Source organism: Equus quagga, chromosome 11 (assembly GCF_021613505.1).
Source record: "Equus quagga isolate Etosha38 chromosome 11, UCLA_HA_Equagga_1.0, whole genome shotgun sequence".
NCBI classification, from domain to species: Eukaryota; Metazoa; Chordata; class Mammalia; order Perissodactyla; family Equidae; genus Equus; species Equus quagga.
The window spans coordinates 26672744-26744832 of record NC_060277.1 but is presented as its reverse complement, the minus strand read 5'-3'; the positions used below and the strand labels follow the sequence as shown (position 1 = coordinate 26744832).

At 42.6% G+C, this 72089-nt stretch overlaps 1 protein-coding gene, 1 long non-coding RNA gene and 1 other non-coding gene across 4 annotated transcripts; all 3 read right to left on the bottom strand.

Annotated features, from left to right (window-relative positions):
• Positions 1-12991: 12991 nt before the first annotated feature.
• LOC124246725 (translation initiation factor IF-2) lies at positions 12992-21658 on the bottom strand. Its single transcript, XM_046675192.1, has 5 exons — positions 21464-21658; positions 20340-20464; positions 17958-18502; positions 17399-17575; positions 12992-14665 (listed from the first exon to the last, which is right to left on the bottom strand). The coding sequence occupies exons 1-5, from the start codon at positions 21656-21658 to the stop codon at positions 14625-14627; spliced, it is 1083 nt and encodes a 360-aa protein (XP_046531148.1). The 3' UTR covers positions 12992-14624.
• Positions 21659-22539: 881 nt separating this feature from the next.
• Positions 22540-29232, bottom strand: LOC124246525 (uncharacterized). Of its 2 annotated transcripts, none has more exons than XR_006890523.1 (3): positions 28531-29232; positions 27490-27595; positions 22540-23303 (listed from the first exon to the last, which is right to left on the bottom strand). It is a non-coding gene; the product is annotated as an uncharacterized LOC124246525 (long non-coding RNA). The 2 variants fall into 2 exon arrangements; XR_006890524.1 differs by lacking the exon at positions 22540-23303 and adding an exon at positions 25688-25739.
• Positions 29233-61246: 32014 nt separating this feature from the next.
• On the bottom strand, positions 61247-61452 carry LOC124248012 (small nucleolar RNA U89). Its single transcript, XR_006890898.1, has one exon. It is a non-coding gene; the product is annotated as a small nucleolar RNA U89 (small nucleolar RNA).
• Between the last annotated feature and the right edge of the window lie 10637 nt (positions 61453-72089).

Genomic DNA, 72089 nt, shown 5'->3' with positions numbered 1-72089 from the left:
GTACCACTGTAAACCATGGTTTTGCGTCTATCATACTGGGGAGAAATCTGCCAGGAGTTCCATTAGGTAGTTTGTCACATTCCCAGTCTAATTCTGGGCAGGAACCAGCCACAGGCTACACTAAGTCGTAGTGGCTCAATGCAGGCTACTAAGGCTTACTGGGAGCCTGTCCCCAAACGTGGCCTCCATTCAGGACCACTGGAGACATCCTACAGATCAAGAGAGGGACCAGGTATGATATTGTGAGACGATAAACTTGATGTCTTAGAGGGTCCCCTGCCTTTTATCTTTAAGTTTGATCTTTGGGATGAGCCAAATGCACATTCTCTGTAATAGGCAGGACCCTAAAAACAGATGGGTTTAACTGAAGGGGACCGAATGAAGGAATTACTTGCAAAAAAGATGGCTGCGTTATGGAAACTAACAAGGGAAGGTGAAGCACACAGTTCAGCAACAATGAGAAGCCCTGACATCCCTCAGACAACTGGTGTTACTGGACCCTGGAGAGAACTGTGCAGTGGAAAAGGGGGCTCTCCCATAGGAACCGTGCACATGGAGCAAGGCAGCCACTGCCAGATTGAAGCCCATTTGCTGAGGAGATAAATACCTTAACTCTCTCCTCCTACCCTCCAACCTCCTGCAGTGCCTGCAATGAACTGGCCCTACCAGTAGCCAGAGGTCAAGGGCAAGGGGGATGCAGTCCATAGAGGGCAGCATGGCAGGACACAGAGCAGGGCAGAGAATGAATCTTGGGGCCAGACATAAAATTAACCATCACATCTTCCCCTCAGACAAAACAGAAAGATAAGGTTATCCTATATGCTAATAGCAGGGTTTGATGGCCAGCAAGTACAAGTGGCAGAGAATATAGGTGAAGATCAGATATTCTAAAACCCCAAACTCCGTGTTTTGTAGACATTAATAGATAACCTACAGACAAGTTCATGTCTAGGAATACCTGGTTACCTAGGAAAACATTTGAAATAATCTTTGGAAGTTAAATTACGTGACACTGGGCATTCTACTGATCATGAGTCTACTGATTATTCTATACATTAGATGGATAGATAGGTAGATAGAGATATAGACACGCAGCATATTTAGATATATAGAATGTATTTTATAGAGACAGAATATATAGCACTATATAGTATACATGCTTTTTATAGAGAGAAAGAATATCTTATGTATGTATGTGTGTGTATGTGTATGTATATTTCTATAGATCAAAATATTAATGACTGTAGATGAGTGATTGGTAACTTCTGCTTCCCAAAATTTCCAAGCTAAAATTACCACATGCTGGTGAGAATGGAAATTGATGTGAACTTTCCGGCAGATAGTGGGGCAATATATTATGAAAAGCCTTAAAAATGTGCACACTGAAATCTTTAAAAATTGATGTATATTTTTTTTCTTTCTTTCTTTCTTTCTTTATTTTTAATTTTTATTTTTTTCAGATGTACATCGTATTTCAAATTCTGGATACATTACATCATGTTCACCACCCAAACACTTATAGTGCATCCCCTCACATGTGACCCTAATCACCCCTTTTGCCCTCCCCCCTCCCCCCTTCCCCAATGGTAACCACCAGTCCAATCTCCAATGCTATGTGTTGTGGGGGTTTTTTTGTTATTTTTATCTTCTACTTATGAGTGAGATCATATGGTATTTGACTTTCTCCCTCTGACTTATTTCACTCAGCATAATACCCTCAAGGTCCATCCACGTTGTCACAAATGGCTGGATTTCATCATTTCTTATGGCTGAGTAGTAGTCCATCGTGTATAAATACCACATCTTCTTTATCCATTCGTCCCTTGATGGGCACCTAGGTTGCTTCCAAGTCTTAGCTATTGTGTATAATGCCACAATGAACATAGGGGTGCAAGTATCTTTATGCCTTTGTGTTTTCAAGTTCTTTGGATAAATACCCAGCAGTGGCATACCTGGATCATATGGTAGATCTATCCTTAATTTTCTGAGGATTCTCCAAACTGCTTTCCATAGTGGCTGCGCCAGTTTGCACTGCCACCAGCAATGAACAAGGGTTCCCTTCTCTCCACTCCCTCTCCAACATTTGCTGTTTCCTGTCTTCTTAATTATAGCAAACCTGACCGGAGTGAGGTGATACCTCATTGTAGCTTTGATTTGCATTTCCCTGATAGCTAACGATGTTGAGCATCTTTTCATATGCCTGTTGGCCATCTGTATTTCTTCTTTGGAGAAATCTCTGTTCAGATCTTTTGCCCATTTTCTAATTGGATTGTTGGTTTTTTTGTCGTTGAGCTGTATGAGTTCTTTGTATATTTTGGATATTAACCCCTCATCTGATATGTAGTTTGCAAATATCTTCTCCCAATTGTTAGGCTGTCTTTTCGTTTTGTTGATGGTTTCCTTTGCTGTGCAGAAGATGTATCTTTATAGGCTGTAAAGGGATGTATAAATTGATACAGCTTCTTTGGATGTCAGTTTGGCAGGACCTACTAAAATTTTCCATGCACATACACTTTGACCTAGTAATTTCACACTTCAGGAGTCGAATATGTGCACAAAATACATGTATAAGAAGAATGCTTATTGTATCATCACCTGTAATAGCACCAAATACGTGTGTGTATGTATATACATACGTGTGTATATGTGTATATATGCATATATAAATACATTTGAAAATCATTTAAATATCCATCGGTAAGAGAATGGTTGGAAACCTGACCTTCGAGGGTTTCCCATTTCAGAGATTGCCCTCACTCACTTGTGCACCGTGGAAACTTAGAAGACACCTGCCTCCCTCAGTGTCTAGAAGAGTGGTTTGCATAGAGTAGGTGTTCAATCAATAATATTTTTTTTTTCAAGAAAAGATTGGTCCTGAGCTAACATCTGTTGCCAATCTTGCTCTTTTTTTTTTTCCTTCCCTTCCCAAAGCCCCAGTGCATGGTTGTATATTCTAGTTGTAAGTCCTTCTAGTTCTTCTATGTGAGCCACCACCACAGGATGGCTGCTGACAGATAAGTGGTGTGGATCCTCAACCAGTAACAAACATGGGCCACCGAAGTGGTGAGAGCGCTGAACTTTAACCACCGGGCCATCAGAGCTGGCTCTAAATATTTTTTTTATGACTCCTTCTCGCTCACCTAGGATATCCAATCCACTACCAAGTGTGTGATTTTATTTCCTAAACATCTCTCAAATCCATCCACTTCTCTTCTTCTACATTGCTAGGAGTAGAGTCTGTTTATTTATCTCTTGCTTAGATTATAAAATAATGTCCTATTTGGTCTCTCTGCATCTACTCTGGCCACCTTCCAATCAATTCTCAGCTACAGCCAGGCCATCTTTCCAAAATAAAGATCTGATCTTGTCACCCCACCCCCAACTCTTCGATGACTTTCCATTTGTGTTAATCTGATAGGACTGCCATAGCAAAATACCTCAGACTGAGTGGCTGAAACAACAGAAATTAATTTTCTCACAGTTTTGGAAGCTAGAAGTCCAAAATCAAGGCATTGGCAGGGTTAATTTTTTCTGAGATCTCTCTCCTTCCCCCTGTCCTCACATGGTCTTTCTTCTGTGGATGTCTGTGTCCTGATCTCTTTTTTTTTTTTAATTTTTTTGCTGAGGAAGATTCACCCTGAGCTAACATCTGTGCCAGTCTTCCTCTATTTTTTATGTGGGTCGCCACCATAGCATGGCCGCCAATGTGTAATATCGATCTGCGCCCAGGAACCGAACCCAGGCCTTGGAAGCGGAGCACGCTGAACTTAACCATTAGGCCTCGGGGTCAGCCCCCTGATATCTTTTTATAAGGACATGAGTCATATTGAATTAGGGCCCTCCCATATGACCTCATTTTACTTTAATCACCTCTTAAAGGTCCTATCTCTAAATACAGTCACATTCTGAGCTTCCAGAGGTCAGGATTTCAGCATATGAATTTGAGGGAGACAATTCAGCCCATAACACATTTGCTCTTAGGATAAAACCAAAACTGCCCATGGCTGTGCTGGAGATCTTTGGTTCATCCCTCCAGGTTCACTCTTCGCTTGTCTTCACCCCGTCTGCTGTATCCCTGGATGCTGACCTGATGGACAGCACCAAGGCCTCCCGTGCTCTCTGGCTCCAGGAGGGTTTGGCAGATGGGAGGCACCGGTAGGAGATCTGGAGGGTTGAAGGAGGGTAAAGTTGAGGTGATTTCCCCTGAGCTCTCTCTCTGTCAGATCACCTCATGTTGGCTGTGTCCCTCTACTGAAAGCCACAGCTCCCATCAGGCAGCCCTCTCCACACAGTGAGTCACTCCTCCTTCCAACTTTGGTTCTTGAGGGCTCCCTGCTGGTGCTAGCCCCCCAAGAGTGTTTATCTCTATTGGCCTTTACTAGACCCTGCCCACGCCTTTGCAAATAGTCTCTTTATTAAACTGTCCTCAAATTACCCAACTGGATATGTCATCTGCTTCCTGCCACACCTCTACCAGTTTGCAAATCCATTACGGTCTGGCCCTTGCAAAACTCTCCACCCTCACCTTACACCTCTCTCCTTCTCACTCTCTGCTACGACCACTCTAGCCTTCTTTCAATTCTTCAGATAGGTCCAACTGATTTGAAATAGTAGCAAGCAGACATTCTTGTTATTTTAAAATTATCAAAAATGTATGTAACATTTTGTCTTAGGTCAGGTTCCCAGTAAAGCAGATGCTGAGATTTGTGTGCAGGAAGTTTATTGAAGGATGCCCTGGGGATAGGCCCCTGCAAGTGGGTTAGGGAAGCAGGACTGGAAGGAGCAGCTGGGCTGTGATGCATTGGAAAGGAAGGCCTCATCTGGTCCCTCGAGAGCTGGAGCTGGGCTGGCCCTTCAGAGCTGACCCGGATTGAGGCAAGGAGGTAGGGCCTTTGCACCTCCACATCACTGGAAGTGAGCAGACCCTGGGAGGGGGCGTAACCTTAGGTGAGGGAACTTCCTTCAGCCAAGGGAAGTCCTGGGAAAAAAGTCACTTCTGAGCTGTCAGCAGTCAATACCCTGGCAAGTGGGGAAATGAGTGCCTGGGTCCTGAAGGGAGGATCTAGGTGGCATACCACAGCATCCACCAAGAAATGCTACTCCTAAGAAGTTATTAAAAGAAAATATAGATAAGAGCAAAGATCTATGTACAAAGATGTTTATTAAAATATTATTTCTTTATAATTGGGAGAACATTAGATACAATCTAAATATCCCATAATATGAAACATTAAATTAAGTATGCATGGTACATCTGAAGAATGTAATACCATGTAGCTATTTAAAAATCATGTCGCAGATATGCTTAATCATGTGATATATTATTAAATGAAAAAGCAAGTTATAAAACAACTTTGTTGAAATATATATGTTTGCATGTACAAATATCTGTATAAAGGCATAGAGGAAAAAAGGCTGGAGGAATATGCATCAGAATGCAAACTGTCGTTATGGCCAGGTGATAGTCGTTTTTTTATATATATATATTTTTGCAATGAATATATATTGCTCATATCATGAGAAAGAAACAATACGTTTAGGGATTAAAAAAATTATCATTGCTGTGATGACACAGAGCAGTAATTTTTGACTTGTTTTGCTTTGGAATTTTTTGCTTAATTAAAATTTACATGTAAGCCCCAAAGGCAAACACATCACCATGGCAGTCTTCTGCTTGGGTGGAGGCAGAGGACGAGGATGGAGGAAAGGAGGGAGGGCTGTGGGCACAGTGTGCTCAGTTCTCTCCTTCACCATCTCTCCCCACCCCACACGCCCTGTGGAGTCCGCTCACATCCCGCTGGAAAACTCTAGACCTCTGTGGCCTATATCACCAGTTCGTTCAATACCCCAGTGTGGCGATGATGCCATGGCTGCTATTCAGCCCTGTGTGGGCTCCTTTATTTTCATGCCATGCTGTCAGCCTTACTATGGGTTTAAGTATAAAAACAGGCGTTTGTTCTTAAACAGCAAATGGAAAAGCTATACTCTGTAACCCTGTCAGAGAAGATAACCCCAAACTCTCAGAGAGGCAAAGATAGTGCGGTGGCTGAGAGCAAGGAGCCACACAACAAGGGTTCAAATATCTGTCTACGGTGGGGTGACCTTGGGCCAGCTATCCAAAATCTCTCAGTTTTGGTTTCCTCATCTGTAAAAAGGTGATGATGGTGCTGGTAGCACTGACCCCATAGAGATGTCTCAAGTATTAAATGAGCAAATACATATAAAAGTATTTAGCGTAATGACTGGGACGTGGTGTTTGCCATTATTATTTTCTGCTCAATCCTAATCAAAAAGCTCAGTTACAAGAGATAACAGCCATGGAGGATGTTGTCCATCTGTTCCTCTAAATTTTCAGGGTTTTTTCCTATAAATATTCAACTATAGAGCTGTGTATTTGTTTAACACTGTTTTAGTGGCTGGTAAAATTACTTCTGCTAAATCCTGCTTTGCTGTGTCCCTCATCTTGATGACAATGACAAGAAATAGACATAAACTTGCTGCTGCACTCACTCCAGGCATGGTGCCAATGACCTTGACCATTATTCACCTGGAAGCCGCTTCCTAGGGACCCACACTGAGATCTCTCCCCAGCCCTCAGTACTGCTGGTCTAGTCACGTGGATTAAATGCACAGGCAATTGGGCATCTGTTTCTGGCCCCTTCCTTCCCTTAGCTATAGTAGCTATTCAAGACCCCATGACAAGCACCCTTGAATCTTATCCATTAATTCATTTTTTTTCCTACCCCTGTTTGTCCTCTACCTCAAATTCCTTATCTATTTGTAACCTGGTATATAATACATATTTCTATAAGCTGACTCAAAATCTTTTTTTTTATTGGAATGAGATATAGAATAAAGAAATAAGCAAGCAATAAGTAAATACAAAACTGGATGCATACTGATAAACATAGTGTTAATGGTGAAGCTACAAAGAGAAATCCTGTTTCCTGATTGCATTCACACCCAAGTCTCAACAAGGGTTGTGTCACTGGCTGTGTTTCACAAGCCCCATCAAACAGTTCAAAGTTGTTGCAATCTAATTTAAGATAAACAGCAACCACCAGTTAGACTGTACTCATCCATTACTAAGAGAAACCTTTTCCAAGTCTTCATAAAATCCAGTAGGGTGCAAAATGACAACCAAATAACAGAACAAATGAATATGACGAATGCCCAGTAGCTCCTAGAGTAATAACAATGAATTTGCATCAGTTTTTGTAGGCTCAGCATGGAGTACTGAGCCCAATTTTTCATGGATGGGAGAGCAAACTCACAAAAGCTCACAGAAAAAATAAACAACATTCTGAATCATGGAATTTTTTAAGTTCGATGTAATCTTATTATTTTAAAACTGGAAATTATCTCCAAAAAGTCCAATTCTCCTGAAGCCCAGAGAGCCTTATGGGGCCATGCAGCACGTTTCAGACCCAGGACTGGCATCTGGATTGGCAGAGGATGATGTCTTAGGCACTAGACCCAAACAACTCTAGAATAAATCCGTGTGTCCTTTTTGAGTTGGGTAGAAACCAAAACAATGGACTAGAAGAAAGTGACCACACTTGGCTCCAAGCACAGCCCTGTTGTGAGCACCTCTGGAAGGCACAATGATTAGAAGTCAAGGGCCAGGACCATGTCTGACTCTCCTTCCCCTGCCAGCCAGATCGTTTAAGAGAGCAGAGCTGCCTATATCCACTCTCAGGCCTGTGCTTCTCAGATTGGCTGATCTTTAGAATCATCTGGGGGGGTGGTTTAAAAACTACTGATGATGGAGCTCCACGCAGAACAATTAAACCGGAATCTTCTAGGTAGGTAAAGGCGGCAGACATCACTGTTTTTTAAAAGCTTCCCAGGTGATTCTAATATGCAGTCACATTTGAGAACCATTGTTGTAGACAGATAAGCAGGTTGCCCATCTGATGAAAACTGAGCAGCCCCAAGAGACTAGTCTATTTAGAAATAGTCCTAACCACCTTCTCAAGCTTCCCCTCATGACCTAATATAGTATCAAAGGTCTGCTTCCTCCTCCCCCAGTTACTCCTGTACTAAGGTAGTGCTGTGGGCTCTTTTACTTACTCAACATTAATTGAGCACCTACTCTCAGCGACACATCAGGAATCCAGAAATAAATATGGCACAGTTCCTGCCTTCCAGGAGCTCACGGACAGGTCAACACAATGTTCATTTAATTCTCCCAACAACCTTATGAGATAAGTTCTGTTACTATCAAGGCCATTTATAGACAAGACTCCTAGGCCACAGAGAATTTATGTAATTGCATGACTCCTTTAGCTCATCCTAGCTGGGCTAGGAGCCAAACTGAGGCAGCCTGGCTCTAGCATCCACACCTTTAACCGCTACCCTGAGTTGGGTGAGTGGTTGCGTTCAAAGTCATGGAGGCATGAAAAGACATTGTTGATTCAGAGAATGGTGAGCAATCCACTGTGGCTGGAAATGGGGCTGAAAAGTGGGATTGGGGCCAGACTGTGAAAAGCCTTGTGGGCCATGAATGGGGCTTTCTAATTTATCTTCTGTAGGCAAAGTGTAGCCAGCCAAACTTTATCGCGAGAAACAAAATGATGAGATCTACATTTTAGAGAATAGTCACGGGGTGGAAAGACGGAGGGCAGAGAGACAGAGCTTTGACAGATGTTGCAAGTCAGAGCAAGGCATGAGGGGAGGGGAAGAGGCAGGATGCCTAGACATTTCTGACTTAGAAGTGACAGGATTTTGTGGCCGACTGGAAGCAGGGAAAGAAGAGGAAGGAAGCTCTTGGGCTTGTAATGAGAGAGGCTTGGCAGGTGGGTGCTCTGAATAGAGAAGCAGCAGGTCCAAGGAGGGAGGGTAATGAGTTCGGTTTCAGACATGTTAGCTTTCCTCAAACCTTGGCATCTGCCAGTTGTTAAGAGGCATGACAGTTAAACTACTTCAGATCCTTTGGGCTCACAGAGATATTTCTTTGCAAAAATCATAAATATGGAGACTTCCTAAAGTTTCTTAGAAATGCATTGATTTTGGAATTTAGCTACAATTTGAAGAGAAACTGAGAAGCAAATACTGGTGGTGATTTTGTTGTTTCAAAAAATGCCATCCTGGAGCCGGCCCGGTGGCATACCGGTTAAGTTCCTGCACTCCACTTCGGTGGCCCAGGTTTTGCTATTTCAGATCCTGGGCACAGACCCACGGACTGCTCATCAAGCCATGCTGTGGCAGCATCCCACATACAAAATAGAGGAAGATTGGCATGTTTGTTAGCTCAGGGTCAATCTTCCTCAGCAAAAAGAGGAGGATTGGTAGCAGATGTTAGCTCAGGGCTAACCTTCCTCAAAAAAAAAAAGTGCCATCGTACCAAAATTAGAAAAAATGCTCTCTTTGTACTGACCAAAGAATCCAAAAATAATCAAGCCAACCCCAAATGAGGTCTAGGAGAAAAGAAAAACACATACTTTTCAGCTACCTAAATATTTAAGTCTTATTTTAAGGCTACTGGTGGCATTGGGTGTGTGTGTTTAGAATGTTTAGTTCTAAATCGATTTTCTTATCTTAACTTTATGGCATAGTGCTTCAACTATTTGCTTGTCTCTAAACTGTGTGCCTTTATCTACTAAGGCTAAATTTAGTTCAAGAGACACACTCATACAATAGCTACTCATTACTCAATTTAGTCATAAATTATATGACTGGTATTTAAATTTGAATATTTAAAGTATAACCCCCAAATAGAATTTTGAGCATTTTTCTGATAAATAAAACAGCCCAGATTAGTTTAAAACTATTTTCAAAGAATAGTCCGAAAAGTAATTATATTTCCTCCTCCACGAGCATTGATGATTGCTTTTAAAAGATACACCCACATTTTCAGTTTCTCTTCTATAAGTTTATATTAGATCAGGGTTGGTGTGATGATCAGTTTTAGGATTTCAGAGCAAAGCCTTGCCATCCTCTGCAGACAGCAACTCTTCCTTGAGAAACAGACTTTGGCTTGTCACTGAGTTTTAGTAGAGACTAAATGCTTAACTGTGGACCACAATGCAAACTGAGCTGCCCATCATGGACTGGGTGTTGTCTAAACCATAAAGTTGGGTGTACATAGCAACACTCCATTCTCAAATGAAAGTAGTGTGTGTGAGAATGGACTCAAGCAGGCCCTGAAGATATAAGTAAGTTGCATGAGGAAGTGGCCCAAATGCCCATGGCCCCTATTCCTGCTACATTACCTTCTCTCTCCCAGCCTACACCTATGGCTTCCTGAGGAGTTCCCTATGACCAGTTGACTGAAGAAGAAAAAAACTTGGGCCTGGTTTATTGAAGGTCCTGTACAATATCCAGGCATCACCCCAAAGTGGACAGCAACAGCTCTGTAGCTCCCTTCTGGGACATCCCCAAAGGACAGTGGTGAAAGGAAATACTTCCAATGGGCAGAATTACAAGCAGTGCACCTGGTTGTTCATTTTGCTTGGAAGGAGAAATGGCCAGAGGTATGAGTCTATACCAATTCATGGGCTGTGGCCAACAGTTTGGCCAGATGGACTTGGAAGGTACATGATTGGAAAATTGGTGACAAGAAAGGCTGGGGAAGAGGTATATGGAAAGACTTCTCTGAGTGGGCAAAGAATTTGAAAATATTTGTGTCCCATGTGAATGCTCAACAAAAGGTGACCTCAACAGAGGAGGATTTTAATAATCATGTGGGTAAGATGGCCCATTCTCTGGATAGCAGTCAACTTCTTTCCCTGGCCTTCCATGTCATCACTCAATGGGCTCATGAACGAAGTGGCCATGGTGGCAGGGATGGAGACTAAGCATGAGCCCAGCAACATGGACTTGTACTCACTAAGGCCAACCTGGCTATAGCCACTGCTGAGTGCCCAATCTGCTGCCACAGAGACCAACACTGAGTTCCCTATATGGCACCATTCCTTGGGGTAATCAGCCAGGTGGAATGTTGATTACATTGGACCCCTTTCCTCATGGAAGGGGCAGCATTTTGTTCTTACTGGAATAGACACTTATTCGGGATATGGATTTGCCTTTCCTACATGCAATGCTTCTGCCAAAACTACCATCCATGGATTTACCAGTGCCAGTGACATGTGGCAATGGGCCCAGGCTCATGTAATTCACTGGTCTTACTACATCCCTCACCATCCTGAAGTAGCTGGCTTGATAAAACAGTGGCCATTTGAAAACCCAAGTTACAGCTCCAGCCAGGTGGTATTACCTTGCAGAGATAGGGCATTGAACTCCAGGAGGTCATATATGTTCTAAATATGGTGCTGTTTCTCCCATGGCCAGGATTCACAGGTCCAGGAATCAAAAGTAAAGATGGGAGTTGTACCACTCACCAGTACCCATAAGTGATCCCCCAGCAAAATTTTTACTTCCTATCCCTGAGACCTTATGTTCGTCTCATCTAGAGTTCCAAAGGGAGAAACGCCTCCATGAGGAGATACAGCAATAATTCCACTGAACTGGCAGTTGAGACTCATGCAACCACTGTAACCTCCTCAAGCCTCTGAATCAACAAAGTACGGAGTTACCGTACTGGCTGGAGTGATTAACTCTGATTACCAAGGGGAAATTGGGTTGCTACTACACAAAGGAGGTTAAGAAAGAGGATGTCTGGAATACAGGAGATCTCTTAGAGCGTCTCTTAGTACTATTATGTCCTGTGATTAAAGTCAGTAGAAAACTACACCAACCAAATTCAAGCAAAGGTTTGGGTCACCCCTTCAGGCTAAGAACCATGACCAGCTGAGGTGCTTGCTGAGGGCAAAGGAAATATGGAATGGATAATGGGCGAAGGTAGCTATAAATATCAGCTGTAGCCATGTGACCACTTACAGAAACAAGTACTGATAGCTCTATTTCTTATGTTTGCCTACATATAAAGCAAATATTTGTTCTCTTCACTCTTATTCCCTCATCATCTAACATAATATGTACTAATAATGGTTAACTTTATATCAAAGTTGTGAAGTATCCAGAAGAGTGAACACAATCCAGAGTTTGCATCCTCTCCTAGGGAAAGGGTCGGTGTTTTTGGCTGTATGCAGGATGGTTCTATCCCATTAGGCAGAAGTATGACCTTGTCATTATCTTTATTTGGAGATTATGTGCCAAGTTGAAGAGTGGTGGACTCTACAGTGATCAGTTACTGTGTTGATGTGGTTAGTCCCCAGTTATTCAACCAAACACTAATCTTGCCTTTAAGTATTTTGTAAATGTTAATGTCTACATCAGTTGACTTTAAGTAGCCTGAGGTTCCTTAATGAAGGTATTTCACCTGTGGACCACAGCTTCCACTCATTCCCAATCCCAGCCTCCTTTTTCTAGCAGTCCCTGAAGCATAATGAAGATGTCAGAGCTGGGAGTCCAGGAGTGCAATTGAAGGATCAAAGAAAGGTATTCAGGGGTATGAAAGATGGAAATGACAATTTAGGAAACCAAAGTGACTCGTGGACCTCTGCAGATACAAAAACAATGCCAGTGATTAAACAGACTCGGGGACATAGCACAGGTTGTTCCCTCCACCAGGAATTCTCCAGATTCTCCACAATCAGCTTGTCACTTATATCTCAGATCAAATGTCCAAGCCTATCCATAACCACTCAACCCATGTCCCAGGACTTCTGTCACCATTTTCCTCACAGCACTACTTGACAGTATTCTGTTTGTCATTACATGCACACTGTCTTTCTCAACTAAAGTAAAACACCTTGTCCTGTAAGTTCAGCATTCGATCTTCAGTAGCCTGGCATATAGCCAGCATTCAGTTAATAGTTGACTAAGTAGGGGTGCTTAAAAATGCCAACTTTTGGATGGAATTCTTTAGTCAAAACCTACTGCTAGTTGACATGCAAAATAGCTTCACTGTAATATTCTGTCGAATAGGGAACAAAGAGGTAAATCCCTAATGGTTTAAATAGACTCACACAACCATGATAACCCATGAAAGACTCCTTGCACCAGAAAAAACTTACAATTCAATGGATTGCACTTTCAGCCATTTTTTATTTACAGTTTGTGTTCAATGCAAATCAATTCCATAACATGAGAAGTTACTATGAATCAAAGCATAAATACACAAACACAATATACAATCCAAAACAGAGGTACAGCATCCAGATATGAAACAAAAGGGAATGTTCATTCACACACACAGTAGCTCAAGATCTGATGGAGATTGTTGTTCCGGTGTAGGTTTCTAAAGGTGGGGAAAAAAAATGACTGGTTATCAAGACTACTGTGTTCATATTAGATACAGGAACATCTAAGCTTCAGTGTGTGACCATGCGAACAAAAGACTTCAGGGAGTATCTATTTTTCAAAAGGTTTTTGTGCATCGAGGCAGTTGTGAAAAGATTTACTTTCCAGAATCAAGCCCACTTTAAGCTTTAGGACCAGGTTCTAACTCTCTAAAAATATTGACTGATAACAGAAAGTGTTCCAAATGTGGCTCTTCTGATTCATAGCTTTTAAAAAAAGTATTTACAGAAAAGAGTATAAAAGTTTTTCTGAATTTAATGCAAGTTAGCTTCCAGTCTCCACTTCCCAAATACTTGATTTACAGTTTCAGCTCCTTCATATATTTGCCTTTTTAATTTCAAGATTTGTCAATTTTCTCTTCAAAACAGATCACTTTTAAATTGTAAAAAGTATCCAACATATGCTAAATAAAAAGCATTTTGAAATTAGCTGAGGTCAATGCACTTCTACTCTTTGGAATCAGTTCAGCTAAATGAATCTGGCGCTCTTATTGAATATAGGTGATTAGTATATAAGCAAAATTTACTCATTATGCTTGGATTTAGGGTGGATTCCAATCCATCATTACTCTGGCACATGCCAATTACTACATAAAGTCAACTGCAATGACAAATTCAAAGCCTCAGAGGAAAGGATTCAGTTCTCAAGAAAACAGTGATAGCTTAACAACGTAAAACTTTATCCCGAGTACATTGGCATTAAATTAGTACTGTTGAAACAATACATTGAGGATTTACAGTAACACCTGGAAGTTCCTTCTAATGTACATATAAATAGAATCATGGAAGCTTTTTCTATTACCTAACTGTTTTATGGCCTTAGAGATTTAAAGAACCAAATGAAAATTGGATCTGTTCCACATCCCATCCTTTATCTCTAGATAAGGTAAAATCTATTCTGATTTTCAAGGTAGAGTTTTATGTGTCCATATTTCTTAAGCCATATTTCAAGAAATCATCTCTTAAAACTTTTAGATGTTGTCTCTCTTCATCTTGTACATGAAACTCCAGCAGATTTAATATTGGCATTCATCAGCTAGTCAAACCCTTCACATGCTCTTCAAACCAATCAAATTTGGGATCCTCAACATATTCTGTGTCAATAAAAGAAGGTGTGCAATTTGCAGATTTGATGAAGACCTGTTTTTTCCCTTGCCACACTGGACATCTAGATGCAATTTGGATTGGGTTTAGAAGATGGGGAAGTACAGATGTTTCTTGGCCTGAGTCTCTTAACAGTAGAGATGTAGAAGGGAGAACGAGATCACAAAGAGACTGGCTGTTGACTGCAGAGTACCACCGTTTGAATGGGTGGTGGCAGTAGCTGTATTTGGGGCAGCCGAGGTACTCTGGGAGGAGTTACTCGAAGTTGTTGCAACAGTTGTTTGATTTGAATAAATCTAAAATATATAAAAAGTTACACTGATAAATTTCCACGTCACACCTGCCTCCACATACAATTAATATACAATTAAGATAGATGACACATTCTCAGATGGCCCTTTTCCCACCATTCCCTTACCCACATCACTTAATTCTCAATTCTTGCTTAGTCCCACCAAGGTCATTCTTTTAAGTTTCAAAACAAACTACCTAGAGATGCCTAATAACTACAAGTAGCAACAACTAAAAACACAAAAATGTTCTTCAATAACTATGTAACTCCCAAGAATATGAAATTCTTTATAAAGGAATAAAGGACCAAGCTAACTAATCCAGTCTCTGTGACTATACTTACATACTGGCATTGCAAAAGGTTTCCTCTATTTTTCCAGGAAGATTTTAAAGTTGCACAAATAATTGGGATTTTAGAATACTGTCCGTTTGAGACTTATGGTACTAGAATCAAGTCACAATCAACGATTTGCTAGGTCACTTTCACATACCTGTTTAATACAGCCTTGGTTTTAATTTAAGGGGACATGGGGTGTCTTAGACGCTCCCCTGAAATCCTGAAATTATATATAACTCTTCTCGAAAATGGCCACAATATTTGTGTTAAGTTGAAAAATAAACTAAGCCCTTGCTTCAAGGCAAAATGACTTCATCAAAAATACCATGAAGTTGGAATGACTTCACAAAAGACACCAACGAGTTTGGACCAGCAGCAGCCTCCCTGGCTGGTCACTAAGCTCGGTGCTGTGACCAAGAACCAAGGTTCCCCCAGTGTCCAGCGCCTGAGTGGCATCATTCACCACACTGATTTTTTAAGTCACGAAATGCACAGCCCAGTGGGGCACGTGATAATCTCTCCTTTGTCACAGAACAAAGGCAGATGGGAGATTCCAGCTCTCCCTATAAGGGAGGGCATACAAGGGTTTCTGATTACAGGCGGGCAGAGGACGTGGCACCACGCAAGAGTCTGGGTCACATGCACATTTGGCTGCTTATTGATCCAAGATAATATTAATCCAAAGATTAAACCTTTCTACTTTAGCACCAGCTCCTTTTGTTGTAAAACCCATAAGGTTATTAAGCAAATATTGACTAAAGGAATGTACAAATCCTATCCAAAATAGACTAATCAAAAAAAAAATCTTGATCGATTCAAATATATTTATTGGACACCTACTGTGTGCAAGATTCAGCTTGTCCTACCAGGAAATAGCACTTCTACTAAAAGGAAAGCATTAATATGGGGAATTATTTAAATCAGGCTGCCTGTTTGGGGACCAAACCTGGTTTGGGATCCCAGAAGGTAACCTATCCGTTCTTATTCATACAAAGAGCTTTAGTGCCCCAGATGACTGTTAACAGAGCCCAGTGCATCAATCTGGGAATTTAAGGGTCCTCCACACCAACAAAAAAAAACTAATGTTGACATTAAATAAAATGTTCCCGACTAAACTAAATTTATTTGCTTAACTAAAATCTCCTCTTAAAATTTAAGGGGAAGAATTCCGGTTATAGGAGACCGGGGCGGGGGTGGGAGAGGGCAGTTTGTGTCTGCGGCCGTGCCCCTCCCCCACCCAGGAATTGTGAAAGGAGCGCACCCGACCCGCGAGACAACAATAGGGTACAGTTACCCGCCCGCGGAGCGGAAGACGCCGAGCGCCCCACTGTCAGGCTGCGCTCCAAGGTGATCCTGGTGGCTGGGTGTCTGGGGACCAAGTCCGGCGAGCCCAACTTTTCGGAAGGAGAGCCAAGGAGACACTCCTCAGAAAGTCCCAATTGATGGCGGTGAAGAGCCACCCACTCTGCCACCCTTGCCCTCCAAACTCAGCTGCCGGAGAGAAATGCTCCTTCTCGCCTCCCTATCCCCTCGCTCGGGTCTCCCAGGTTCAGCCCCTGGCTTCCCTCGCGGCCCTCCCGCACCCACCAGCGGGGCAGCGCACTCCTGGTAACTGCGCCGGGGCGAGGTCGGTTCCCGGGATAAAGGATCTGGGGAAGGGGCCACGGCGATGGAGACAAAGCCCGGCGGGGACTCAAGACAGCAACGTCCCACCTGCCGCCTGTCTAGAGCTAGCCAATCTGGGCTAGGTAACACAGGGTTCCAAGGTTGACAAGAGATGGACATGTAAGGTCGCACCCAGGAGAGCGCAGGATCATGAAAGGGTGCCCGCCCAGGCTTCAACAGCGAACCACGCGGGACTGGAGTAGGTTAATAGGGCCAGACAGCCAGGGCTTCCTCGGGATCCCGGAATAGCTGAGTGGAGGATGGGCGAGAACGGCATCCCCCGGAGGGGACCGTCGCCTCTTTGTGTGGTGCGCTGGGGGCGCGAAGACACTCCTAAAGGAAGCGGGCGCTCAGGGGATCCAGGGACGACCTCCCCTAAGAGCCTGAGGTCTCCAGGCGCTCCATAGGTGGGGAGCGCACACTCTTTTCTCCGCTGGCGCCTCGGACCTCTGGGTGAAAGCGCGCGGCGAGCCCCAGGTTGCCTGGGGTGGGGCCGGGTCCTTTCAGCCAGGGCGCCGCGCTGCATTGTTCCCGGGGCTGCGGGAGGGGACGAGGCAGCCCGCAAGGGAGTGGAAAGTGGGCTCCACATTGCCCTCTCCCCCTGCTTGGGTTATGCTACATTATCCTCGTCCCAGTCCGCAGCCCGAGGTGGGGGCGCAGGTCCGTCCCCTGGGGACGGCTCCACCCCGCCCCCCCAGTCGCGGCCCCCGAGCGCCGCGGGACCCCACGGCCTCACCTGTGTGGGTAGGAGCAGTGCCAGAAGCAGCAGCCCCAGTCCGAGCCTGGCCACCATCGCTTTGCCCATGTCCACTCCGTCGGCGCGCGACACGTATCGCTGGAAACTGGGTGCGTGGAGAACCGCTGGTTGGGGACCGGCGCAGGAAAGGTGGAGAGCGGGACCGGCCAGCTGCCCCTTATATACCAGGACAGCCACAATAGCCGTGACGTGCGACCCGCCCACCCGCGCTCCCCTCCGCCTTCGCCACCGCCCCCCGAGCGCCCGCCCGCCCGCTCCCGCCCCCTCGGGCTCCCCGGCGCCCCCTCCCTCCGCCGCTGCCGCCGCCCGGGCCCTAGGCCGCTGGGAGATCCCGGGGTCCCCGAGCTGCAGGTGGGCGGCCGGCGCTGCCGGCTCCCGGCCTGGCGCTTTGTGTGTCCCCGAGCGCGCTGCGTGCAGGCTGGCAAAGGCGCCTGGCGACAGCCACGCAGGACCCGGCGCGAACTCGCGAGCCCCACAACCCGCTCCCGGGGCCGGGCCCAAGTTTCCTTTGTTTCCCCAGACCTGCCATCTTACCCACCGAAAGAGAAGTCTACGCCTCGGGTGCGGCGCGCAGCCTCCACCCACGGCCCGGACTGCGGCGCGGGTTGCGCGGGGCCCGGGACCGGGGGCTCCCTCGGCTGGGCTATTCTCAAATTCCCGCCCCAGGGGAAGGGGAACGGTGCGGGCTTTGTGGGGACCCCGGGCTTGGCGAGGTGACGGGGCCGCCCCCCGCGTGCTCTTCGCAGGCTGGTCGGCGAGGCTCGCAGGCGCCGGGCGCCAGGGCTCCGAGCAATCGGTGTGCTCGGGCCCGCGCCCGCCCCCTCCCCCAGCCGCTCGCTTTGTGTTTTGGTCTCCCGTTCGCCAGGCTGTGTGCGCTCAGTGGGGTATCCCGGGTCCGCAGCCTCCCGAGAGTTGGGGAGCTGCTGCCCGGACACTACAAACCACTGGGTTTCGGTCCCCGGCTCTCCCCCCTGCCGCGGCCGGCGGACGGGGTGAGGAGGGGACAGCCCACCCTGAGGGTTCACCCCCTCCCCAGCCCTAAAGGCTCCGCTTGCCCTCCCGACGCGGCTTTGCTCCCAGGTCCTACCCAGGGAGCAGCAACTTCTGGCACTCCACCAGAATTCGCTGCCCCTCTGGAATTCCTGAGGACACGGTTCTTCAGTCTCTCTTGCAACGTACTTGCTCGTTTCGTTTAGAGAGCAAAAGCTTTCGGGATAACGCACTTAATTTTCCGTAGCTGCCATTAGGCAATTTAATGAACTGGCCCAAATAGATTAGTCATCATTCTGCAGATTTTAAATGGAATATGTTTTCCAACCATTCTCTTGTGAAAACGTTCAAGCATATAGCTACGGTAGAAATAATTTTCCTGGTGGAATATTTTTGGTTTAATTTTTAATTGCAGGACTTAATCCTTTTATTTAAGGTTTGCCCAAGTGTTTTTCTGGTCTTTAAAGCAAACAACAGAGACGAAACCTAGTAAGAATGGGAATTTGTTTAAACTCCACTTTTGCAGAACAGTCCTGTAAAAACAAGGTTAGTTTTAAGGAAGCCGAGCGACAATAAAACCCAAAATAGTTGGTCTGTGGCTGCGGCGGCCTGTGCCTTCCTTAATGATCAGCCACTTTAGCTCAGTAACTTTCCACGTTTAGAACGTGCTTGGGAACACAAGAATTTCTTCCGTGCACCAGTGGACTTTCCTGTTTAATGATGTTATCACATCGTATAGAAATAAACCATTTGTGTTCAGCTTCTCCACTCTTCCACGGTGTGAATGGATTGTGGTTCAGGAGTGCCAAGTTCCAAGGCAGGGCCCATAGAAGTTTCTCCAGAAGCTGCTTGTTGAACTAATTGATGGTATTCATAGGATCCATTTATTTTGTCCATCTTTTTTTTCCTATTCATCTCCTCTGCTCCTCCTCTCCCCTGCCTCCTCCCTCCCCCCCCCATTATTAATTTAAGGCAATGGACTAATGGAGAGGTTAAGCATACAGACTCCAGAACCCGCTGCCTGGGTCCAAACCTGGTTATGCACTTTTGCATGAGGCAAAAAGCCTCAGTTTCTTCATCTGTAAAATGGAGATAATAGAACCATTATTAATTTGTTATTAAAGAGTTATTGTATATAAAGTGTTAGAACAGTGCCTGCCTCATACTTGGAGCTCTCAGGTGCTATTTGCTTCTGCACTGAAGGTCCCAGAAACCAGAAGGTATTTCCCTTCTTTACAGCTGTGTCATTCGTGAAAGAAATATCAGGCTCCAAATAGCACCCAAAATTAGTAAGGCACTTGGGATCAATGCTTTGTAAGCCACCTCATCACCAGCTAATGAGACTGCATAATTCACAAAGCAAGGCCCTTCACATCTGCCCAGCATCCTGGCATCCTGTGGGGGGTGTTCCCCAGGGCTTGCCAATCTGTACCTTGGAGCCTTAGCCCTCTGAGGGAAACCCTCTTTACAAATCCCCACCCCATTCTAGTTCCTATATGGCAAGAAACTCCAGAGACCTGGCTCAACCTCTCCCTTGGGGTTCTTTTGTTTGTAATTCCTTCTTCCTATTCATTCTCCTCTGGTCCTGGTTTTCCATAGTTTCTTGTTTGCTTTTCCCTTAGCCAATAGTAGCTCAGGCCACTAGACTAAATAGAGAAACTCATCAGTTATCCTAGAAGTTTTCTTAAGACACATGGCCAATTTTCATTTTTACAGAGAAATTATTTCATGAAGTAATCTTGAAACCAGTTGATTCCATAAATTGATGTACGTGCGGAAAGCCATAGCTTTAAGTTTTAATGTTGTTCATGAAATAGCATATGACCTAACTTTTTGATGATAGTTCTCTTGTGAGTACAATTAAGGGATCAATACCCATAATTTCTAAGTGCAGAACTGTGAGGAATGACGAAGAACCAGACTGACACACCTCGGAGTGGACTCTCGAGCCAGACCTGGATTTGAATCTTCCACTTTGTAACAATCTGACTTTCGGTGAGCTTCCTGACCTCCCAACACCTCAATTTCCTCGTCTGGAAAATGGGCTAATAATACCTGCCTCACAGGGGTATGATCTTAAGTGAGATAATGTGTATGTTTAGCAGACTGCCTGGCACTTTGTAAGGACTCATTAAGCTGTGACTTCTATTGCTATAGGATATGTTCATTATAATGTGGCTTTTAAAATCTTTCATTTGGGGGCCAGCCCTGTGGTTAAGTTCACATGCTCCACTTCCGCCGCCCGGGGTTCACTGGTTCGGATCCTGGGCGCAGACATGGCACCGCTCATCAAGCCATGCTGAGGCAGCGTCCCACATAGAAGAACTAGAAGGACCTACAACTAGAATATACAACTATGTACTGGGGGGCTTTGTGGGGAAGAAAGGAAAAAAGAGAAAAAGATTGGCAACAGATGTCAGCTCAGGGCCAATCTTTAAAAAAAAAAAAGAAAAGAAAAATCTTTCATTTGGATAGCACTTGCTCTTTTTTTCAAGCATCTTGGCATGTGGCATTTCACATGTGCATCTAAGAAGTCAGTAGGGAAGATGGCATTAGTTTAATTTTCACTTCTGGGGCACAGAGAAGTTAAGTAACTTGCCGAAGGCTACATAGCCAGTTACGCGCCTCACCGAAAGCTAGAATCAGTTTCCTGCCCCAGGTCCCAAGTGTTTTCTGCTTTGCCAATAAGAGCAGAGGCTGTGTCTTTCTCTACCCCACATCCTCTACGCTTGGCACTCAACATTTGCTGGTTGAATGGACTAATATTAAGGGAGCAGGTTAATTTGTTTTTTTAAGGTAAAACAATAAATCCCATTTCTAGGGAAGTAAAAGATATTACCTGACATTTTTAGCACTTCTCAGCAAAATGAGTATGAAACATAATATTAATCCAATAAAGGATATTCCTTTCATGGTTTATAGCAGAAACGGTGGCTGAAATAAAATATTTCATTTAAATTTTCTTCTTCAATATGGTGCTGTTATGTTCACAATACTCTTCCCCCTTATTCCATGCCACCCTGGACTTGGCTGGCATTGAATAATTTCATTTACCCTGGTTTTTCGGCTGAGCTTTGTTCCCTGCTCAGGAACTCCAGTCTGCTCCAACCATGAGATGGCAGTGAAGGTAACAAAGTGAATTAGCGTTTGTGACTGAATAGGTTCTAAATCCCCGGGCTGGAGCATGTTGAATCGGCTGATGGAGTCACAGCCTGACTCTGTGGGGACGTGCTGCCCTCTGCTGGCCATAGCCGTCCCTCAGCGCTCACTGTCAAAAAATAAAGCAAAAACTCTCCTTTGTGCTGAGAATAAAAGACCTGAATTTTTGAAGCCTTATAAAGCTAATAAACCACAAGGAGCTTCTTTGACTCTTAGTTCCTTTTTTCCCCTCTAGAAGCTCTCAAAGAAATTCTCTCAAGTCTTAAGCTTCATCCAAATAAAAAAACAAATGTAAAGTGAAAGAATTGTAAGTATTTTCAGATGCAAATTGAGTAGAAGGATGCCCACCTCTAAGCATCCTGGGGATTTTTTCTTAAGGAAATGAAAGGGAAAGAAGTAACTCTTAATTCCTTCAGCCAGAATTTAAATTCGGTGACTCCGTTGTGTTGGTAAGGATGCTTGCCAACATCCTTGATGCTGATGGGATTCTGGAAAGGAATCTGACATCTATCAATATTAAAAATACATGTCCCATAGACCTAGCAATTCTAATTTTAGGAATTTCACCTACAGATATACTTGCAGAAATGCAAAAGGATATATGTTTAAGCGTTTGTTGCAGCACTGTTTGGAACAGTAAAAGGATTAGAAATCACCTAATTATCCAAAGACAGGGGCCCAGCTAAGGAAATGAGAGCATATCTATATCATGAAAAATTATAGGTCATTAAAAAGAGTTCTACAAATGAAAATCTCCAAGATATATTTGTAGGTGAAAAAAAAAGGAAGGCACTGAACAGTGGGAACAGTATGGTACTATCTTTGTTTTTTAAAAAACAGCTCAAAAAAACCTGACAGAAAAAGACTATTTCCAAAGGGATACCCAAGAAATTGATAGGGACGCTTGCCACTGAGGAAAGGAACTGTCTGGCCAGGGACCAGAAGGAGTAAGACCCATTTCTCATTACATATTGGTTTGTACTGTTTTAATTTTGTACCATTATTCATTCACAAATAGATAAAATCGAATCCCACAAAGCGAGCGCGTGGAAAGCCGACTTTCTCCAGCCCCGGGCCTCGGAATTGCCCTCCTCCTTTTTAGGAGCCCTCCTTCCACCGTTCACAGGTTCTTCCACAGAAATTCTAGTTTTGCCTCAGTTCATCCATCCTATGACAACAGCGAGACCAATTCTCTCGAGTCCGGACGGCACACACACAAAAAAACTTTCACAGAAAATGAAGAAAAAGGAAGGGCTCAGCTGTAGAAAAAACAATGAGGAATCACCCAGCAAAGCATTGGTTTCCTAATTGTGTCAGCCTGCGGCCTCGAGTTCTGGAGGCTGTCGGGGAAGAGGAGCTGGGGGTTGGGCAGAGCTTGCCTGGGGGGAAGGCCCCAGCTGAGGCGGCTCCTTTCCTATAAGGATCTTTTGAAGATTCCCCTTCCATTCCCAGGCAGGAGGCGGAGTCGAGGCCTAATCCGGGTAATTAAATTCCAGCGTAATTGAAATCCCACCCCCAGTTCACAGGAAAAAATCTCCGGGTGCAACAGTGCTGCATCGTTTGCCATTTGCTTGTGGACCCTCAATGATCCTCTGCTTGGAAATGATGAAATTGGAAGAATGGGAAAGTGCATGTATTTTTCACACTCGCATGATTCTTAGTCCTATTTCCATGTCCCTTTGTTTTCCCACGTCGTTCGCTTTAGGGTAGGTTGAAAGCAGCAGCGCCCCTTATGCTACAAGACATTCGTAAAATTTTAAGTGGCCAGGAAACTTGGATTAAATCTTTTTATAAACCAAAAGAATGTTATAAAATAGAAAACAATGGTACATTGAGTGAAATGTTACATTGAGCCTGACGCAGAGACATTTCCAGGCTTTGTGAAATCCTTTCTAAATCTTAACACAGTTCAAGATTCCACTCAACAATATCTAAAGCAGATGCTGCTTACATCTTATCCAAGATACTTTTAAGATGTCACTCTAAGGAAGAAGCATTCTGTTAGAGTCAGCCAATAAAATAAGACCAGATGAATTTAATTAGCTAAAGTGAAGAGGGATTTCTCTGCGCAGAACCATATATTTGTATATAGTTGTCTGAGTTAAAAAAACAAAGTTCCTCTTGGTAGTCTTTTACATATTTTTTTCTTTTTCAGATTTTATGAGTAATACCTGACCGATATAGAAAAATTTGGGAAATATAGAAAAGTATAATAAGGAATATTAAAATTACCCATAGCCCGCTAACAAGAAGTAACCAGTAATAATAAATTTTTTAATGTCTTCTTTTTGTTTATATATATAATTAGACCTTGCTTATTTGTTTTGCTGAATTAGGAGCAAATGTGCACGAAGTTTTCTATCTTGCTTTTTTTCACTCAATAGAAAACAGTAAAAAAAATTAATCACAAAATTTGAGGTCACATTACTACAAGGTTAATGAAATAACTGGGGTAACTGATAAAGGTGGCCAGCCAGGATTTCTAGAACATCCTCATCCAGCCAGGGCTTCAGTTTGGTGTACCTAGTGGTATTTATCTGCTCCAAATATTATAGGAGATGATTCTGGGTTCAGGGGTTGATGGGACTTCCAGGACAGCAGTGACAATTTCTGGAATCTTTTGGAGCTAGGAGAAGAACACTGGGGCAGAACTCTCTCCTTGCCTGTTTTCCAAGAAGGGATGTCTGTTGTTTCCCTACCCAGCCTTGTCCTCGCTCTACATTCCCCACACCCCAGAAAAGAGGGACTGTGGAAGCAAAGTAACCAATAACCATTTTGTAGATAAGTGAGAGAAGGTGAGTTTTACTTGAGTCCCTGTAACCACCGGGCCTCCAGGACCAGTTCAACTGACCCCATCTCTTATCAACAGAGTGATCAAGAATTGCCTTTCCCAGGACAAGTGGCTGATGCAGTACAACTGGCCCTTTAGCAATGTTGTGCCCACCTTTGGGAAGAAGAAGGGCCCCAATGCCAACTCTTAAATCCTTTTTAATCCTGGCTTTCTCTAACAAAGCCACTTAGCCCAGTCAGAACCAAAAAAAAAAAAAAAGAATTCCCTTTTGGAAAATGACCAAAGTCACATAGCCAGAGCATACACAGAAGAGGAAATCTAGACCTGAAATGACTGCAGAACCAAAGATCCTCTTTCCCATGGAACCCAAGGACCTGGACATGACCAGAACTTGAAAGTCAGACTGTTATCAGAAGCAAGGGGTCTCTCATTCAGGAAGATCCAGTGTTAAAATTCCTTTCCCACTTCATGAAAAATGTTTAGAACCCTGTCATAGAAGTTTAGAACCCCATTGTAAATGTTTAGAACCCCATCATAAATGTTTAGAACCCCATCATAAATGTTTAGAACCCTGTCATAAATGTTTAGAACCTTACCGTAAATGCCTGAGGTTCACCAATCAAAACCTGTCCCACCAGCGTTTCCGCGTGCCAGCCTGTTCTCCCTAACCTCTTCAATTTCACCCCAAATCCTGAGTCAGGGAGACAGATCTGAGGGCACGCGCCGCCTGTCTCCTTGTAGGTTGATCTTGCAGAATAAAGCTGATCTCTTTTCCCAAAAGCCGTTGCTGTAATTAATTGGCTGTTTATGCACATGGGGTGAGTGAACCCCCACTTTGTGTGGTAACACTAGGGGAGGATTATAACCCTGGAGGGCAGTTTCCACAAAGGAAGAAAGCGTTCTGGAGAAGCATGGTTTTTGGTACAGTCTTATAACCTTTTCAGAACAAAGAACATGCATTAAACACGCCCAGGATACATATTGATCAAAGTTTCAAAAAGGTATTCAGCTGCAAATTAGCAGGTCAACATGACCTTGACCCTCAGGAGTACTAATACAGGTTTTGCCAATAGGACATTATTGATACCGGCCTCACAGGAGGGGAAGTATACGTTCCTATCTCGAGTGCCTTCTCTGAGCTAGCCCTGATGGTCGAGTGGTTAAAGTTCTGCGTTCTCACCCCCATGGCCCCAGTTCATTTCCTGGGCTCAGAAGCACACCACCTGTCTGTCCGTTGCCTTGCTGTAGTGGCAGCCACATAGAGAACTAGAAGGACTTACCACTGTGATCTACAACCATGTACTGGGGCTTTGGGGTGAAGAAAAAGAAAAAGAGGAAGATTGGTGACAGATGTTAGGTCAGATCAGGGTGAATTCTTCCCTGCAAAAAAAATAATAATTTTTTAAAAAGGTGTGCATTCTTTACTTTAATGGTTAAAGCAGATGTACAATGTATATTTGATAGGCTTCTTTAGTTCAAGCCCAATCAGGTTTGAACCAGAATACCTACCCCATATACCTGAATATGTGAAAATCTCGTTGGGACTTTAGTGCCTGCCTGTTACAGAAGAGTTGCTAATGAGGATGAGAGCCAATAGTGTTGTATCTGAATCTGCGTTATCTCAGAACATGTTTTTGACAGGTTTTACTGTATTTTTCTTTGTTATTACATATTCTTCAAAAACATTATTCATAAAGACTGTATAATATTCTTTCTAATGGGACATTTGTTCCTATTATAATAACCTCATAAACATCTTTATACACATGTTTTGATTTCAATTCTGGTTACTTTCTTATGATATATTCCTAAAAGTGGAAGTTTGGGTCCTGAAATCAACTGCCGACTCGTCCTCCAGAAATGTCCACTCACAACAGCAGTGAGTCTGGCTACTTCACAAATCTTTGCTAAATGTGAGAGTGATTAATATATATTTTTAATTTCATAGAAGAAAAATCCCTCATTTTTAATTTCCATTTTCACTATAGTGAGATTAAACTTCTTCTCAGCTATTTATTAACCATTTAGGATTCTCCTTTTGTGAATTGTTCTCCATAAATTTTGCCTGTCCACAGAAGTGACACATCAAGAGTGTGGTCAGGGGGAGGAGACACTGGGCTCGGAGGTCACTTGCTTGGATCAAATAGAGCCCACTTCTTGAAAAGCTACAGAAGCAAGTCAGTGCGGTCAGTCAGGCTTCACAGCAGAGAGAGCTGCAATATTTTCCAGGATAGTCAGAACATGTTTCCAGATCCTGAAATCCTTCTTAGGGATGCACAAAATTGCAGATAATAAAATCTGGCTGCACGAGGGTGAGATCAGACCTTCTAGAAGCTTAATGGTCTCTCTCAGCCCTCAGTCTTATATACATAAGGCTAAAACAGTTCTGCAGATAAACTCCTCTGAACATGCACTAGAGGCCACCTTTGCTGGGCCTGGAGCCCTCTTTCAATCCTGCAGTTACACTAGTACGCACAATATGATTACAGGATATCGTACCCTGAGGCATGAACTTAGTCCTCTTAATCACTTTCAGCCTCAACAGGACAACACATCCTGGTTCAAGTACATTTTTGAAGTTAGAACATTTACAATACATGTTAGTTTTCCACATATCTTTGGGCATCAAGCTAACAAATCTTTGGACCTGTTTTGTTCTTATTTTATTGTTAGAACTCTTTATATATTAAGAAACATTTGCTCATTAGAGATTCATTTGACTGAGCCTCTTGCACATATGTTTATGACTGACCAGAGTCAAATTGAGGTTGAGGACTGCCAGACAGTGACAAGTGTACCCTACAAGGAACCCTACAGCATCACTAGAAGTAAAATGAGGAAGGAAATATTTTCTGTAAAACCCCCTTTCTGGAGAATTCTCTATGTGTTTTGAAGAAATAGTTTATACACACTTGGGGAAGTACTTGAAGGAAGTACTATCAAACCTGTTAACCTGTTTCGTTGTTGTTTTATCTTGTTGGCTAATTTGCTTGAGATCATAAAGGACGAGTTAAGTGATACTGCCACCTTCCTTAAAATTCTCAAACTCTCCTCTAAGGAAAGGTGCAAATATTTTAGTTTAAAGGCACAATTAGTCACCCTGCCCAGGATATCCAAATGTCTTGGTTACCTGTTAGTTATTCTCAGCACTTCTTCTGTCCCAACACACTGAAGGGTTGTAGCATCAACAGCTCTGGACAGCAGCAATTCCCTGGCGAGTGGGTGGCAGCACATGCCTGGGGGAGGTGAGACCCTTCAGATGGGGTGTGGTTTGAAAGGGTCTCCTAGAGTTCAGAATCACTAGTCACAGCATTATCACTTTATTAATTAGCAATAAAGGATGTAACATAACTTGTGAGGCATTAATCAGTAGAAGGCACATATATGACACAATGAGTAAACAAACAATCAAAATAATTAGCATTTATTCCCTGAATGTGTAGCTGCCATTGCAAATAAAGAAATTCAAAATATCATGTGCTTAATTTGCAACTGTTTTTTTCCGTTTAATTGCATCTGCCACCTGCTGTTAATCTGAAACAAATTAAACCCTGAAGGCAGCATCTGAAAGTAGAAGACTTGAGCAGATTTCACCTTTGGGCAAAAATTATACAATAGCTTCCCCCATCTTCAAAAAAGGTGAATCATTTTCTTCCAGAAGTGATAGACTATTTTCTGTTTGAATAGCATGCCCCGGTAAGCGACAGAGTGATGTAACAACCACCTCCCTCCGGCATGCTGGGCCACATGAGCTACAGGAAATTCTTGTCTCCTTGAAGTTCGATGCCAATGCTGTCCAATATAAATATAAGGCAAGCCACATATTTTAAATTTTCAATGTTCTAGTAGCTTCATTAAAAAGTAAAAAGAAGCAGGTAAATTTAATTTTGATAAAATATTCTATTTAACCCAATATATCCAAAATGTTATCATTTCAACAAGTAACCAAAATTAAACAATTATTGATGAGAGAGTTTACATTCTTTTTTGGTTGTGTGTTAGTTATCTATTGGAGCATAATAAATTACTACAAACTTAGCAGCTTACAAGAACACAATTATTATCTCATAGTGTCTGTGGGTCAAGAATCTAAGCACGACTTACTGGGTCCTCTGCTTCAAGGTCTCTCACAAGGCTGCAGTCAAGGTGTCAGCCAGGGCTGGAATCTCACCTGAGACTGCAATGGGGAAAGATCCTCTTCCAAGACCACATGGTTGAAGGCAGGATTCAGTTCTTTGTGAGTTATCAGACTAGAGGTCTCACCTTGCTGCTGGCTGTCAGCTGGAATCCACTCTCAGTTCCTTGCCACACGGGTCTCTCCATCAAAGCCAGAAAAGGAGAGGCAATAGAGTCTGTTAGCAAGATGACAGTTACAATCTATATAACATAACTGTGGACTTGACATCCTATCATCTTTGCCATATTCTATTGGTTAAAAGCAAGTCACAGGTCCCACACTCATTCAAAAGGGAGGAGATTCCACAAGGGTGTGAGGCATCTTAGAATCTGTCCATTTCACGTACTAAGTCTTTGAGATCAACTACATATTTTACACTTACAATACATCTCAAGTCAGACCAGCCACATTTCAAGTGCTCAACAGCCACTGACTAGTGGCTACCATATTGGACAGTGCTATTTAACAATGAAACCCAGAGATCTGGAAATTACAGGGAACTCAGACACTGGTATTAAGCAATCATGTGTTTGTAGAGAGAATTCAGTCTGAAAAAGAATTGGAAGCATAAAGGTATAGAAGGTTAAAAACACTTTGTTTTTAATATGTAAAGAATTTTATTACTATCTTTTTTTTTAATGCTTTTTAGTGAGGTAGATTAGCCCTGAGCTAACATCTGTTGCCAATCTTCTTCTTTTTCTTCCTCCCCAAAGCCCCAGTACATAGTTGTATATCCTAGTTGTAAGTGCTTCTAGTTTTTCTCTGTGGGATGCCACCACAGCGTGGCTTGATAAGTGGTGTGTAGGTCCGCACCTGAGATCTGAACCAACAAACCCCAGGCCGCTGAAACAGAGCATACGAACTTAACCACTTGGCCACAGGGCTGGCCCCTACTATTGTTTTTAAATCTGGATCCTCAAAGAAAGTAGAGGCTGGAAAGTAGGTTTTGCATTTGTTTTCATAACTGTATACTTCGTACTTGCTCTGGTTTATTGGGCAAGACCTATAGGTTGAGAGAAAGAGTTAAACAAAGGCAATTTACAGAAGGGTTAGGTGACCATAATATCAGAGGGCTTCCAAGAAGATATCTTGTTAAGTAATCTTATACTTTCCCCCTCGATTCCTAGCAGGACCACTTTAGCCAGTCAACACGAAGAATCAATCCTTTCCTTGCATGACATTTGACCAGAAACAGGAGGCTCAGAAGAGGGATGGAGATAGGGGTATTTTCCAAGCAATTCTCTAGTTTCTCACTTGACCTCTGTGTGAGGCATGCCTGTGTGGAGAGGATCTGATCTTTGTTAAATTAATTAAACAAGGAGGCCATTAGACTGAGGTGGCTCTAATCCCTTGGCAGCCTACATAAGCAAACCAAAACCTAGGCCTGTAAATGCGTCTAGGTTGTGAAATCAAAGCCTAGAGACAACCAATCATAAACAGCCAACAAGGCTTTCCCAAATAGGGTGAAGGCAATAGCCAAATCAAGTAATTTCCTTGCTTTGCTTCTGCATCTGTTCTACAAAAGTCTTGCCCCTAGCTCCTGTCAGTGAAGGTCTCCTAACCACTTCCGGTTTGGCGCTGTCCAACTGGAATGAATGTTTCTCAAACTCTTCAAAATGTTAATGTGCCTCAGTTTATCTTGTAACACCGCTGAGCATGAGCTGGCAGTCTGAAGGAGTCTGCGGATGGGCTGTTTCTTTGCTAAAGCCTGGGCTTCCCACATGCAAGCCCGTGGGCTCCCTCCAGCTCCGCCCAGCTCTGTCTGTGCAGCACAGCACTCATCGCACACATTAATTATATAAGCGAATGTGCACTTGCTTCACTTGTTCACATGACATGTTCATGCATCTGATCTCACGCCTTCCCATCACCTAAGGACGGCCCTAAACCTACTCCAACCTCAGTGCACCTAATAATACACGTAGGCATGAATTAATCAGAGATATTTTCCCCTTCTGTACCCCCAAAACTCTTGACTCTGGGATGGGAAGTACTTCTGTTGCCCTGGCTAACCCCTCCGTCACCTCACACCAAGGCTATAGAGACATGTCTGGTCCTGCCAAAATGGAATAAACTCCCAAGTCATGCTTCTCCCGGTGACCATCACTGGCAGTACAAAACTCATCTCCTAAATCTTCATCCGTGACACACAGTCAGATGAAATATGATTCATAAAATGTATATTAGAACCGAGGTGGAGAAACGATAGTGCCAAATTTGATTTTATGTGATGAGTAGATAATGAATGGGAAGGATAGTGTACTTACAAAAATGTCCTCGCTCATTAAATCCTTGTAGGAGAAAGAGTAACATCATTTTAAAAATCATGTAATACAAGGAGGATCACGATGGTATGACACCATCTTTCTCCCCCACTCACTCACATTTTACCAAACAATTCTAAGAGACTAAGACTTCATTTATTGCCTAGACCTGAGCTAATATATTTGTAATAAATAAAATTTCATAACCAGGGTATTACAGACTGAATGTCTCCCCCAAAATTCATATTGTAGGGGCCGGCCCAGTGGCACAGCATTAAGTTCTCATGTTCTGCTTCGGCGGCCCAGGGTTTGCTGGTTCAGATCCCTGCTGCGGACACAGCACCACTTGGCACGCCATGCTGTGGTAGGCGTCCCACATATAAAGTAGAGGAAGATGGGCATGGATGTTAGCTCAGGGCCAGTCTTCCTCAGCAAAAAGAGGATCGGCAGCAGATGTTAGCTCAGGGCTAATCTTCACAAAAAAAAATTCATATTGGAGGAAAGGAAAAATACGTTTTTCCTCTATCGTTTTAAGTTCTCGGCTGGGGCCCCTGTAACAAAAGACAGATTAATAAGAGAAAAACAAAGAAGTTTTTTAATATGCATCTGCATTCATGAAAGATACCCAGGGAAAAATCAGTAACTCTGAAGGAGGTGGCTTAGGTTTCAGGCTTAAATACTATCTTCAGCTAAATCAAAAAAAGAAAAGTTGGGGGCCAGCCCGGCGGCACAGTGGTTAAGTTCACATAGTCCACTTCAGTGGCCCAGGGTTCCCCGGTTCAGATCCCAGGTGTGGACCTATGCACCACTTAGCCAGCCATGCTGTGGCACGTATCCCACATATAACGTAGAGTGGGCATGGATGTTAACTCAGGGCCAGTCTTCCTCAGCAAAAACAGGAGGAATGGCAGCAGTTAGCTCAGGGCTAATCTTCCTCAAAAAAAAAAAAGAAAAGAAAAGGTGCCGGGGAGGCCAGTTATAGGCAGGTGCCTTCTCCATTGATGGGTCTCTACGATTTAGCCAACCTTCTCTTCCCAGTAGAGGGAGACACCCTTCCAAATAGCGATTGGAGATTTCCTTTATAAATGTAAACTTCCCTTACAAAAGGCTAACTTCTCTTTCCAGAGCTTCTTTTGTGGCTGCTGTTTCTCAAGTTACCTCAAAATAACCCTTATACCAAAGGGGTGTTTTTTGGGGTTGGCATATTCAGCCCTCCTTCAGTATGTTATATGTTGAAACCTAATCCCCAATGTGATGATATTTGCAAGCGAGGCCTTTGGGAGATGATTAGGGAATTGGGGATTCATTTCCTTATCAGACCCTACAGAGCTCCCCTTCCCCTTCTGCTGTGAAAGAACACAGTGAGAAGAGAGCTGTCTTTGAACCAGGAAGCAGGCCTTACCAGACACTGAATCTGCAGAACTGTGAGATTTTTTTGTTTATAAGCCACCCAGTCTATTGTATTGTTACAGCAGCCCCAGTGGACTAAGACCCAGGGTGTGGGCACATCCAGGCCTGCCCTGAGACTCAGGTTAGGGAGGACCTGGCCTGTGCCTTAGCACCTGTGCCACTAGGATGCACCCACTCTGTGACTGACACTGTTCAGGCCCCAGGCAAACTTTCTCCACATCTCTTGCCCTTTGTCCTCAAAACAAAAGGCACTTTAGTACAAATGCCAGGACGGTTAGTGAGTTGTGCCACTGCCAAAGTCAAAGGCAGACATTGATTTGGATTATGGGAAGGAGGTGAATGTCACAAACACTGAGGTAAGAGAAAAACTGAGTGAATTAATTGTCAATCTCTCCTCCGAGATATTGTGAATGCGGTAGGTTCTTGCACAACTTATTATAATTTCCCAGGAGGCTGAAGGTCCATTTTCTTGCTTCTCTTCATGTTCTAATTTGTGGTTCTGGAGGTTCTTATGTCTTAGGGTGATATTCAACACGATTGTCCACAACTGTTGAGAAACATCTTGCAATATTAAATATAAATGTGCATTCTTATGAATTTGCAGTAGCAGGCATGAAATATGATACCAATTCTTTATACTGGAAAAAGATGGACATTGAACACAGGAATTTAAATCAGTTTGTTTTTACTAAAGTACTGATACTTTTTATTAAATTTTCAAAAAATAAATTTAAAACATCAGATATATTTAAAGAATTTGTTAAAATGTTGATATCCATCAATAATTTGCTTTACTTTTTAATTTTAATTTTGAATATTTCAGAGGAAAAACTTTTGAAATACATATATTAAATAATCTTAATTTTTCTAGTGTTTGTATTTTAGTGAAAACCTATTCAAATAATATTTAATACAATAATATTGAATACAATTATTTTTTTTAATCCTGTTGATGACTGGCCAAAACCTTGATAACACAGTGATTTTGCTGAAGTGAAAAACAGACTTACAGATACATTTATGAATGTCTTTTTTTATATTGCACCCAAAATCAGCAGCCATCAACAGAACACAGATGTGTGCTTAAATAGATTTAGTCATATTTCACCAAATTTCTGTCACACAAAAACCATTGCTTTAAACATGTTTTACTTTTGTCATTATGAAGGTACATTTATCAATGTGGGAGGAAAGAGAAAATGTATTTAACAACTGTTAGCTTCATTTATAGCTGTTAAATACTTAGACACTTGAATGTACCTCTGTTGTACGCCTGCCCTGCATGTGAGTGACCCAGGATGAAGTAGGCGCCTGCTGTGAATCCACACACAACTGAAATCCCTGCAATCACTCAGAAAAGAGAGGCCTTTCTAACAATAAAGCTCTACTGAAAATTGTCCATTTATAGTAATAAAATAGGTTGGAAAGTTGGCAGGGTTGTAAAACCTACTCGGAGATAGTCATTCTTTCACGCAATTCAACAAATGCTTAGCTGAGTTACGATGTGCTGCTCCAGGCTCCAAGACCCAGCGGTGCAGGCAGAAGGGACCCCACTCTCAGGAAGCCTACACTCTAATGAAGGCAGCAGGAAAACCAGTAAACAACTGACTGAGTAACCTGCCTATAGATAGAGATGCTCTGTAAAGAAATCTATAGAAAAGGTGGAGAGGTGGTATGAAAAGTCAGGCAGGGAAACAGAATTGTTAAATAAACTAAAGAACGTAAAATTATCTTGAGGTTTAGACATCACTATTTGAATTGAAAAACTCAGAAGAGATTCTGAGTAAGTATAAATTTGACTTTTAATTTAGCTTCTACACATGAAACTTGAAAATGTACTTACCGTAACAAATTTTTTAAATATTGGTAATATAAAAATATAGACCAGAGTACTTCTTTAACTCATCTAATGAAGACTTAGGACAACAAACTAACAAAAAACAGTGACGTAATTGCAGTCAGATCTAAATCACTAGACACTAGTCCTTAAATTCAAGGTTTTTGATCTTACTCTGAGCACCCTCACGGCAAGTAAGATTAATTGGAATACTTGTCTGATGGTTCACTGATGAAATCTGACGAAGTGGAATCCTTGAATTTTCTTTATGTGGTCCTTTCAGATCCTGGGTTTCCTGGAGCAGCCAGACTTTCAGTGCTAAGCCAGAAAAGGCCTGGGCAGAAGAGCCAGCTGGTTATCCCATCTTCAGCCCATATTTGAAAAATTAACAATGCTTAAAACTGGTACAGCCACTATGAAAAACAATATGGAGATTTCTCAAAAAATTAAAAATAGAAATACCATACGACCCAGCTATCCCACTACTAGGTAATTATCCAAAGAACACGAAATCAACAATTCAAGGAGACTTATGCGCCACTATGTTCACTGCGGTGAGCGTTATTCACAATAGCCAAGATGTGCAAGCAACCTCAGTGCCCATCAGCTGGTGAAAAGATAAAGATGTGGTGTATATATATACATAATGGACTACTCCTCAGCCATAAAAAAGAGCAAAACTGTCTCATTTGCAACAATATGGATGGACCTTGAGGGTATTATGTTAAGCAAAATAAGCCAGAGAGTGAAAGGCAAACACCGTATGATTTCACTCTTATGTGGAAGATAAACAAATACATGGATAAACAGATTAGTGGTTACCAGAGGGGAAAGAGGAGGGGGGAGGGCGAAAGGGGTAAAGGAGCACGTATGTATGGTGACGGATAAAAACTGTTGGGGGTGGGGGCCAGTGCAGTGGCACAGTGGTTAAGTTCCCATGTTCCTCGTCTCGGTGGCCCGGGGTTCACCGGTTGGGATCCTGGGTGCAGACATGGCACCACTTAGCAAAAGCCATGCTGTGGTAGGCGTCCTACATATAAAGTAGAGGAAGATGGGCATGGATGTTAGCTCAGGGTCAGTCTTCCTCAGCGAAAAGAGGAGGATTGGCAGTCCTTAGCTCAGGGCTAATCTTCCTCAAAAAAAAAAAAACTGTTGGAGGTGAGCAAGATGCAGTTACACAGAAACTGATATATAATAAGCTACACCTGAAATTATACAATGTTATAAATATGGCCTCGATAAAATAATTTTTAAAAAAGAAATTAATAATGCTAAACAGCCACCTTTTTCAAATCAGGACTCTGCTGCAACTCTACAGAGCTTTACAATGCATAAACTACTCAAAACAGGAACCTCCCCTATCAATGATCTTTATCTTCATAAAGAAAAACAAACTGATATCATATACAGACACACAGTTGTTATCAGGGAAAGTAGTTTTTCCCCATAAATGTCATCATTTATTTCACTTTCAAACATAAAAATCCCAAGTCAAATACAATTATATAAGCAAAAATTCACATTCCCATTTGTTTTTTAAGAAATATTTCAAAATTAAAACAAATGTCTTTAAAAATCAGTTGTGCCTACTGAAACGTTACAATTTAGACGAATCTTTCACTCAACTTTGCTGAGCAAAAGAACCAAGCCAGTCTCAAAAGGCTACATACTGAGGCAGCCCTGATGGCCTAGTGATTAAAGTTCAGCACGCCCCACTTGGGCGGCCCAGGTTCAGTTCCCAGGCGAGGAATTACACCACTCGTCTGTCAGCAGCCACGTGTGGCAGCAGCTCACAAAGAGGAACTAGAAGAACTTACAACTAGAACATTCAACTATGTACCGCGGGTTTGGGGAGGAAAAAAAACGAGAGAGGAGAACTGGCAACAGATGTTAGCTCAGGACAAATCTTTCCCAGCGGAAAAAAAAAACAAGGCTACATATTGTACATATTGGATGATTCTACTTATACAACATGCTAGAAAAGACAGAACTAATGATGGAGAACAAATAGTGGCTGCCGGGGGCAGGGGGAGGAAGGGTAGGCGTATAAAAGGTCAGCATGAGGGAGTCTTTTGAACTGATAGAACCGTCCTGTATCCTGACTCTGGTGGTGGTTACATAAATGTATACCTACGTTAAAATTCACAGAACTGTACACCAAAAGCAAAAATGAGTCAATTTTACTGTATGATAATTCTAAAATTTTTCTAAATCAGTGATTATTTCAAAAATATATTAACTACCACCACAGCCAAATTTACTGAGGTATTGTGCTAAGCCCCCTTACATACACTTTCTTATTTTATACTCACACAACCCTAGGAGATAAATATTATTATCCCTATTTGGTTTTTTTTTTTCCTTTTAGTGAGGAAGATTGGCCCTGAGCTAAGATCTGTGCCCATCTTCCTCTATTTTATATGTGGGATGCCACCAAAGCATGGCTTGGTGAGTGGTGTGTAGGTCCAGGCCCAGGATCCAATCCATGAACCCCGGGCCACCAAAGCAGAGCATGTGAACTTAAGCACTACACCACCAACCCGGCCCCTAACCCTACTTGAGTAAAACAAAAAATTGAGACTCAGAGGTTACGGAACATGCCCAAAACCAAACAGATTAAGGGACACAGCATAATTCCCACCCAGATCTGACTCCAAAGCCTCTATTCTCAACCACTGACCACTGTAATATTCTATTACTCTCTCCCCTCTATTCATAAATACCAACCGCTCTGTCTCTCCCAATGGTGCCAGGAGGCTACTAAGTTTCCTCATTCCCTTCCTAACTCAACACTCTACAGACAATATGAAAATGTGCTGATGAACAAAACATGCTTCTGGAGCAGCACTGTCCAACAGAACTTTCTGTGACCAGAGAAATGTTCGACAATATCTGTGTTGTCTAATACAGTAGCCTCTAACCACAGGTGCCTACTGAAAGCACATGTGGCTAGTGTGACATTAATTTATGTAGTCACACGTGGCTAGCAGCTACTGAACTGAACAGCACAGTTCTAGAGAAATAATATAACAAGAACATGTACGCCACAGAAAGAAGCAACTTATCAAAATATGATGGCAACTCACCAACAATAAAACAATTCAAGGGAGAAGTATAACGGAGTAAAGCTGAGAAATGCACAACCCCCAAACACAAGTCTCTCTGAAACATCTCCTCACCCTTAAGACTGTTTACATATCAACTTCATTTACACTACCACTGCACTTTGCACATGTGTGGTGTAGAACAAACTGTACGTTAAGTAATGATTATATTCTCCCTCACTGGGCTGTGAGCATCTTAAGAACAGAGGCAGTTATTAACACATATACCACCAGCACCTATCACCTATACTCAAAGGCTTTCTACAACAATAAACGTTTTTTCTTTCATTCAGTTCTAGTGGGAAAATTATCACCTTAGCTCCTTCAACTACAAATTCAATTCAGTTCTGCAAGCATTTGAGTACCAGCAGTATACATAAAAGGCAGTCCCTGTAAGGAGCTTACAGTGGGGATAGGGGATAAAAGACATGAGTAGACAAATAACAAGCGTTACCACATAAGTACGTACAACTAGGGCTTCAGGACAGAATAGGGAACTGTCAGGAGTCTCGGTGCTAAGAGAAACTGGAAAGCAGTGTAAGAAAAAAGCAGCCATTATCCAATTCTGTAATAGCAAAAGTGTAAGATAATTTACTGTATCCCCATCTATTACTCAGAAAAGCCTAACGGATTAAAAAAAAAAAAGAATCAAGGAAGGCCTGAGAAATTTATCCTAGCTTCACTCACACCAACAATTTCAGGGATTCAACCTACTCCTCATACCGGTAAGCCAAAAGGAGTCTTAGAACAATTTCTTCTAGATCCAAAGTTTCCATGAAAATTTCACAGCATAAAAGGGCCAGCCCCATGACCGGGTGGTTAAGTTCACGGGCTCTGCCTCAGTGGTCCAGGGTTTCACTGGTTCGTATCCTGGGTGTGGACCTAGCACCACTCATCAAGCCATGTTGAGGCAGCGTCCCACAGAGCAGAGCCAGAAGGAGCTACAACTAGAATATACAATTATGTACTGGGGGGCTTTGGAGAGAAGGAGGAGGGAAAAAAAGAGACTGGCAACAGATGTTAGCTCAGGTGCCAATCTTTAAAAAAAGAGAAGAGGTACAATTTTCTTTACACTCATACCCAGATTATCTTTGAGTTATATTGTCTTCTTTCAGGTCCTGGAAATGTGCTAATTAGAAGAGTTATACAGTACAATCTCCTGGTCAGTTTTCAGGCAACCTCTGGAGCTAAAAGTAAAGTAGCCTGAATTCATTTAGTAAGTATATTTTCTGTTTCCTCTAAAAATCAGTGGGGTGAGGGGGGTGATGGTAATGATGAATCTGCAAATTCATAAAAACACCAGGCATTATCCTGTAGACCAAATAAGTTGAAAGTATAACTCCTATCATGTAGACGCTTGCAAACTAGAAGACTAGGGCCCAACAGTTCTGCACTGTAACTTCTTCAGACAAGATTTTTAAAATCAACATCCAATTTTCTCATCTTTATCAGCACACAGATTATTCATGACAAAAGTCAGAGAAAATCTGTTTAGTTTTTCTAGATTGACTGGGCCAGTTAATTACTTAACTTCTTTGAGCCTGTTTTCCCAAATTTAAGATTAAAGAGGGAGACTAGATGCTCTCAGAGAAGAAAACTGACAATTAACTCAGATAATTACTTACTGATTGACTTCAGCAAGACTTCTGGTTCAATCCTAATTCGTCCACAAACAGGAAAAATACAGAAGTGTGGTGGTTATCAAAATATGTCATAAATTCTTTGATCCTCTTCAAGACATGGAGCTTAATTCCTCTTCCTTTGGCTGTAGGATGGACTTCGTGACCTACTTTTAACTAACATAATGTGGCAGTGATGGTTTGGGGAAGCCAACCATCACCAGGCTGTGAGGACATTGAAAGCAGTCCAGTGAAGAACTGAGACCTGCCAATGGCGAGCACTAACCCACCTGAGTGTGAGCCTCCTGGGAAGCAGATGCTCTAGCCCAGTTAACATCTTTTTTAACTGCTGCCAATCCTCCTCTTTTTGCTGAGGTAGACTGGCCCTGAGCTAACATCCATGCCCATCTTCCTCTACTTTATATGTGGGATGCCTACCACAGCATGGCATGCCAAGCGGTGCCACGTCTGCACCCGGGATCTGAACTGGTGAACCCCGGGACACCGAAAAGGGGAATGTGCGCACTTAACCGTTGTGCCACCAGGCGGGCCCCATTCACTGATCTTAAGAATAAGCATAGTTACTCTGACTCAAGGCCAGTTACTCAAGACACATAGGCAAGTTTCTGCCCAATGGCTTCAACCTAAAACTTTAGCATTATAGTTTTGCCCACTTTTTTTTTCTTTTGAGGAAGACTGGCCCTGAGCCAACATCCATGCCCATCTTCCTCCACTTTATTCTGGGACGCCTAATGACATGTTCCCTAGTTCCCTAATGACACGAAACAGATCTCAACTGTAGAGTGAATCCAAGGACCCTGGCATGCCACTCTGAAGGTCAACTTTAATGTTTTAGTGATAGAGTACTAGAAATACTTACATCAGGGTCAGAATCTGGTTTTGCAAGACAGACATTTAACTACTCAACAAGTCATTTATCTAGCCGATCCAAGAACAAGAAAGTTCAACGCAGGTATGTACTAAATCTATTATTCATTTTTGGACCACTAAAGTGGTCCATTAAAGCTGCTTATTTTGTCTTCAAAGAAGGAATTAGTGATCCGTAGCCCTCGATATAAATGGATTACTAAATCAAACTCAGACTTTCAGGAGGGACACTTATGTACACTAAATTAACTGTCTCAAGATAGTAAGCTTGCCTTAAACACTTTGTGAACTACGTGCCAGGGCACTGTGCTAAGGTCTAGCTAGGTAAACCGAAACAGGTTAGACATCAAATCAAGGAGTTTATAACCATGATCGCATGCTTCCAGACCAAAGAGTACCCTGGAAACTGCTGCCTCCATTTCCTTACAAATCACGTCATACTCCTTTAAGTCTTCAAAATTCTAGATATGTAAAATAAAGAAATCATTAACCCAGTCTTCAAAGGACTGAATTGTACTTCCAAAGAGACAAATAAAATTCTAGCAAAATGACAACACAAAAGTAAACTTTAAAATGTTAAGAATGATCATCAGAGAATCTAAGCCCCCTGCCTGCCATGTTACTATACTTCAGGACCTCTAAATTTAACAGAATGGCCAACTCTGGGGGGTCCACTTCCCCTCTAACAGTACCTCAGAGACCAGAACCTAACAGGAGAGTATATTGTTCTTAAGTAACAAACATGCTTTGCAGACTCCGATTTTCTTCGGACCGAAGCTTCATTAAGCTAAAAACCCAATTGCTGAAATAAATATGAAATTCAATCCTAAGAGAAACATCTAACATCACACTCAACTGGTCTGTAAGGAAGCACCTCTGCCTCCATACACAGCACAAACCGGCATTTCTCCCTCACTATGACGTTTCAGTTACCACTGGTGAAAGAAAGATAGTACTGATTTACAATCATCTCTGGTTCTCAACTCCACTCCAAGTCTTAAGGTTGAAACTTATGTTAATAAGTTTATTAAAATCAAGGGAAAATCAAGGGAAATCAAGGGACCAAGGTAAAGGCCAAGTGATGTTAAGCCAGAGAAGCTTACAGAAGGAGCCAGCAGTACTTCTCCACCCCTTCTCCCAGCATCACCAGGATTGTCCTGCCTAAACACTTCGTGTAAAGATGGGGTTTAAGTCTCAAGCTTCCAGTCCCCAAAGGTGGAGAGAAGCTTCCTAGCCTCGGCTGCACGTGGTTTGCACAAGTTCGGCTGGAACACAGAGCAGAGCCTTGGGGGGGAGCGGCAGTGTAGTTAGTGCAGCAGGAGGAGGAGGGAGAGGGGGCTGGGGGCTCGGAGGGGGCTCTGTCCACTGCTCTTTCCCCACCCCCGGCGGGAGCTGCTCTCAGCCCCTTTGCATTAGTCGCTCCGCTCTCTGGGTCATGCGACCTTAACGTAACCGTACAGGAATCGGAGGCAGCGGCGGCAGCAGCGAGACGCAAAGGCTGGGCGGAGGGGAGCGGGCGGCCAAGGCTGCCCAGCGGTGGTGCCTCCACACGCCCCGCCCCCCCTCCCCCGGTGTCCCCGTGCCTCCCCCTGCCCGGGCTCCGGGAAGGCGGGGGCCACGCGAGCTCGCAAACGGTTCCGGCGGCGACAAAGAAAACTAATGACCCCCGTCCCAGGGTTCCGGATGAAGGCACGCGGAAGGCCTGGAGCACGCGAGGACCCGGGTCTGGGAAGCGAGGGCAGGGGCGCCAGGTGGGGACTCTGGCCGCCTGACAAAACCGCCCCCTGGAGCCAGGCGGCGGCTCGGAGGAAGCGGGTAGAAAGAGGGCGATTCGCGTTCCGTTCCCGGTCGCCGCTCCCTCCCTTCCCGACTCCACCGCGAAGTGCATCCCCAGCGGCGGCGGCCGCCGAGCGTCTCGCGCTGGAGCCCCGAGAGGTGGGCCTGTCAGGTACGTGATCCTTCCGACGCCTCGACGCCGCTGCTTCTTTGGCAGCAAGACCGCCAGTAGCGAAAGTGGGCTTGGGGGAGGGAGGGACCCGGTCCAACCGGGGCTGCCCGTCCTCTCTGACACTTTTCCCATCCTTGGCCGCTCCTCCAGGGGCTGCCACCCGTGCTGCGGTTCCGCCTCCCCGCTTACGGGTGAGGGGCGCGCACGCGAGCTTCCGGCTTCCTCGGGTCTCGCGTTGTCTCTGGCTCTCGCGCCATCTCCGCCCCTCTCCCTGCCGGGCCACCCTACGCCCTCGGCTCCTGGGCCTTTGCGCGCGCCGTAGGCGTCGGCACTATGTTAAACCCCGCGGGACTTGGGAGGAGCGCGCGCGTGCACGCGGGACTAAGGGCAGCGGGGAGCGTGCCGCGCCGCCCGAGTTCGTGGCCCCTCCCCTCCGCCCCTCGGGGATGGGGGCGGGGCCGGAGTGCGTGGTGCGCGGTGCGCTTGCCTCCCGAGGGTCTGACCGGCCGCACCCCTGGCCCGGCCCACGGGGCGGAGCAGGGCGCGGCGGCCGTTGGGCAGATGTTCCCCCGGCCGGGGAAGTGCAGGCCTCCCTGGGCTCTGCCCAGGTCGCCCGCTGACCTGTGACATTGGGATGAGTCTTTCTGGAGCTGCAGACTCTCCTGCCATCTCTTACCTGTCTGTTGGTGCTTCATCCCTAGGCCCGCTCAGCTGTCTCTGAAGTAACTTTGAAATTTGGGGCAAGTAGTGTGTCAGGCTGTCTGTCACAGTAAAGGGAGGACTGCAGATCAGCCAGAGACTTTACCATAAATTTCAAAATGCACCTGACAAAAGGGTATTTATCACTTTTCCTACTTCCTTGTGATCTTCAGGTCGCAAAGCATGACCCTGAAAACCCAAAAGGGAATTGAATTTTTATTTTCCTGAAGAAGAAAACAAAAATGTAAACATTCTAAGCATTAGATCGAGAAAATTATTATGCTCAAGTAGGTTATCATTTTTGTTAGCAAATTAAACTTACGTGATTAAAATATGACTTTGAGTCGATAGTAAGTAAGATTCAGTGTTTTATGATGTTGATATGCCATTAAGAGATGAAGTCAGAAGCCGTAGAACACTTAGCAGGAGTTGGCAGTCCGAGACATTTAGGACCATTTTTTAATGGAACAAAGCCCAAGTGAGAGGCTGGTATTTATGCTCAAACACACAATCCCCCGTTCACATGCATGAGGTGTGCATCATGTGTCTTTCTCACTTTAAGAAAGCTCGGTGTGCAAAGATAGGAATTTGTAAAGCACTTTTATGTATCTCGTTAAGTACTTACGAAACAACTTTTTTACTTTACAAGAAGGGCTATTTTTATTACGTTTTTTACTTTACAAGAACCATGCAGTTCCCTTAAATAGTCTGCACCCCTAAGTTCTGCACCAAGCAAGGGTGAGCATCGAAATCGTCTTGAGAACGATTTCAGTGTGCATGTGTTTTCCTATGCCACACCTAGTCATTTAGATTCTCCACGCCCTCAAAGAGATTCTGAACAAGTGTTGTCTAAGTGTGGTCTACAGACCTGTGAATCCCCAGGACCCCTTCACGGTTCCACGAGGTCAAAACTGTTTTCATAATGATACAAAAACGTATTGGGCTTTTTCACTGTTGACAAAATGCGTCAACATTGGGAAGATCTGCATAACTCAATGAGCTGATGTTTTCCAAATGACCGATGGTTTATGTGAAAAATCATGCATAGGTGAAAGATCCATTCAAAGTGCAAGACAGAGCAATGAATTTTACTGTAATAGAGTAGGGAAATTTCATTCATTGATGTACTTTTAGACCACACAGCTGACCTTTAAGAAACTACCACTTGTCGAGTTTTGTTGTAATATCAAAGAAGAATATCCACAATAACCTGAAGAGGCTATTAAAATACTTCTTTTTCAACTACATATGTGTATGAAGCTGGATTTTCTTTAATACTCAACCAAAACAGATTTCACAATAGAGTAAATGGATAAGCAAAGTAAATGCAGAATCCGATTGTCTTTTATGAAAGAGATTTGTAAAAATATAAAAAGGTGCCACTTCACTATTTTTTTGTTGTTCTGGAAAATGTAATTATTTTTCATAAAAATGTGTTATTTATGTTAACATGAAATGGGTGTACAATTGCTATTTTTAGTTGAATTAATACACATTTTTTAAAGTTCTGAGTTTTAACTTCTAATATGGTAAATATCAATAGTTACGTTCCACATAGCCAAACATCTTTGGTGTCCTCAATAATTTTAAAGAGTATGAAGGGGTCTTGATACCAAAAAGTTTGAGAACCCCTGCCCTAAAATATTGAAATCAATTATTCAATTAAGACTCTGAGTTAAAACACATTTGCAGCTCCTCTCTGGCATACACCGAGCATACCTATAGGTGATTATATTTTCTTCAGATTGATTTTACTAATCATCACAGAGGATATGAAAAAGGAAGGTAATATCTACTTTGGTGGGTTATTAGAAGCAAATTAGATTAGGTTTTAAATTTTGCTTTGTGGTCATATGTAGGTTTCCATAAAGTTGACTATAGCATGATGCCTTTAGAGTTATCACTTTAATATCAACTCTTTATTAGCTATAAATCTCTAACCAGCTTCTCCTTGACACTTAAACTGTCCCTGAACTGCCTCCTTCTGACCTCAACTTATACTTAGAAATTAAAACTAATTTTAATGTTAACTTAAGCAAAATATAATTGAAAAGACAAATCTTTTACAAATGCAATGCTTTGCAAAGTCAAAATAAGTGCTATTGGTTAGTTTACGTTACTCCTCTTTCTAATTACTATGAAAGAGGATTGACTAAAGAAATGTTGAGACAAATATACCAATCTGTGACCAAAACTAAGTAAGATACATTTCCTGGCTTTGAAATACTCTTTAAATATATATCAGAATTCAAAGGACCAGCCTCATTCAAGTTTACTTTATGGGCCCTCAAATATCAATTATTAATAATATGAATTGAAAAAGCAGTTTTTTCATCCTAGTAAGTGGTCTAAACGACTTGAAAGAATCAGTCTTACTTGTGCGTAGTGCTTTTTCTGTTACTGATGTGTCTTGTGCATTACAGCATTCATTTATGCATAAATAAAATCAAGGATTTCAGAGGATCCTTTCGGTGCCCTTGAAATGGGTAGTCTAAGTGGTTAGCATTTTAGAAGAGCTATTTTCTTTAAAAAGTGAATCATCAATTCCCAAAAGCTGGTTTGGTCTCCGATTCTTATACTCAAAGTGATAGAGGAACTTGGGTTGTCAGAATATAATGTGAATATATTTGTCCCGTTTAGCTGCACCTCCGAACAATGAGAAACTTACTGAGGGATCAGCACACATGTGCCACATGCTGGAAGCTGGAAGCGCTTGACATCTGGGTGGTATCCCGTATCAGCATGGGAAAACAGTGGTGAGGATAAAAGCCCACATCATTTATATTTGCCTTTGGAAAGTGGTTTTTACTTATTTCAACATGATATGTCTTACAGTCTCTGAATTTACTTAAGAAAAAAACCTCTTTGTATACATATGCATACATAGAGAAGACACTCTATGAAAACCCATTTTTAAGAGTTGCCTCCCCTTTCCATCTCTACTGTTCTTCAGTTCCTCTCTGCTCACTGTTCTGAGTTAGGAAAGAATGTATTCTGCATACCACTGCATCTACTGGGTCTGGAACCTATATAGCCCTCACCAAATATTTGACCACTTCGCAGATCTGCTTCTTAAGAGCTAGCCCTATGTGGGCAAGTTACTTAACTTCTCTAAGGCTAGATTTCTTCTTCTGGAAAGAGGGTAACTGATCCTTGGCATGTAATAACTGATCCTTGGCACATAATAACTGATTCTTGGCACATAATAAGTGTTCATTATTAATGCTATGGTTATTCATTATTATAATTAATAATGGATAATAAGAAAATGATATGCCATGGTATTGTTGAGGATTAAATGTTATGTGTGAAGGGTTATTATAAACTATAAAGCACTATCCCAAACTTAATTATTAGCATGAAGAAACAGAAAGTGACGTTTTAAAATTGAAAAATTCTTCCAAAATATAGTGTGCAGTAAATTGATGAGAATTTTTTAGGTTGCTCTAGGATAAATAGAAATTGAACTTTTACCCCAAATCACCCAGCTAGTCAGAGGCCAACTCAACCATCTTCTCCTCTCCAAACATATAGTTATTATTTATTTAACAAACATTGAACACCAGACAATGTGCTAGCCACATGGGCTAAAGTAATAAATGATAAAGAAGACAGTGCCAGGTTTCAGGAAGCATCAGACAGATATGTGGAAACTGGCATGTTCACAGATGCTCCGGAGGCAAGAAGAGCCTCCCAGTCTTGAGGGTCAGGGAATTTTGCAGGGGACAAGTAGAGCTGGGGGAGGTGGGGCAGGCAGTAAGTGGTGGGTCCTTCTGAACATGGCATGTTCAAAAGTCCGACACATGGCCCGGTGGCACAGCAGATAAGTTGCACGTTCTGCTTCGGCGGCCTGGGGCTCACCTGGCCTGGTTCTGATCCTGGGTGTGGACATGGCACCACTTGTCAAGCCATGCTGTGGCAGGCATCCCACATAAAATAGAGGAAGATGGGCATAGAGATTAGCTCAGGGCCAGTCTTCCTCAGCAAAAAAGAGGAGGAGGGTGGCAGATGTTAGCTCAGGGGTAATCTTCCTCAAAAAAATAAAAAATAAAATAAGAATAAAACAAAATTACATGTCAAAAATTTCTATAAGACAAAATTAAAAGAGAGTGCGAAAAACATTAGCAACATATGTGACAAAGGGTCCATTTTCCTTATACACAAAATGTTTTACAGATCCATAAGAAAAAGACAAACAACCCAATAAAAAAAGGGGCAAAGCTCATGAGGAGATACAAGAGGAAATATAAATGATCAATCAACATAAAAATACATTTCATCTCATCATTGAATCCATAGAAGGTAAAAAGCGATATTGGCAAAGATCCTTTAAAAATAATAATACCCACTGTTGGCCAGAGTGTGGGGAAGTGGGGGGGGGGGTGGATAGACAACTCTCACACTTTGTGTCCATAATATTTAAATCTCTTATACCACGTATATATACTTAAAGGCAGCAATAAAAATAACAATTCTTATTAATTTTAAACAAACACACTTGCACGTAGTACATTTTGACAAATCAAATGAAGCCCAGTTTAAATCCTGCTTCTTGCACTAACAGATTCTGTGATCTTGGGCGGGCTACCTGTTTCCTCATTTATAAAATGTGATAGCAATACCTCAAATAGCTCAAATAAGTTAGAGTGAAATCAAATGAATAACATATACAAATGAATGGTTAACAGTAAACACTCCATAAATAATAGCCACTCCCGTCATTAGCATCAAGGGATAAATAGTGATGTGTGATTGTCCCTGAAGCCACTGTCTATGAAAGTGCCACCCAAACCTGCCTAAGCAGGTAAGTAATCAGGATCAGAGTCAGAGGACCTGATAAAGCAGCTCTTCAGAGTCTGCTCTGAGAGGAGAGTAAGATGCAAAATGAAGTATTTTTGTAGAGAAAGGCAGAGTAGTAAGATGGAAAATGGATTCTGGCACTTTTCAGAGATCAGCCTCGAAGACAAGCTTCTAAGGTAATATCCTGGTGGAGTTCAGGTTAGAGTGATGTTTCTTTGTAAACCCAGTTACTTTGCAACCTGGCAACATCTCTGGCTTTCATCCTGAGCCCCACGCCTTTTCTCTGTCTCCCCTTCCTGATCTTAATGCTTTCACCTTCTCTGACATACACAGAGGACAACCGGGAACTAAGTTCCTGAGCCATTCCACCAATGTTCACGCTTAAACGAGACTACAGTCCAGGTCTCTGTGCCCAAAGGACCACACACTTCGATGACCCTCCTCCTCTCATACTTGGCTATGGCTCTTGGTAGAAAACATGAAACTTGGCATCCTGTGTTCTTGCTTTGTGACCTGATCATTCTCTTAAAGTCTTATTCCATTTTGTTCGTTTGTCTTAGGTCACACTAATTTCTGAACCTGCCAGATCATCCCTAGAGCAGGAAGAGGAGTGGGGAATTCAGCACCAGCTGAGTAACAATTGCCATTGGTCTGGTTTTGTTTTTGTTGTAAAGCTTACTGGTAATGCATTCTCCATAGTAGCTTCCCTAATTCTGAAGTTAAGCATCATAGTTGTCCATTTTTAAAAATCTGGCTAATTTATTAATATATGGTGGACTTTTAAAAAAAATTTTTATTTCTGTTTATTTATTTTTGAGGAAGATTAGACCTGAGCTAACATCTGCCACCACTCCTCCTCTTTTTTGCTGAGGAAGACTGGCCCTGAGCTAACATCCATGCCCATCTTCCTCTACTTTATATGTGGGATGCCCGCCACAGCATGGCTTGCCAAGCGGTGCCATTTCCACACCTGGGATCCAAACCGGCGAACCCCAGGCCACCAAAGCAGAGTGTGTGAACTTAACCACTGCACCACCAGGCTGGCCCTGGACTTTTTCTTTTAATTAAACTTTTTATTTTGAGATAACTGTAGGTTCACATGCAGTTGCAGGAAATCACAGAGAGATTTCATATACCCATATACCCTTCACCCAGTTTCCTCTAATGGAAACATCTTGCAAAATTGTGGTACAATCTTACAACCAGGGTATTGGCATTGATACAGTTCAGATACAGAACATTTCTGTCACAAGGATCCCTCATGCTGCCCTCCTATAGCCAAACCCTCTTCCCTCCTGCTCCTCTCACCCCTCCACTACTAACCTAGTCTCCATTTCTGTAACTTTCAAGAATGAAGATACGACTGAAGTGCTGCAATCTCATGATAAAACTTTAATGGATGAGGAGTTGCTTCTTATGGATGAGCAAAAAAAGTGGTCTCTTGAGATGGAATCTATTCCTGGCGAAGATGCTGTGAAGATTGTTGAAATGACAACGAAAGATTTGGAATGTTACATCAACTTAGTTGATAAAGCCACCGCAAGGTTTGAGAGAATTGACTCTAATTTTGAAAGAAGTTCTGGGGCTGGCCCCATGTCCAAGTGGTTGAGTTCATGCGCTCCACTTCAGCGGCCCAGGGTTTTGCTGGTTCGGATCCTGAATGCAGACATGGCACCCCTTGTTGAGCCACGCTGGGGTGGCGTCTCACATAGCACAACTGGAAGCACTCACAGCTGAAGTGTGCAGGTGTGTACTGGGGGGCATTGGGGAGAAGGAGAAAAAAAAGATTGGCAACAGTTGTTAGCTCAGGTGCCAATCTTTTTTTTTTTTAAAGATTTTATTTTTTTTTCCTTGTTCTCCCCAAAGCCCCCCGGTACATAGTTGTATATTCTTCATTGTGGGTCCTTCTAGTTGTGGCATGTGGGACGCTGCCTCAGCATGGTTTGATGAGCAGTGCCATGTCCGCACCCAGGATTCGAACGAACAAAACCCTGGGCCGCCTGCAGTGGAGTGCGCAAACTTACCCACTTGGCCATGGGGCCAGCCCCCTAAGGTGCCAATCTTTAAAAGAAAATAAACAGGAAGTTCTGCCGTGGGTAAAGTGTTATCAAATAGCATTGCGTACAACAAAGAAATTGTTTGTGAAAGGAAGAGTCCATCACTGCGGCACACTTCATTGTTGTCTTAGTTTAAGGAATTTCCACAGCCACCCCAACCTTCAGCAATCACCACGCTAATCAATCAACAGCCACCAACATCGAGGCAAGACACTCCACAAGCAAAAAGATTATGGTTCACTGAAGGCTCAGATGTTGGTTGGCATTTTTTAACAATACTTTTTTTCTTTTTTGGATGAGGAAGATTGGCCCTGAGCTAACATCTATGCCAGTCTTGACACCACCACAGCATGCATGACCTGATGAGTGGTGTGTAGGTCTGCACATGGGATCTGAACCCTCAAACCCCAGGCCACCGAAGCGGAGTGCACAAACTTAACTACTGTGCCACCAGGCTGGCCCCAATAAAGTATTTTTAATTAAGATATGCACATTGTTTTTTAGACATAATGCTATTGCACACTCAGACTACAGTGTAGTGTAAACATAACTTTTATATGCACTGGGAAACCAAAAAATTTGTGTGACGTGCTTTATTGCAATACTCGCTTTACGGCGGTGGTCTGGAACCAAATCTGCAATATCTCTGAGCTGTGCCTGTAATGCTGCCTTCTGATAGGATGGCGTGGACAGTAATAGATAGACCAGAGACATCCTTTGTAAAGTTATATGCAGAAAGGTCAAATATCACAAAGGAAAGAGAAAAACTCAGCAGGAGAAAGGAAACAGATAAATTGAAGTCGACATTTTAACTGTTGTTGAAAGGACTGTGTCAGCGAGCCCATAACAGACAGGAGGGTGAGATTTTGTCAGACTTCATAGCTGGGGAAATGAGAAGAGAAATCAGGGTTTGGCCCAGTGGGGCAGCAGTTAAGTTCACACGTCTGCTTCTCGGCGGCCCGAGGTTCGCCGGTTTGGATCCCGGGTGTGGACGTGGCACCACTTGGCAAGCCATGCTGTGGCAGACGTCCCACACATAAAGTAGAGGAAGATGGGCATGGATGTTAACTCAGGGTCAGTCTTCCTCAGCAAAAAGAGAAGGATTGGCAATAGTTAGCTCAGGGCTAATCTTCCTCAAAAAAAAAGAAGAGAAATCAGTCACTCCTAGAGACTTAGGAACCCGCTATGGAAGAGCAGGTAGGAAGAAGGAACTTGTTAAGAGAAGAGAGGGGCAAGCATGCAAGGAAAAGGACAGGAATCAAGGTTTTTTAAGCACCAACCACGTGCCAGGCCTTGGCAGTGCTAAGTACATGACATGTCGTGATACCTTCAACTGCCTGACACAGCAGAGTTTTAATAGGATTTAATATATGAGAGCTGTATGAGGGAGAATACTTAAAATCTCTAATGCCTACAGGGCAAAGTTCAAACTTGCTAGTAAGGCACCTGTGCCCACCCAGCCCTAATTAACCACCCCAGTCTCCCCCCTCTCCGCCCCATCTCTCCCAGCGTATTGTCCTTCTCACTGTCCCCGGCACAGCATCTTCCGTGCCTTTGCATATGCTGTTCATGTGGCTGGGGGTACCTTAGTCCACTGGTAAATGCCTGCCCATCCTTCAAGCCTCAGTTCAAATGTCGCTTTCTCTATGAAGTCTTATCAAATTCTGCCAGGCTCAGCAAGTTTATTTCCTTTTTCTGCTTCCATAAAACCCTCCACATCTTTATACATATTAAAACATTTCATGTTGGGCTGGCCAGTGGTGTAGTGGTTAAGTTCGTGTGCTCTGGTTTGGCAGTTGGGAGTTTGCTGTTTTGGATCCCAGGCGTAGACCTACACACCGCTCATCAACCCATGCTGTGGCAGCATCCCACATACAAAACAGGAAGATTGGCACAGATATTAGCTCAGCGACAATCTTCCTCAAGCAAAAAGAGGAGGATTGGCAACAGATGGGAGCTCAGGGCCAATCCTCCTCAGCAAAAAGAAGAAAAAGAAAGACTCATGTTGCATTACAATGATCTGTTCTGTTGTCCATCTCCTCCAGACAGTAGCTTCTTGTGGGCAGTGCAGCATCCCAGCACCAGCACTATGCCTGGAACCTAGTAGGTATGTGATAAATGCACGTTGACTTAAAGGAGCATTGAATGAACAAATGTACACAGGCACTGTTTACTGAGCAATGACATGTGCACAACAGACATGTAAGCAACTAGCTGGAATACGTCAGTGTGTCTCCCTTTTGTTTCCGTTCAGTCTGCTGGATGAGATCTGAGTGTTACCCTCTTTTCCTGGCAATCTCTTTGAGACATTGGAAACAAGCGAGTGATTCAAATGACATAACACGTGTAAGTATACAATATGACAGCAATAGATCACTTTAAGCCAGTGCATCCAATAGAACATTCTGCAATGATGGAAATATTCTACATTTGCACTGTCTGAGGTATGGTAGCCACTAGCCACATGCAGCTACTGAGCACTTGAAATGTGGTAAGTGCAAATGAGGAGCTGAATTCTTAATTTTAGTTAATTTAAGATAACCACACGTGGCTAGTCGCTACTATATTGGACAGCACAGCTTTAGAGGATCACTAACCCACAACATAGCAGGGAAGTTCTACCTCATTATAATTTTTCTGTGCAAAAAACAAAAACTCAGCTACTTTGACAAGCTGGGTAATCTTAAGAACTTACCTAACCTTTCTGTTTCTCATTTTGTTCACCTGTAAACTCAGCAAGAAGGACTAGATGATAGAAGATTGACCGCTCGAAGCTCCATGAAGGTGTGCCTTTGGGCTCAGTTCTCTTTCTGCCACAGCGAGCCCTCTGGAGGGACAGCTGAAGGGAGCACCCCAAGAGCCCTTCCCAAAGTGGGAGGGCTGACAAATGCTCACACACCCATGTGGATCCTGGGGGTTTCCTCCAGAGAATTATAGATGACAGGTTCATTCCAACCCATGAGTCAGAGGACCATGCTGAAAACTCCTAAGGTCCCAAGGGAAATCACATGCAAATCTTAACATACAACTGGAGAAGCTCTCGCTAGTTGCAAAGCAATGCATCCTTGGGCCCTGTCAGTTCCTCAGGTCGGTGCAGTCTGGAGCAGCCTCCTATGTCAGGGATAAATCACTCAGCTGCTTTCCCTTAGGTGTTTTGTGCCCAGGTAGAGTGAGGCTTGTAGAGCCTGCTGGGCTATGTTTTTTTTTAAAGATTTTATTTTTCCTTTTTCTCCCAAAGCCCCGAATGCCCCCCAGTACACAGTTGTATATTTTTAGTTGTGTGTCCTTCCATTTGTGGCATGTGGGACGCTGCCTCAGCATGGCCTGATGCACTGTTCTAAGCACTTCACATATATTAACACATTTAATCCTCATCATCCTTTAAGATAGGTGTACTATTATCCCTCTTTTACAGTAAAGGAAACTGAGGCACAGAGGTTAAATGATGTGGTCAGAGTCACACTGCAATAAGTAGTAGAACCAAGATTTGAACCCAAGTTATCTAGCTTCAGAATCCATGTTCATAACCCTTTTATAGAATTTTGGTGTTTTCTGCTCATCCATTTAATACTGAGCAATGGGCTTGCTCTGCTCGCTGCAATCTGAGGCAATCACAAGTTAGAGATGAGAAAGGAAGTTTAATTAGATTAGCCAGCTAATTGGAAGACGGGTGACTAATATCTCAAAAACCCATCTTCGGGCTTTACAGAATCTTGAGGCAGTGATATAGGGAAAATGGGCAGTGAGGCGGGTCCAGGGATATTGGTCTCCAGGCATGAGGGGCTCCAGGCATCACGCTGTTCTATTCTTCTGTCAGCTGTGATGGATATGTTGTTGGTGTGTTTCCCGCCTGTGGTCAGCCTTTTCCTGGAGAGAAACTCATAGAACAAAGTTTTAATTTATCAAGGTATCAGGGAGTACATACATAAGCGGAGGCCATAAATCAGGAGAGCATGTGAATTTTTTAAAGTACGTGCAAAGCCACGAGTAGTCACACAGAGGAGGGGCTGGGGCCATGTAGCAAAACAAGATGGCCTCACTTTTGCTCTCTTACACATTTACTCATTTGTCTTGAGAAAGATCACTGACAGGAATGGAATATTTGAGTGAACGGGGCAGCACCTACATTTCCCAAGAGGAAAGTCTGGCTGGGAAACAGCCTCAGGGTTATCAATTGTCGGGGGTTGGAACCAAGGTGAGGTGAACTGGAAGATCTCAATGGCCCCGACAGCCAGCCTCATGCCCCCAGCTCCCCTCACTAACTGGACAGGAAGATTTGTGTTGACCAGCCAGCCAGTGCTGAAGACATGGCCAACCTTCTAAGCTGGCTCTTACCTGAATTTCTAATAAGGGTTTATCCTGCCCTGGTACGTGCAGAGCACCGTGCTAAATACTAGATGTTGATGCAAAATAACCAATAACCATTCTATGGATGAGAGAAATAAGGTGAGTTTTCCTTTAGCCAGAGTGAAGGTCGTAACCCCGGGAAGGCCTTAGAAAGCGTTCCTGAGAAGGATAGTTTTCAGTACAGTCTTATATCTGTTTAGAACAAAGAACGTACATTAAACACACCCAGGATACGTTTTCATCAAAGTTTCAAAGAGGTATTTAGTTGCAAATTAGCAGGTCAACACAACCTTGATGTGGAGAAAGGGACTAATCTGGTTGTTACCACTATGGCGTTCAATAGGGAAGGGGCCTTCCAATAGGGAGAGGACATACACATTCTTATCTGAAGACAGTGCATTCTTTTCTTTAGTGGTTAAGCAGATGTATGATGTATGTTTGATAGGCCATAAGTCAGGCTTTTTTGTTCTTATATTTTGAGGATGACTACCCCTGAGCTAACATCTGTGCCCATCTTCCTCTACTTTATATGTGGGACGCCTGCCACAGCATGGTGGGCCAAGCCGTTCCATGTCTGCACCCGGGATCTGAACCGGCAGACCCCAGGCCACTGAAGCGGAGCGTGTGCACTTAACCGCTGCACCACTGGGCTGGCCCCACCCTAAGTTAGGCTTTTTAAAAGTTCAAGCTGATTCAGCTTTGAACCCAAATAGTTACCCCATATACCTCAATATGTGAAAATCTCTTGTCAAAATGGTAGAAAACAGCAACAAAACATGGTTGGAGCTGGGAACTGACAGTCTGGGAAGGAGCAGAGAGGTAAGCATCCTTCTGGAATACCATGGTTTATCTTACGTTAGGGAAAATTTAGTCTGCTGGATAAGTGGGATGCCTTCCTGCTTTGCCAATACCCTTGATGGAGGCATGGGAAACAGCTCTTATTTATTTTTGCCGGGCACTGTAATGAGCACATTACACAGGTAGGGTTGCCAGGTAAAATGCAAGCCACCCAGTTAAATTTGAATGCATATGTCCAGTGCAATATTTGGACAACTTATACTAAAAAAAACATTTGTGGTTCATCTGAAACTGAAATTTAATTGGGCATTCTGTATTTTTATTTGCTAAATCTTGCAGCCCTGTACACAGATTGTCCTTAATCCTTACAATAATTCTTTGAGGTAGGGGCTGTTACTGTCTCCATTTTACAGATCCAGAAACTGAGACAGTCAGATTAATTTTTCCAAGGTCATACGTCTATCTGTTAACACACACTTAGAAAACAAGTTCTTAGGCTGCTTTGTTTCCACCAACGGCCAATTTTGTGCATTTTATGTTGGTAACTGTCGACGAAAATAATCCATAACCAGTCTATAAATGAAAATTTGGGTGAGCTTATTCTGAGCTGAAATCTGAGGACCATGGCCCGGGGCCTTTCTTCCCAAAGGAAGAAACGGCACCAAAGAAGTGAAGTATACAGAGTGATTATATACCCCCAAACAGGACGTTTCACATATGATTGAAATGTCCCTCCCACAACAGTCACAAGACTGCCCTGTCAGCACAGCGCTTGATGGACACAGCAGGTAGTAGGTCTGCTATCTTGGTGGGCGTAGCAGGAGGCAAGTCTATTGTCTCGAGCTGGGCGGTCACAGGTGAGCGCAGCAATCAGTTTCTAGCCTAAGGAAACATGCTTAATCTTTAAGGAGATGCCAATGTTGGGAGGGGGAGGGAAGTTGCACCTTTGTCTCAAGGGCCTTTGTTCTTGCCATAGGGAATATCTAAAGCAGATATACAATGCATGCTCAACAGCCACGTTCAGGCCCTTTTGGAAAGACAAGGTCAGGCCAAATTAGGTTTACACAAAATGGCTTCCTCATATACTCCAATATATGCTATTACTTGCCATTTTTATTTGTCATAACTATTGTGGGGGGTCAGAACTGGTCACCCCCAAATGTGTCTCCCTGACTTGATTATTTTTAAGGACAGAAGACCCTGAAAGAAACTTTGACTTTCCCCCTAACTGTGGAAAAGAATTTCCGATAGCATGCCTGTTCCAGGAAGGAGCTAATACCATAAGATAACTAAAGTATAGGGGCCGGCCCCACGGATTTCACTGGTTCGGATCCTGGGCGCAGACATGGCACCGCTCATCAGGCCATGCTGAGATTGCGTCCCACATGCCACAACTAGAGGGACCCACAACTAAAAATACACAACTATGTACTGGCGGACTTTGGGAGAAAAAGGAAAAATAAAGTCTTAAAAAAAAGATAACTATAGTATAATATAAACTGGGCATGATAGACAGGGAGGAAGCTAACAAGAGCTTTTTAATCAAAATCCTCTCCATCTCTCATTGTCTGCAAAGCACTGTCAACATTTGTTTATCAAACATTTGCTTTTTGATCTCCATGTAAATTGACTTCCTCCTCTTTGAAGTCCCAAATGACTACCCCCAACATCCTTCCTTGTCTTTAGCAGAAGGTGGTATTTAAGGTGGTGGCTTGGGCCATTTTGGTGAGTTACTCAGTTTTCCTGGGGTTCTCCCATGTACACATGTTATTAAACTTTTTTTATTTTCTCCTGCTCTTCTGTCTTATGTTAATTTAATTCTGAGACCAGCCAGAAGGACCTAGAAGGTAGAGGAATTGTCCTTTCTCCCTTACACTAGCATCACCTGTCTTGCTGAATCTCGTTTTCTGATGTTGTTCCCAAATTATCAGAGTCTACCCCACTCACTGACTAACATGAGAAGCTCTGGGTCCTGATTTTCAGAGTTAAAAAAGAGATTCAAGTATTATATAAATGGAGGAGAGGGATAGCACTTACTCATGATGGAAAAAGCAGATCTGTAATTTCTAAGAATGTGTGTTTTATTGCAATGCACATACAAAGGGAATGCAAAGAAAGAGCAGATGCTGGAACCACATGATGCAGAGGATGAGAGCACTGTAACTCAGCAAGAAAGCTGTTCTGGGAGACAGACGGCATTAACGGCATTATAAGTTGCACTTTGGAACATCTGAGTTTGAGATTCTTCAAACAGCAATAGTCTTAGTTCTTCATATTGATGAGGATCAAGGCTGCCCCAGGGAGAAAAGCCTAAGGCGTCCTGCCCTGCAGGCTGGTCTATGTCACCCTCCGGGAAGCATAGGAGTCCTGACCTGATCCTTATCCAAAGTTATAGGACCACCCGATAACCAGACCCTACCTATGCTGATACCATTTTAATGACTTTTTTACATAATCTTTCCTTTGTCTTGTAAAGAGATAACTCACATACCTATGCCTTAAATTTAGCCCTACCCTCAATCCATTTCAGCTCTTCACTGCCCGTGGGTCCTGTCCCTGCCTACAGCCCTTACTGCCCATGGGTCCTGTCCCCATGCTATTCTCTGAATAAAGGAGCCCTGCTACCAGACCTTGAGAGTCCAAGAAATCTTTCTTTTGACTCCTTGGCTCACCAAGCCAGCATCAATATGACAATTAAAACTGCTTGACAGTGAGTAAATTAATTTAGCTTGATCCTTTGTGATATTGATTCTTTCTGGACTCTCTCCCACTCCCTATATCAGTCATTTTTTCCCAGCTGTTTAAAAGAAAACAAAGCCCATCTAATAGTGTGCTAAGCATTTGAAATACCACCGATTTTCCCCTGTAGCCTCAAAATAAAGACTTATTTCCTGATCAGACTTTAATAGCTAATCAAAAGTTCAACATTAAGTTAATTAGTGGCATTGCATCTTAAGGTTTACCGGCATATGACACAACCACTTATGGTGGCTCTTGAATTTTCTCCACTTTTTATCCCTTAGCAGAAAAGAGTTTTCATGACTCCACCATAAGATTTGCTTTTATTCAAGCTCTAACTATACAGGGTTGAGCCATCTGAAATGGCTGTCTTTGTAGGTTAAAAATGGTCAAATAGCAGCAATCTCATATAGTTCAACCTGATGTAAATGCACACATGATATATCTGTCATTTGCAACAACAGTTCGAACTCGGAGGACATTATACTAAGTGAAATAAGCCAGACACAAAAGGAAGAAAAACTGCATGATCTTATTTGTATGCGGAATCTAAAAAAGTCCAGTGCATTGAAGCAGAGAGCATAACAGGGTAGGGAGGTGGGGGAAATGAGGAGATTTTGGTCAAAGGGCATGAAGTTGCAGTTATGTAGGATGAATAAGTCTAGAGATCTAATGTACAGCATGATAGCTATAGTTAATAATACTGTATTGAATACTGGAAATTTACCGACAGAGTAGATTTCAGCTGCTGTCATGACACACAAAAAAATAGTAATGATGTGAGGACATGATATGTTAATTAGCTTGAGTGTAGTAATCATTTCATCATGTATATATACATCAAACTGTCATGTTGCACACGTTACATACATAGAATTTTTATTTAAAAATAAAAATTTTTTTTTTTGAGGAAGTTTAGCCCTGAGCTAACTGCTGCCAATCCTCCTCTTTTTGCTGAGGAAGACTGGCCCTGAGCTAACATCCATGCCCATCTTCCTCTACTTTATATGTGGGATGCCTACCACAGCATGGCTTTTGCCAAGCAGTGCCATGTCTGTACCCAGGATCCGAACTGGCAAACTCTGGGCCGCCAAGGCACGGAACGTGCAAACTTAACCGCTGTGCCATGGGGCTGGCCCCTAAAAATAAAAATTTTAAAATACACATTCTTCTTCATTCTTCCTGGTCATTGTAACAGCAACAATAAAAATTCTCTAAAGGTTCCTAGTTACTGTATAATATGCATCCAAATATAGATCTTAGAAATGTGGAGGGCTAGCCCGCTGTTTACAAGTTTAAATAAAATTAAGTAATACATTGTTAAAAAAAGACAAAAGAAATGTGGGATAGCAGTGAATGAATGGTGGCAAGGGGAGTGTTCATGGAAAATGAGAACAAATGATAGGTTCAGAGTTTGAACATAATTACACAAAACATGAAAAGCTGCCCTTAAGAATATTCCAAACCACATGGTTCAAAGAACTAAGGATACTTCTGGCCAAGTACCCTTTTTATTTTCCTAGTAAGCTATAATTTTTGGTTTGTCCTTCAGGCTAGGATAGAGAACAAATGAAAAGCACGTTTATTTTTTAAAACTGCCGTTTCCTCCAGTATAACCCTTGGTACTTAACTATATATTTTTGGGCCGAGACTATTTCTCTTCATTGTTGCATGTTGTGGGTCACTTGCTGCCTTGCTTATTATTGGCATTGTCTCATCATCCCTGTTGACTGTAAGATCCTCATAGCAGGGAGCAGTATTAGGTTTGGACAACCTTGAGGGAATGAATCATAACTAAAATATTCAGTAGATTCCTTTGACCTTATGGGCAGAAGGAAGGAAGTGAGCGGTATCTGTTGCAGGTTTTTCACATCCTAAAGTGATTACTATTGGGACCTATACTTATTAAGTGCTCAACAAATTTAGTTTGCTTGCCATAAGTCAATCTAGACCAGTAACCCCAACTGTGGTCCAAAGAACATTATTGAAAATACTGTGGGATGCAATTAAAGCAGCCCTTCAGGGGCCAGCCCGGTGGCACAGCGGTTAAGTGTGCACGTTCCGCTTCTTGGCAGCCTTGGGTTCACCAGTTCAGATCCCAGGTGCGGACATGGCACTGCTTGGCACGCCATGCTGTGGTAGGCATCCCACATATAAAGTAGAGGAAGATGGGCATGGATGTTAGCTCAGGGCCGGTCTTCCTCAGCAAAGAGAGGAGGATTGGCAGCAGATGTTAGCTCAGGGTTAATCTTCCACAAAAAAAAAAAAAAAGAGCAGTCCTTCAAAGGAAACATATACCCTTAAATGCTTGTATTAGAAAATGAGAGACTAAAAGTTGTAGAGCTAAGATCTAGCTAAAAGTATTAGAAAAAACACAACAAAATAAAGCCAAAGAAAGTAAAAGAAGGAAATAATAAAGAAAAAAGATATTAATTAACTAGAAAACAAAGAGACAATCAAAAAGGATTTTTTAAAAGCCAAAAGTTGGTTATTTAAAAACACTATTAAAATTGACAACCTCAGGGCCAGCCCGGTGGCACAGTGGTTAAGTTTGCACATTTGGCTTCAGTGGCCCGGGGTTTGCTAGTTCGCATCCCACGTGCGGACATGGCACTGCTTGGCAAACCATGCTGTGGCAGGCATCCCACATATAAAGTAGAGGAAGATGGGCATGGATGTTAGCTCAGGGCCAGTCTTCCTCAGCAAAAAAGAGGAGGATTGGTGGCAGATGTTAGCTCAGGGATAATCTTCCTAAAAAAAAAAAGAAATTGACAACCTCTGGCAAGATAGATTAAGAAAAATAAAAAATAAAGAAAAGGATGTAAATAATTATATTAGAGATGTAAAAGATAAGACAATATTATAAACAATTTTGTGCCATTTAATTGGGAAACAGACAATGAAATAACTCATGAAAAATTTAACTTAAAACTAATTCAAAGAGAAATAGAAAGCCTAGATAGTCCCACATTATTTTTTTTAAAATAATTGAGTCTGGGGCCAGCCCTGTGGTGCAGCGGTTAAGTTCGCACATTCCACTTCAGCGGCCCAGGGTTCGCCAGTTCAGATGCCGGGTGGGGACATGGCACTGCTTGGCACGCCATGCTGTGGCAGGTGTCCCATATATAAAGTAGAGGAAGATGGGCACGGATGTTAACTCAGGGCCAGTCTTCCTCAGCAAAAAGAGGAGGACTGGCAGTAGTTAGCTCAGGGCTAATCTTCCTAAAAAAAAAAAAAAAAAAAGAAGAAGCAGGTTATTCCAATAGTATATAAATTCTTCCAGAGTATTAAAAAAAGAGGCAGCATTCCCTTAACCATTCAATGCAGCTGATAAAATTGAGATTCTAAAGCTATTCAAGGACAGCATAAGTGGCTAATCTTGCCCATAAACATAGATACAAAAATCTGAAACAAAATATTAGCAAACAAAATTCATAAAAGTGTCACTGTAGACCAAAAATAAAACCCCACAATGTTGTCTGCAAGAAATCCACGATAAATACAAATTCCCCATCCCACAACTAGAAGGACTTGCAACTAAAATATACAACTGTGTACAGGGGGGGTTTGGGGAGATAAAGCAGAAAAAAAATACAAATTCCGTAATGCAATTTAAAAAAATGACCAAGTTGAGTTTATTCAAGAATAGTTTAATATTAGAAAATGTACACAGACACTTTATTACATTAACATATTAAAGGAGAAAAACCATATGATCTTCTCAATACATGCAGAAAATATATTTGAAAAGTTCAAAAATTCATTCATGATTAAAATCTATAAAATATTCTATAGTAAAATAGGTAAAGAAGCATGCTTATTAACCTGAAAACAAGTATATGCCAAAAACCTTTAGCAATTATCAATTTTAGTGGTAAAAACATTAGAAGCATTCTTTTATTTTTTATTTATTTATTTTTTTTGGTGAGGAAAATTGTCTGTGAGCTAACATTTGTGCCAATCTTCCTCTATTTTTGTGTGTTGGATGCTGCCACAGCATGGCTTGATGAGTGGTGTGTAGGTCCGCACCCAGGATCTGAACCCTTGAACCCTGGGCCACCGAAGCTGAGCACATGAACTTAACCACTATGCCAGTGGGCCAGCTCCTAAAAAAATTAGAAGCATTCCTTTTAAAATCAGGAAAAATTATACTACCACTGCTTTTCTTCAACATTGTGCCAGAGCACCTAAAACAGAGTGGGACAAGAAAAAGATTTAAGTACAAAGATTAGAAAGGAAGAAATAAAACTGTTGTTATACACAGATAATATTGATCTGCCTTACAGTGGGGAGCCAGGCCTCAGGTACCCCTACTAAGATTTCAGATCCCGTTCAAAACCGCCACCCTGCGAGGAGCCAAGGATCAGAGAGCACGAGGTCTCATTTGCCTTAGACTCATCAGCTGGTATACACAGATAATATGATTGTCCACATAGAAAGTCCCAAACACTATATGGAAAAAATGAAAACCACCGGCATATAATAAATGAGAGTATAGTAAGGTAGCTGAATGAGAGTTCAATATACCAAACTCAATCGCATTGCTGTATACTAGCAAGAAGCGGCTTAAAACAGACAGACAAAGCTGATGTACAGTAATAGAGGTCAGAGCAGTGGTTATCTTTGGGAGTTGTTCACTGGGAGGGAGCAGGACAGAGCCTTCTGATGTGTTGGAAAAGCTCTCTATCTTGCTCTGTATGGTGATTACAGGGATAATACATACGTACGAAGTCACTGAGCTTGTAGTTAAGATGTATGCACTTTACTATATGTTATACGTCAATTAAAAAGTTTTCGAAATGTAACTAAATTATACAATTTGAACAGCAACAAAAATACGTAGCACCTGGGAATAAATCTAATAAAATTTGTACAAGACCTTTATATTTTAAATTTCAAATTATTGGAAAACATTAAAGAAGCTCTAAAGAAAAGGAGAGATACACCATGTTTTATTTATTTATTTATTTATTTTATTTATTTATTTATTTATTTTGGTGAGGAAGATTGGCCCCAAGCTAACATCTATTGCCAATCTTGCTCTTTTTGCTTGAGGAAGATTGTTGCTGGGCTAACGTCTGTGCCTGTCTTCCTCTGTTTTGTATGTGGGTCACTGCCACAGCATGGCTGGTGAGTGGAATAGGTCCACACCCGGGATCCAAACCTGCAAACCATGGGCTGCCCCAGCAGAGCGTGTGGAAATTTAACCACTGAGCCATGGGGCCAGCCCCAGCAGAGTTTTTGTGTGTGTGTGAGAGGAAGATTGGCCCTGAGCTAACATCCATTGCCAGTCTTGCTCTTTTTGCTTGAGGGAGATTGTTGCTGAGCCAACATCTGTGCCCATCTTCCTCTACTTTATGTGGGATGCTGCCACAGTGTGGCTTGATGAGTGGTGCCAGGTCCACGACCAGGATCAGAACCCGCAAACCCTGGGTTGCCGAAGCAGAGGGCACGAACTTAGCTACTACACCACCAGGCCAGTCCCCCATGTTCATTTTATTGGAAAACTCAATATTTTAAAGATATTGATTCTTCCTAAACTAATTCAAACTGAAGAAATCAAATAAAGAAGTGATATGGGAGAGAGGGGAATTGTCCTAGCAAATACCAAAACTTATCACAAAGCTGTTATATTAAAATCATGTAGTATTGGGATAGGGACCAATGGAATATAACAGAGAACTCAGCCACACATACAGACATATATGAATACTTGACACATGACTGAGGTGTCATTCTGATCACTGGTGCAAAATACCTGTTCAACAAAATAAGCTGAGATAGCCAGTGATCCTCATGAAAAAGGGATGAAATTGAATCTTTGCCTCACACCATACATAAAACACAGTTCTGGAGCTAGCTCCGGTGGCCTAGTGGCTAAGTTCAGCACACTCCGCTTCAGTGGCCCGGGTTCAGTTCCTGGCATGGACCTACACAGCTCTGTTAGCAGCCATGCTGTGCTGATGGCCCACGTACTGAAAAATAGAGGAAGATTGGCATGGATGTTAGCTCAAGGTGAATCTCCCTCAGACAAAAACCCCAAAAACCTAAAAAGACAAACAAAAAAATAAGTTCCATGTGGAATAAAGACTTAAATATGAAAGATTAGACTGAAGAACTGTTGGAAGAAATTATAAGAGAACACCTTCATGACTTCAAGGTTGGGAACGATTTCTTGAAGAAAAACCAAAATGTGTTAACTATTAATGATAAAATTGATAGATTTGACTATGAAGGGGATCAGAGTTTGCCTCTTTGGTATTAGGATTATTTTGAGCTGAAGGCAATTGAAAAACAGCAGATGCAGGAAAAGCTCTCTTCTCTCCCCCTTGTATACCCCAGGCAGGGTATAAATTTCCCCTTGTGAAGGTGTTCCCCTCCTCTCTCTCATACCTGGAAAAGGAGAACCATCAGAGACACTCATCACCCCAGAGACTGCACAAGATTGAGTCTGCATAACAAACCTTACTAAAATAACCCTCATCTGCCATTAGTTTCCCCCATATAGTTACATTCCCACTATTTTTACCACCCCCAGAAGGCTAACCTCTGTTTCCTTTGTCTCGTCACTTCTCCAGTCCTCTGTTAAAATGGTGTATAAGCCCTAAATTCTACCACCCCTTTGAGTTGCTCATCATTGAGTTCTCCCACATGTACGTATGTTGCATGCGTAAATAAACTGAGGTTTTTCCTCCTGTTAATCTGTCTTTTGTCAGTTTAATTTGCAGGGTCCCAAGGACTGAACCTAAGAGGGTAGAGCAAAAAGGTTTTCTCCTCCCCTACAACTACATTAAAAATAAGAAGTTCTGTCCATCAAAAGATACCATAAAGAAAGTAAAAATCCACAAACTGGGAGAAGATATTTACAACATCATAATCAACACAAAATTGTAACACAGAATATGTAATGAATTCCTACAAATTTATAAGAAAAAGAAAAACTCCCTGTTTTAGTTTCCTAGGGCTGCTGTAACATATTACCACAAACTGGGTGGCTTAAAACAACAGAGTTTTATTCTCTCACAGTTCAGGAGGCCAAATGTCTGAAACCAAGTGTCAGCAGTGTTGGTTCCTTCTAGGGGCTCTGAAGAAGACTCTGTTCCATGCCTCTCTCCTAGCTCCTGGTGCTTCCAGAAATCCTTGGTATTGTGGGGGCCTGGAATTGGCCACCCCAAGATATGTCTCTTTGGCATGATGATTATTTGGGGCTGGTTGCTTTGCAGACAGGAAAGCAACTGAAAAGTAGAATTTACTTACTCTTTGTAAGAGACATTTACATTGTAAAGGAAATCGCCATCTGTAAAGGTGTCTCCCTCTCTGTACCAGGAAGAAGGAGGGATGACCTTAGCTCTAGAAACTCCTATCAATACAGAATGCAAGGACTTAAATCTGCATTTGTTTATTGTGTTTGTCTGGTAACCTCCTGTAACTGACTCCCCCACCCCCAACATCCTCCTTTGTCTTTAGCTGAAGATGATATTTAAGGTGGGGGCTTCAGCCATTTTGGCGAGTTGCTCAGCTTGCCTGAGCCTCCCATGTACACATGTTATAAAGCTTTGTTTAATTTTCTCCTGCTATTCTGTCTCATCTGAATTTAATTTGTTCTCTGGCAAGACGAACCCAGAGAGGATAGAGGAAATGTCTTCCTCCCCTACAGTATTCTTTGGATTGCAGCTGTGTCACTCCAATCTCTGCCTCCATCATTACATGGCCTCTTCCTTGTGTGTATCTTCTGTGTCTCTGTATCCAAATCTCCCTCTCCTTTTTCTTATAAAGACACCAATTATTGGATTCAGGGCCCACCCTATATAACCTCGTCTTGATTACATCTGTGAACACCCTATTTCCATAGTAGGTCACATTCACAGGGACTGGGGGTTACAACTTGAACATATCCTTTGGAGGGACACAACTCGGCTCACTTATATAGCCCAATAGAAAAAAAAAATAGAAAAAAGGAGGGGAGGGACAAAACAGGAAGAGGAAACAAAAATTGATGATAAAGAAAAAGATGCTCAACCTCATGAGTAATCAGAGAAGTACAAATTAAAAGTACAATGTGATACCATTCTACACCCACTAGACTGGTAAAAATTAAGAAGTGTGACAATGTAAGCTGCACTTGTTGGCAAGAATTGAACCAATGGAAAGGCTCACACACTGCTTGGTCAGATAATACTTGGTATAATTGTTAGCAAAACCCAAGTGGATTCTCCTCCTGGTGAGTTAAATCAGGCTCTCCACGAGAAGTAAATTGTCTCATAAAGTATATTTGCAGCAAATAGGAGACCATGAAGAATCATTTCCAGAGTCCTGGCATCCCCGAACAAAGGGAAGCAGTGACCTTTTATTTTAGATGAGGAATGAATATTCAAAAGGGAGAGGTGGGTATTCGCTTGTGCAGGCCCAGTTGGAAAACATGCTTCCACGTACACTACAGGTTATGGTAATAAGGCCTAAGCTCCTCCTGGAGAGATCTTACCATTAAAAATAAGGCAGAGGTGGGGCCAGCCTCGTGGCTAAGTGGTTAAGTTCGTGGGCTACACTTTGGTGGCCCAGAGTTTCACAGGTCCGGATCCTAGGCACGGTCATGACAGTGCTCATCAAGTTGTGCTGAGGCGGTGTCCCACATAGCAGAACCAGAGGCACTCACAACTAGAGTATACAGCTATGTACTGGGGGGCTTTGGGGAGAAGAAGAAGAAGAAAAGAGAAGATTGGCAACAGATGTTAGCTCGGGTGCCAACCTTTAAGAAAAAAAATAATAATAATAAGGCAAAGGCCATAGATAGGCGTAGCTCTTGTGCTGAGGCTTCCTCTAGTTCAGGGTGGTTGGTGATTGCATCTTCTTAACGTAACAAAAAGGAGAAAAAAAACAATTTGGAAAAACAGTTTAAATGCTTCCAAACCCAACTTGAGTTCCTTGGGGCAACTAGTCAGTGAAACAATCATTTTAGAAAATAGTTTGGCTTATCTTAGAAAACTGGATCTAAGCATACTCAAAATTCCAGTCATTCCACTCCTAAATTGATACTGTCTGAGAAATTCTGGCACATGTATACCAAGATATGTTTTAAAGACTGTTCATTGGTGTATTTTCCATTATAGAAAAAACAAACAAAATAAAACAGAGTAAAAAGAAGTCACAGTCCGTCAACAGAAGAATAAAAAATAAGTTATGGCATACTCATACGATGGAATATTATAAGCAGTAAAAGAAATGGATGAACAACTGCCAGCTACAAATAGGTGAATCTTAGAAATGTAACGTTGAGCAAAAGCAGCAGTCATAAACATGCAGTATGTTGATGACATTTAGTCATCGTAAGTGTGCCATACAGTATGACACCATTGACGTAAATTTCAAGAACAAAACTCATCAATATATGGTTTAGGGAAACAGAAACATGTGACTACAACAACAACTATTTTTAGAGAAAGCAAAGGTATCATAAACCCAAATCAGGAGCATAGTCACTACACTGCACAACTCCAGGGGTGCCATTTTCATTGCAGTTCATGTGAATGATGCTGTTGATGAGCATGCAGTGTTCCTAGAGTTATGGTGCCCATGCATGGTGGTACTGGTGTGTACCTTCGGAGCAGAGGCAGGTGATTGGAAAAGAAAACTACATAGAAAAGTGGGCAAAGGGTATAAATTGGCAAATTAAAGGAAGAGAAAATCTGAATAGCCAATGAATATATAAAAAGATATTAGGGGCTGGCCCAGTGGCACAGCAGTTAAGTGCACACGTTCTGCTCCAGTGGCCCAGTTTGCCAGTTCAGATCCCAGGTGCAGACATGGCACCGCTTGGCAAGCCATGCTGTGGTAGGCGTCCCACATATAAAGAAGAGGAAGATGGGCACGGATGTTAGCTCAGGGCCAATCTTCCTCAACAACAACAAAAAAAGAGGAGGATTGGCAGCAGTTAGCTCAGGGCTAATCTTCCTAAAAAAAAAAAAAAAAAGATATTAAATCTCACTACCAGTCAGGGAAAGTTTACAAATTAAAACAAGGTGCCACTTTGCATACATGAGACTGACAATATTTAAAAATCTGATAACATGAACTGTTAAGGAGAATGGGGAAAAATATGACTTTCATGAGCTTGTGCAAAATGTAAATTAGTAGAATTAGGCCATTTTTGGTGAGATTGAAGAAAAACATACTTATTCTAGGACCCAGAGATTCTATTGTAAGTAAATACTGGAGAAACTTTCACAGATTATTACCTCCACAAGTGCCATTGCTGCAATGTTTGAAAGAACTGAACTGTTTTTTAGGAAAGAAACAAATAAACTGGGAATAATTTATATATGAATTGTATAAAGGAGCCAAAATGTATGTATAAACATGGAATGAGTCTCAAAAATAAAGTGGAGTGAAAAAAACTATCACATTATTTATATTAAATTTAAAAAATTAGCTACTGCCCCCGTGACCAAGTGGTTAAGTTCCCATGTTCCGCTTCAGCGGCCCAGGGTTTCGTGGGTTCAAATCCTGGGCACGGACATGGCACCGCTCATCAGGCCATGCTGAGGTGGCATCCCACATGCCACAACTAGAAGAACCCACAACTAAAAATGCACAACTATGTACCAGGGGGCTTTGGGGAGAAGAAGGAAAAATAAAATCTTAAAAAAAAAATTAAAAATATCTCCTATCTAGGGCAGATCTATGTAACATAACTAGAACTTGTTACATGTTTGTGTTCTTTGTGTGCTGGCAGGAAGGATCTGGAAGAGTGAGAAAGACTGATGATTCAGGAAAGAGGAGCGCTCCTTAGAAGGTAAGCTCCTTAGCAGGTGAGAGGGAATGGCATTCCAAGTGAGGGATGGGGCTTTGTAAAGGATTGCTGTTAAAATGTCTTTGGTAATTAGCTGACCTTGAGGTTTGGGATAAGTAAGGTGAAACTGCAAGGGAACTTTCTCCTCCAGGTAATTTTTCTTCACTTAAACAAACAAACAAATAAATAAGTGATACTAGCTCAGCACAAGGTTGACATGGGGAAGTCATACTGTAGAAAAGAAACCATAGTGTAACTTTGAATGACCTCTGATTAACTCACCCACCTGTGATAAGTCAATAACTTTGTTCTTTTTTCTTTTTGTGAGGAAGATTCACCCTCAGCTAACATCTGTGCCAATCTTTGTCTATTTTGTATGTGGGATGCCTCCACAGCATGGCTGATGAGTGGAGTAGGTCCACACCCAGTATCCAAACCTGCAAACCTAGTGGCTGCCGAAGCAGAGCACATGGAACTTTAACCAATTGGCTACAGGGCCGGCCCCAGAAGACTTTTGTGTGTGTGCATATGAGGAAGATTGGCCCTGAGGTAACATCTGTTGCCAATCTTCCTCTTTTTTCTTAGGGAAGATTATTGCTGAGCTAACATCTGTGCCAATCTTCCTCTATTTTATGTGGAATGTTGCCACAACGTGGCTTGACCAACAGTGCTGGGTCCATGCCTGGGATCCTGACCTGCGAACTCTGGGCCAACAAAGCAGAGCACACGAGCTTAATCACTACACCACCGGCTGGCCCCAACTTTGTTGTTTTGAGTTTCTTAGGAATATGATAAGCCTTGGGCAGAGAGTCTATGCTGATAGCCATCATCTATGATCAGTGTATAGGGTGTTGCTCTGGTCTCTGGTGCATATCCAGTAAAACAAAAGATTATCAAGAACTAAGACCAGATGTCTGCCCCGCACAGAGACCGGATGCCTCCTCCACCTGAAGACCAGCCCCCTCTATGACTGGCCCGTAGTCTTTGTTCTGTAAGATGGTTCTTTTGGACTTTTGTCAGCCATCTTCCCCCTTGCGAGCAAGCTGTAATGAAGCTCTTTCTCTCCTACTATCTTGCCTCTCGACTATCGGCTTGTCCTGCTGTGGGCAGATGACCACCCGCCTTGGGTGGTACCATAAGCAGTAAATAAATTGTAAGAGAAAATATAAGAAAATAAAATCCAGACCATAATAATGTACAGAGTATCAAAAGTGAGGGTGTTCCTGATCGGTGGTTGCCAGGGGAAGGCGGGGGGGAGGGCACTAGGGGTGAAGAGGTGTACCTACAACATGACTAATAATGATGTACAACTGTAATTTCACAAGGATGTTAACTTTCATAACCTTAATAAAAAAATTTTTTTTTAAAAAGTGAGGCTGTTCCTCTTACATTAAAAAATAACTTTAAGCTCATCTACAGGCCCCAACCAAATGCACTGTCTGATTTACTCATCTCTTTGTGTAAGATTAAATATTTGAGCTAAATTAAAAGCTGGAGCCTTGATTTCTAGGCTCAACTCCAGCTCAATTCTCAGTGTCTTGTGGTCTGAATAGTGCAGCCCTGTTGACTGAAATGGGAACTTAGTCCACTAAGCGGTCTAAATCTTTGAAAACTACAATGCCCACAATGCACTACAGCAGGGGCTCCTGCGCATTGGGGAAAAGAAATGGAGTTTCTGCGAAAAAAATCATAAATATGTGTATACATACACATTACATATTAATCTCACAGCCGTTTTTTATGTTAATTAGCTTTTTTTTTTTTGAGGAAGATTAGCCCCAAGCTAACATCTGTGCCCATCTGCTTCATATGTGGGACATTTGCCACAGCATGGCTTGACAAGCAGTGCATAGGTCCGCACCTGGGATCCAAACCAGTGAACCCCAGGCCGCTGAAATGGAAAGTGTGATCTCAACCGCTGCACCATTGAGCTGGCCCTGTAATTAGCATTTTTAAGTTAAAAATTAACTGGATCATCTAGTGAAATGCTTATATTTTTGAAGGCCAATGACCAAGTTGATTCTATGTAACCCAATATCACTGTATTCTTTGATCTCCTTCCATGATCACCCATAATCATACCACAATTTTGTCACTTTATAATGTCGATGACAATAATCCATAACCAATCTATAAATGAGAATTTGGGTGAGTTTATTCTGAGCTGAAATCTGAGGACCATGGCCCGGGGCCTTTCTTCCCAAAGGAAGAAAGGGCATCAAAGAAGCAAGGTATAAAGAGTGGTTATATACCCCCATACAGGACGTTTCACATATGATTGAAATGTCCCTCCCACAATAGTCACAAGATTGCCCTGTCAGCACAGCGCTTGATGGACACAGCAGGTAGTAGGTCTGCTATCTCAGAGGACATAGCAGGAGGCAAGTCTATTGTCTCGAGCTGGGTGGTCACAGGTGAGTGCAGCAATCAGTTCCTAGCCTAAGGAAAGATGCTTAATCCTTAAGGAGATGCCAACGTTGGGAGGGGGAGGGAAGTTGCACCTGTATCTCCAGAGCCTTTGTTCTTGCCATAGGGAATATCTAAAGCAGATATACAATGCATGCTCAACAGCCATGGTCAGGCCCTTTTGGAAAGACAAGGTCAGGCCAAATTAGGTTTATACCAAATGGCTTCCTGATATTCTCCAATATATGCTATTGCTTGCCATTTTTATTTGTCAATAATAATACCAATTAACCCCTGTTACTGGCAGATTTAACAATTTTTCTGTAATCTTTTACAAATAACACTAGTAAATGCAACTATGTATTGCTTGTATAAAATGTCAACAGTGTAACCTGAATTGACATAATGTTTGAAGTCGTATCACTTCAGCACTTGAAACAATTTGTAACTGCTTTTTCTTATTGCACAAATGCAACCAAGTAGCCACTGTGTGAAGCAGTGAGCAAGCAGTGGAAAAGAAACTGTTCAAGTCTTAGAGCTGATGCATAAGACAGGAAAGAGAAGAGAGGACCCTCTGAAAACAAGAAAAAAATCATGTTTTAATTTAACACACAGCATGTATCCCCGTGAGCATTAATGTGAACATATAAGGAAACTTCATGAAACAAATTGTCCCTTGGAAGTCCTTCTTTTAATTTCTGATTCATCTTTTTACATCACAAAAGGTCTGTTTCCACAAAGTCTACTGCTAAGCAGTGATGTGGGCTTGGCAAGCCTAGGAGTTGAAAGAAAGATTTCTTGGACTCTCAAGGTCTGGTGGTAGCGCTCCTTTATTCAGAGAATAGCATGGAGTAGCATGGGGACAGGACCCATGCTGAGTGAAGAGCCCATCAGTGAGGTGAGGATAGGGTTAAATTGATAAGGCATAGGTATGTGAGTTATTTCTTTACAATACAAAGGAAAGATTATGTAAATAAGTTGTTAAAATGGTGTCAGGGCAGGCGGTTATAGTGGTTGGGCGGTCCTATAACGTTGGATAGAATCAGGTCAGATCAGGTGAGGATGTCCTACACCTCCCGGAGGATGATATAGGTCGGTACATAGGGCAGGATGCCTTGGGTTTCTCTCCCTGGGGCAGCCTTGATCCTCATCAAGCAGTATTTTCAGAGTTGGGTTGGGGCTCTTTTTGGTGAGGAGTCTTCTCTTCCTCTTTTGTTTTCTCACCAAAGCTCCCAAGTACACAGTTGTATATTCTAGGTGTAGGTCCTTCTAGCTCCTCTGTGTGGGATGCTGCCTCAGCATGGCTTGATGAGCGGTGCTAGATCCGCGCTCATCCAGACGGGTGAACCCCTGGCCACCGAAGAGGAGCCCACGAACTTAACCTCTGCGCCACAGGGCAGACCCCAGAGTTAGTTTTTTTCTATTTTATTTCGGGTTTTGCCATCTAATCACCTACTGCCTGACCAGTAAGCTGGACAGGTATGACTCGATCCATCTTTTGATTTATTGTTTTTTGCAGGGAAAGATTCGCCCTAAGCTAACATCTATTTCCAATCTTCCTCCTTTTTTCATCCTTTTTCCTCCCCAAAACCCCAATACATAGTTGTGTATATTTGTAATTCTTCTGGTTCTTCTATGCGAGCCTGTACAGGGACAGCCTTGCTACCAGTAGAGGAGTGGTGTGGTTTCCCGGGCAGGGAACCAAACCGGGCGCCAAAGCGGAGCGCACTGAACTTGAACCGCTAGGCCATCAGGGCTGGCTCTAATTGCTTTATTCTTGAAAAGAAGTTCTGAACTTCCCTTAACATTATCAGGGAATTCTGACGGGTGTGCAGAGTTTTCTGGAGACAA

Bases quoted from the DNA above. Each gene is read 5' to 3' on its own strand.
- LOC124246725 (XM_046675192.1), bottom strand. From the start codon at position 21,658: ATGGCCAGCAGAGGGCAGCACGTCCCCACAGAGTCAGGCTGTGACTCC. The intron at 18,503-20,339 runs GTGTGTCAGTCT...CTCCCTGGGTAG, and splicing joins GCTCGAGAGTCCACTCCGAG to GACCTGGGAGCAAAGCCGCG. The intron at 17,576-17,957 runs GTGGGTAAGATG...CTGGTATATAAG, and splicing joins AGGCGTAGACTTCTCTTTCG to GGGCAGCTGGCCGGTCCCGC.